The 71279-nt window shown below is 48.9% G+C and overlaps 1 protein-coding gene and 1 long non-coding RNA gene across 7 annotated transcripts; one reads left to right on the top strand and one right to left on the bottom strand.

The window, feature by feature from the left end:
* Positions 1 to 20752: 20752 nt before the first annotated feature.
* Positions 20753 to 60225, top strand: RAB9B (RAB9B, member RAS oncogene family). 6 transcript variants are annotated; one of them, XM_050963750.1, is made up of 3 exons: positions 20754 to 22523; positions 53679 to 53748; positions 57364 to 60225. In XM_050963750.1, the coding sequence occupies exon 3, from the start codon at positions 57400 to 57402 to the stop codon at positions 58003 to 58005; it is 606 nt and encodes a 201-aa protein (XP_050819707.1). In that variant the 5' UTR covers positions 20754 to 22523; positions 53679 to 53748; positions 57364 to 57399; the 3' UTR covers positions 58006 to 60225. The 6 variants fall into 6 exon arrangements, with proteins under 6 accessions (XP_050819711.1, XP_050819707.1, XP_050819706.1 ...); XM_050963749.1 differs by lacking the exon at positions 20754 to 22523 and adding an exon at positions 50110 to 50185; XM_050963748.1 differs by lacking the exon at positions 20754 to 22523 and adding an exon at positions 50140 to 50224.
* Positions 60226 to 61737: 1512 nt separating this feature from the next.
* LOC127056234 (uncharacterized) lies at positions 61738 to 66813 on the bottom strand. Its single transcript, XR_007775755.1, has 2 exons — positions 66701 to 66813; positions 61738 to 61970 (listed from the first exon to the last, which is right to left on the bottom strand). It is a non-coding gene; the product is annotated as an uncharacterized LOC127056234 (long non-coding RNA).
* Positions 66814 to 71279: the final 4466 nt, after the last annotated feature.

Raw genomic sequence — 71279 nt, 5'->3', positions numbered from 1 at the left:
CTTTGCTTTGTCTTTGGTCACCCCCCTTGCCTCATTATATCGAAGACACATTCAAGTAAGTGGAACCCTGTTCTTTGTCTGGGACTGCCGTGACCAAGGCACTGCTTGCCAAGTCACGTTCAGAAGATAATTCTAACTCACATTTATAACTCTTAGCACACACTCTGGATGCACACCACACACTGATTTGGGGAACCAACGTGTTACCAGTTTGTGTATGATACCTTACATGACACCTTTTAGATACTGATTATGCCAACAGTGTGGTTGGGTGTAGTAAGTGCATTAGGCCTGACAAGAGCTGCTGACACACAGGAGTGAGCCACCAATGGGCCTGCGTGGCATAGAAACACCCAGGGTTAGTGATAAACCCAACTGCTCCCCTCCTTCACCAGCCTGGACCTAACTGTTGATCCAACCCCTCTGGATGGGATTAGGCACTTTTGGGAGTACGGCCACATTGTCTTTGCGTCGCATCGCTGATTGTGAAGAGAAGTCTGCCCGAGAAGCTTATTAAGCTTGTTTAGGGAGCGAATGGCATTCCAATCCCTTCCTTGAGGCACTGGCTGTGACTTTTACTGAGCAGAGGGAGAGTGACTGCAAGCAGTAGGAAGGAGAAAAGCAGAGAAGGGAGTGTTGAAGAACCAGAGCAGAGGGAAAGAGCAATGTTGCAATGCAGCCCTTGAAATGTCCCTCACTCCGGAAGAGGTTTTATTGGCCAACTGGGGGAAAGTAATTACAAAAAAGCCGTTTGTTTCAAACGCATTCCCTCTGTCTTGGCCCTTCTTCCCCTTTTCACTCTGGCAGCCGAGGGTGAAGGCGGATGACTCTCCTGTGGTTGGGAGTGCAGAGAATGGCACCTGGGCCCCGTGGCGCAGGATGGAAAGGTGTGTTTGTGCTGTACAGTAGGCTGGAGACAGCCCAGACGCCTAGACCAGATGAAGGCTCTCCACTAGCATCCCCAGCCACTTGCAAGTTCTTGGACTGTAGTGAATGAAAGCCTGGGGAAGCACACGTGTTTCCAGACACCTGATTTTCACCCAGCACCACTTGCCTCACATTAACCCACCAGCCAGCTGCCTCCATTTTGGAGAAGCACCTGCCTTTCCCAAAGGAGGCTGCCTGCTTTGGGGGGGCTCAGCATGCTAACTGGGGGGCTCAGCCTAAGCCCATCCTGGGGTAATTACCCCAAGGTACATGTTCAGCCAGGATCATCAGTATTGCGGCAGGAAGTTTAGCTTCTTCCGTGCTTCTCAAGAGGGAGCGATGCCTGGCCCCAAAGGAAGGAGACACTGCCAGTAAAAACGGTCTCACTGGAAACTGCTTCAGGACCGTGTCCTGGCGAGGATGCTCATCTCCTGCAAACAGGGGAGCTGGGTTGAGCCAAAGAGGGGGGAAAGGATGAGAAGGGGGAGCCCACCTTAGCAGGGCTCCCCCTGCATCCTTCCTACTCTTTTTCTTTTACAATATTTTTGGAGTGAATACAGTGCTGCTGCCAGGTGTTGGATTGATAGCCCAGTGGAGACTGAGCTGTTCTGTCTGCCCTCAGAGCTCTCACTCCACCCTGTCGGTGTGCTTCACCCTGACCCATGGGGGGCCTCCTCTTGCCTGAGCGTGTGGTTCGGTTTTCAAGCTTTGGCTCCTCTGCTAAGAATGGCAGCACGGGGCACTGGAATGGGAGGTTTTTGGATGGTGACTCCTGACCAACAGAATTGGACCTAGCCCATGTCGCACAGGTAGCCGGGTATAGAGAGGATTTTTACATACTACACACTCGACTTGGAATGGTGGCTTGTTTATATTGCCCCCTTCTCCATGAGGCAGTGACTGATTGTAGAGGAGACCAAAGCCCCATGACATTGCCAGAGGCTACTTTCTGGCTGATTCATCCAGTGAAGCTCCAATGGGGGGAACTCTGGTGGGACTGTAAGGTGTCTGAAGGACAGAGGGAAGGAGGAGGCTGAGTCATCGGCAGAAAGAGGGCGCCGATATACATTCAAATATCAGGGGATCAACAACAATGGGGAAGGGAATTCAGCAAAGCCTTGCGGCTGTTCAAATGCATCTTGTCCCCCACAATGTAATGCCCTTGACTTCAGGGGAATCACACCGGCAGTGAACATTACTCACTATATTTCTGTATACAATGGAGGATAATAATAATCTTAATTAGCACCCTTCACTGTGGCTGTTTTAAGGAAACTCATTCCCCCCCACAGGAGTGAGTAGACCCATTTTACAAAGATGGGAAAACTGAGGCACACCATCTGGTGCCAGAAGAAGAACCAAGGAGGAGCCCTGACCTCCAGTCCTATGCTCCAACTAATACACGCACTTCTTCCTCTCAGGGCATGTTTTGAGGAAAGGAGATTTGGAAACATTCCAGAGCTGAATAAGGGAAGAAGACATGTATTTGTCTTGCATCGAGTGGGAGAGATGGAGGGATCAAGATAGAATAAAAACTGGAGGAAAGGAAGGGAAAGCAGGTTCAAGTATGACCATTCCATTGGCTGAAATCTTTGAGGCAGAGACAGGGTGGAAGCTGCCCATGGAAGGAACACAGCTATAGGTCAGACATGCTGGGAGCTGCCTCTGTGCACCCAGGTGGAAGCACAATCATCGCAAAGTCATGAGCCAAACTGAATGGAGAAGTGCAGTTTGAAAAACTGTCCTGTGTTTATGAGGAAACTGCTATCTGAGTCCAGATCCACTAATCACTGCAAAACTCCCCTGCAGTCACAGTGAAAGCAGCAAGCAGCAGACAGAGATGCTACTGGCTTTTGCTGGTGCAGACTCTAGGGGCAGGTTCCTACTGACAGTGGGACAGCTAGGGCAGAGGAGGTTGCAGCTGTTGAAAGCAGCTGCGTCTTTTACTCGAGGGGAGGGGGGGACACCTGCGACAATCATGGCAACCACAGGAGTGGGCAGTGGTGGCTGGGGACAGAGTATGGCTTGGCCAGCTGGGGGAGTTGCTGCTGATTCTTCTGTGCATCCCCAGAACAGCCTGTGTCAGTGGAGCTACCACGGAGCCCGTGGTGGAACAGAAAGCCACCAAAGGCAGGCAGTGGAATGAATCTTGGGTTGCCCAGTGGGAAAATGCCTCTCTCCCCATCAGTACAGTAGACCAGGGAGGTGCAATTTGTCATCAGGATTGAATCCTGCCCACTCTAGTTTAGGCACTGGGTCTGCATTCAAATAGCATCCTTAGGCCTGCTCAAAGCTAGAGCTGGTCGAGGTTTTCCATCTCGAAAGTCCCCCAAGGAAAAAGGCAGTTCCAGCTGAACCAACGTTTTAGGGCTGGAAAATGCCAGGTGTGACAAAAAACGTCGGTTTTCCAAGGGGACATTTTAAAGCGATGTCGAATGCCACAAAATGTTGTTAAGTCAAAATGTGGATTCAAAATGAAAATCCTCCTGAAGTGTCCCCGGGGAAACCAGCCTTTGCTGCTTCGAACAAAGACGCTTCATTCAGAGCTTCCAACCAGCTCTCATCTATCCTGCTCAGTGTGTCAACCCAGTCGTCTTGGGAACTGCCAGCCCTGACTTTGCTTTAGAAGGTGATTCCCCCAGCACAGGAGGGCAGGCCATTGGGAAAGGGAAGGATTCTCTTCTCCCAGCAGGACGGGAGATCTGCCTTGAACAGCCAGGAGCAGCATGTGGAGAATCCTGGCACTGACTGAACCCAGATTCGACTCTCTCCAGGCCAGGGTCTTTGCCTGTTGCTGTTCAGATGAAGAGCAGGTCCTTGGCTTCTTTTCCTTTGCTAAATAGGAACAGAGGCACAGATGGCTGGAAGGCCAAAGGGCAAGTGTAGGTGGAGTCTCAAGGCCTCTCCCAGCTTATTACAATGGAGGTGATTGTTCTTGGGGTACCCAGGGTTGAGTCTTCTTGTTACCTCCAGCAAGAGGAAATCTTGCCTGTGGTAACTGGGTGTCAGCTCCCCAACACCACCAGCCTGTCAGCCACCCTCCTCCAGGCTATGCCAGCCCCATCTTCCCTTGCAGGTTAACAACAGGTGCACCCTGGTCCTCCAGTCACTTTGAAGCATTTCCCCTGTGATATCCAGCCCCTGACACTGGCTACTCACAGAAATCCCAGCTCCTCTACCCCTAAGGGAGCAGTGTACCCCAGTTTACCAGTTTTGCCTTAAATCACCGCTCCTGTATAATGCACTGCATTGAGAAGCACTCATAATAAAGTTAAGGAAGGTTTATTGAAGAAGGAACAGAGGTTTCTCTAGAAATGAGAGAGAATAATGGAAACAAACAGGCACAATACAAAACAAAATCATAAAACGTGAACTAGGGCCCACACTATTAACAGTTCCCTTTCCTGGCTAATAAAGTAGGTTCCCCCTACCTGCCAGAGTTTAGTCTGTTGCAGAGCTGCTTGGCCTCCCAGGAGCAAGCATCCAAACTTTCATGGAACACCTCAGCCAGATGTCCCCTCAGTGAATGGATGGGAGTGGCCTTCTCCACCTGTGCTACACTGAATCAGTCTTTTGTCTTTATTCATAGACACAGGGCCGCCCAGAGGATTCAGGGGCCCCTTCCATAAAAAAAAGTTGCAATATTATAGAATACTATATTCTCCTGGGGGCCCCTGTGGGGCCCAAGTCAAATTGCCCCACTTCCCCCTCCCCCCCCCCCGGGCAACCTTGGGAAAAATAAACATTTAAAAACCTTCCACATCTCAGCACAAACCCAGTTCTGAGAAAACTTCTTTTCAAGTCACCTTTGCAAGGTATCACTGGTTCTCAGCATCAGCTAGTGCTAAAAGGCACTAAAGTTCATTAAAAGGGTTGGACAAATATTTTCCATCAAAACTTTTTTTGGATTGAAAACTAGGGGTTTTTAAAAAGCAGAAAAAAATCACAGACACCAACCACCACCCTGGGATCCCACCCCCCACCAACCTCCCCTGTTCCCTGACTGCCACAGCCCCTATCCACCCCCCTGCTGAGTCCTGATAGACCGCACAATCCAACCCCCCGTTCCCCATCCCCTGACTGCCCCCCCAGACCCTCTGCCCCCCCTGTCCCTGACTGTCCCCGGGACTCCCTACCCCTTATCCAACACCCTCCCCCAGCCCCAGCCCCCTGCCATGCTGCTTACCCCTGCCTCCCCCCTCTCCCAGTGCTTCAGTGCCGTGTCCAGGAGGCCCCAGACACCACTGCAGCGGCGTGGCTCCAGTGGAGCCTAAGTTCCTGCTGGTCGGCCTGGAGCCCCTCCCTCTTACCATGAGGCTCTGATCGGGGAGGCGCTCAGGTCCCGCCCCAGCCACACCACTTTAGCTCTATCCAGGGCCACTCCGGACGCGGCATGCTGAGGTGCCGGGGGAAGGAGGAGCCGGGGCCGGAGAATTCTCGTGGGGGCCCCTGCCGGGCCTGGGGCAAATGGTTCCACTTGCCCCCACCCTCTAGGTGGCCCTGCATAGACTGGGAGATCTGCTGGATTGCTCCTTTTTATGGCCAAGTGGCTTCACTTGTTTGCTGTTGTCTTTGATGGTTTCCATTGACTGTTCTGGGCTGGGGCAAGGCTCAACAATTGAACAAAATTGAAATTACATCACCGGCCAACCAGGAAGGGGTGACAACTCCTTCCCGTTTGAATGGGCAATCAATTCCCATACATACAATTCCCTGACATACAATTCCCTAGTGCAAGGGTAGGCAACGTATGGCACATGTGTGGAAGGTGGCACGCAAGCTGATTTTCAGTGGCACTCACACTGCCTGGGTCCTGGCCACCAGTCTGGGGGGCTCTGCATTTTAATTTAATTTTAAATGAACTTTCTTAAACATTTTAAAAACCTTATTTACTTTACATACAACAATTGTTTAGTTCAGTTTGTTGATCTGCCGCGTCCACAGGTTTGGCCGATCGCGGCTCCCAGTGGCCGCAGTTTGCCACTCAAGGCCAATGGGGGCTGCGGGAAGCAGTGCAGGCTGAAGGGTGTGCTGGCTGCAGCTTCCCGCAGCCCCCATTGGTCTGGAGCAGCAAACCACAGCCAGTGGGAGCTTCGATTGGCCGAACCTGCGGACGTGGCAGGTAAACAAACCGGCCCGGCCCACCAGGGTGCTTACCCTGGTGGGCCATGGGCCAAAGGTTGCCAATCCCTGGTTTAGTTATATATTATAGACTTATAGAAAGAAATCTTCTAAAAACATTAAAATGTATGACTGGCATGTGAAACCTTAAATTAGTGTGATTAAATGAAGACTCGGCACACCACTTCTGAAAGGTTGCTGACCTCTGCCCTCGTGTCTTACTTTAACTCCAAGCCCATATAGTTTTCCATATAGTTACATTATTCCTTAAATATCAGCTGGACACACATCTAGCAATGATTGAGTATTGATAAGTTACAAGCTTTCAGCACAACCTTTACATGCAACCCTTCAAGGCTAAATGCCATGAAAGTGGTGTGTTAGGTATAGTGAGTTTGCCAGGGCTGAGACGGGAGTTGCCTGTAAAGAACAGTGAACCCTTTGTCCATTGACACCAATGGGTCTCTGTGTCATAAGGCATTGTCAAGGGGACAAGCTCATGTCTATATTTCCCAGTGTTGTTCTCTAGCAGTGGGGGTATGATACAGCCTGCGGGGAGGCTCAAGGACTGTGGGGAAGGATAATGGGAGCTGCACGCCTGATTCTCTGTATGGCATAACTCTCCAGGGCACTCCCTTTGTCGGAGGACAGGCAAGGTACAGCCCGTGTGCAACAGGAGGGGTAGGAGGCTAATGGGTGGAAGCTGATACTGTCATCCTGGAGGGAGGAGCTGTTCATATCTACAAGTCCAGGCACTTTGGTAATTTATCCTCAGGGACTGAAGCTAAAGTCTACCCAGGCTGGGCACAGAACTTCAGTTCTGGGCTGCAGCCTCCCAAGGGCTGTATGTGTTGCAGGTGAGCAGCTGCATCCCCACCAGCCAACAGTCCTCAGCATCCTTCCCTAGGCTTCAACTCTCATCCTACAGCTTGACTGTGGACCCCAGCTTGACCTCACCCCTGATTCCTGGCAGGCCTCCTGGCCTCAGAGAGTGTCTGAGTGCTTGTGGAAAGAAGCAAAGAAAGGCTGTGTCCGAAAGCCCATGATGTATGGTGTGAAGGGCTTGTACTACCCCTTTAAGGGACAGTCTGCTGCTTACAGGCAAACCAGCCTGGGTGCTATCAAGGAATCCTGCCCCGCCCTGGGGCTGGGCTGTATAACTAGGAACAGGAAGCTCAGTGAGGCCCAGTCGTGTTGGCTGGGAGCTATGCTGGCTGATACATGGCCCAAGACACTAGCCTGATTTGGGCTTCAGAGCCTGCTTTTCTGACTGTAAGGTCAGGCTCAGGACCCTGGGGTAAGCCCCTTCTGAGCTGTGTTAAGTGGCTCCTTCCCTGACGTGATATTGGCCTGCCTCCCTTAGAGCAGTTAAGTGACCAAGGGGTTCTGCTGGGTGAGGCTGGCTTAGAGAGAGGCCCTTTGTAGAAGACATGTCTGTTAGCTTGGGACTGAGCTCCCCCTTCTTGGACCCTGTGCAGGTGGGTACAGAGATCAGATCATGGTCTTCTCCCTGGCACTGCTCGCCAAGCTGCTGAGGGAAGCCCTCCTCGTTATTCCAAGAGATCAAAAATGCCCTGTGAGTCCTCTTGCTGTCTGAGACTTGCAGACTTCCCCATCTGTGATTGTGGCAGGCACATCCAGCTCTGGCTCTCCCCTGTGCTGGGTAGGGATATTTAGAATACTGCCCCTCATTCTCCCCCTTGGGCAGGCTGAGCTGTGCTTCCACCCTCTCTGCCCACGGCCTTTGCACATGCCCCTAAGCGGCATGGATGCTGTCCACAACACAAATACCATTGTTTTTTAATGACCTGTTTGTGACACTGGTTATAAAAGGGGTGGTTCTCTTCCTCGCAGCTGTGGCTGAGTCATGCATGTGAACCTGCACCTACCATGCTGTCAGGACTGGCTCTAGGTTTTTTGCTGCCCCAAGCAAAAAAAATTTTGGCTGCCCCCCCCCCCGCCACCAGGCAAGAGCTCCCCCTCTTGCCCACCAGTGCCTCCCCACTCACACCCCCTGCTGCCCCAGCACTGGGCTCCCCCCCAAAAGTGGGATCTGCTACCAGCACACGGCAGCCGAGCCCTGGCCCAGCTGCGACTCTGTCCCCATGTGGGTGGAACTGCTGGGCGGCGTGGAGTGGGAGTACTTCCAGGTGGCGGTGCGGCTGTGGGGCGGTGCAGAGAACACAGCCCCCTCTCTGGGCTTCACGGCACTGCTAGTGGCCGAGGTGGATCAGTTCGTGCTCACCGCCCTCATCCCTGACATGCTGGTGGCTGATGACCTGGAGAGCCCCCCAGACCTGCTGCTCTTCAGCATCATGGTGCCCTGGCCCAGCCCCAGTGGGAGGGAAGGTGAGGATCTCCGGCTGCGGGGCTACCTGCTCAGCACCGACGAGCCCAGCCAGCGCTCACCTCCTCACACACTCCGGGAGCCCCTCTCACCGCCACCGCAGCCAGGGCTTGGCTCCAGGGGACCCCGTTTTCCTCCCTCCACGGCTCCTCACACACTCTGGGCAGGGCCGCCCAGAGGATGCAGGGGGCCTAGGGCAAAGCAATTTCGGGGGCCCCTTCCATAAAAAAAAGTTGCAATAGTATACTATAGTAACATGTATTTGGAAATGTAAAAAATAACTAGTGAAATACATCAAAAATTAATTTGTAATAATTTGAAAATACACCAAATACATTATTTAAAAACATTAAATGCTTTACTGGTATGTATACATTTGCAGTTACATAATGGGCTGTTACTGGGTGATGGTGATGGTTGGTGCCAATGGGCTGCCACTGCCTGGGGGCGGTGCTGCTGTTGCCCCGGGCTGGGTGGGGAGCTGGGCTCTGGGTTGGGGGGTGCCCGGCTCACAGGGGCTGGGCTCAGGACTGTGGGGAGATGGGGTCGGGGATTGTCCAGCTCAGAGGGGCTGGACTCGGAGCTGGGGGTCAGGGCTGTGGAGGATGGGGTCAGGGGTGCCCAGCTCAGAGGAACTGGGCTCGGAGCTGGGGGTCAGGGCTGTGGGGGATGGGGTTGGGGGTGCCCAGCTCAGAGGGGCTGGGCTCAGAGCTGGGGGTCAGGGCTGTGGGGGGAATGGGGTCGGGGGGTGTCCGGCTCAGAGGGGCTGGGCTTGGAGCTGGGGGTCAGGGCTGTGGGGGGGATGGGGCGGAGGATTGTGCCCAGCTCAGAGGGGCTGGGCTTGGAGCTGAGGGTCAGGGCTGGGTGGGGAGGATGGGTTTGGGGGGTGCCCAGCTCAGAAGGGCTGGGCTCGGAGCTGGGGGTCAAGACTAGGGGGGATGAGGTTGGGAGGTGCCCGGCTCCGGCACAGCCCTCTACCATGCCACTTACCCCCTCTCCCCGACAGTGCTGCAGCGGCGTGGTGTCTCCAGTTGGGCCTGAGTTCCCGCCGCTCAGCTGCAGCTCGCAGCTTTGCCCTCTTACCAGCTGAGACACCTGGGGATGGGGGAAGACGGAGGTGGGGGGAGCCTCCGACATACCCTGAGGGGCCCGGAGCCTGGGGAAAATTGCCTCACTTCCCCTCCCCTCCCCCCCCCCCCCGCCTGGGCAGCCCTGACTCTGGGAGCCCTTCTCACCACCACCGCAGCTCGGGCTCGGCTCCAGGGGACCCCGCCTCCCTCTCTCTCTCCCCGGCTCCTCACACACTCCGGGAGCCCCTCTCACTGCCGCCGCAGCCCGGGCTCGACTGTGTGAGGAGCCAGGGATGGAGGGTGAGCCAAGCCCAGGCTGCGGCGGCAGTGAGAGGGGCTCCTGGAATGTGTGAGGAGCCGGGGATGGAGGGAGGAGGGGTCCTGCTGCCGCCGCTGCTGCTGCTGCTGCCGCTGCTGCTGCCACTCCCGACGGCGCCACGTTTCCGAGTGGGCTGTGCAGGGCGCTGCCGGGCTGGGCAGCGGGCGTGGATCCTGGCTCGGGCGAGTGGCTGCGCCAGGGCCGGCTCCCGGCAATGAGGCCCCAAGCAAAAAAATAAAAATAAAAAAAAAAGGGGTGGGGGGGACGGAGTGCCGCCCCTTAGAAGGTGCCGCCCCCAGCACATGCTTGGAGGGCTGGTGCCTAGAGCCGGCCCTGCATGCTGTCTCTCAGTGCATGCTGGGAAAAGCTGGGTGGCTATCCCATAGTGAGAGATAAGATGTGTGTAGACAGAGGTGCCAGCAGAACGTGGTGTAGTGCACTCTGGGATGCTCTGCCACACTGAGAGCTGGTACTAGATGGATTGGCTCACCCAGTGATACAAGAAAAAAAAAAGTGTGCTGACTTGGCTGCATAATGCCAATCAAATGCCAGCGTAGGCGGAGAAAACTAACTGCTACAGCTGTTAACTCAACATTAGCCATGCTGTGTGTGGATGCCAACCATGCTACTAACTGGTTACCAGTTCTGGTGTACGCACTCCCACTCCTGCTAGTGGAAAGCGGGCACTTTGGAGTGGATTGAAAAGCAACATGACCAGAATAGCATTCCTTCAAATTCCTCAAGGCCTGTTGGAACTGGAGCTGCTGTGGTGAAACAAAAGGGTGAGCGGGAGGAGGAATGTGGTTCCCCAGGGATTGCGCTCACGGAGGTGGGGATTTGTAGGGTTTGAATAAATTGCAGATTGTAACTTCTCCTGCAGATATACCCCTGTGCACCTGATCTGTCCCTGAGGCCACAAAATCTGCACCACCTTCCTCCCTGGCCTGCACACGTTCTCTGCAGCCTGGCTGCTCTCAGCAAACCTAGGATCCTACTTTACCAGAGCTTTGTTGCCTTTCTCTCTCCTGCTATGCACATCCTTGGTGATGGCTGAAGCTGTTTCCCAGGACTTGTGCTGTGGGCTGTCTCTCACCAACTGGCTTTGCAACGGGTCTGATCCAGTTTTTAAGCTGTTCTCTGCCACCCTACTTGCTTGGCAGCCTTCTTGTGGCTCAGTTAGGTGGTATGGGAGTTTCACCTGTGAAATGGTAGTGGACATCTCACAGGAGGTGTTGTGAGAGCTCCTTAGTATGGTGTGTTGCATCTGGTTTTTCATATATGGTCTATGCAAACCAGAGAACCCATCCAGGCTCCCCACAGGGACTAGAAATCATACTATACCTCCCATATTCATGGCCCTGAGGAAGGTCAGCGACCACCAGTCTGCAGAAGCAGCCCATAAGCCCATCTTTGCCTGATCCACTCAACACACAGGGTTTGCAGAACTCACAGTTCCCCTTTCCTCACACCAGCCTGGGACACAACTAATTCCTCACAGCAGAGATAAAAGTGTTCATCTGCCTGGAGAATGTGTCTCCTTTTGGTTGCAGTCAGTGGTCTAAAATACATCTCAAGTTGTAACAGCTACGGTTGAGGAGTATTTCTAGGGAGGGGTTGGTCACAGAGGCTATGGGGCAGAGTTAAGGTCATTTGTAGAATTGTAACTAAAAATTCCTGCTGTCCAATTGTTTTACTCTAGCAAAGGAATAGAGCTGGTTTGAGTTAGTGGATATTTATTCTCAACCATCGCTCTAGCTGAACAAATATCTTTGTCTGGCAACTGAACAGCAGGCAGGAAATGGGGGAGAGGCTGGAAGCTGCGGATAACCTCAGTGCAAGGGACCATGAACTGATACTTCTCTCAGTTTTTAGAAAGCAGAAGGGGGGCAGTGGCAGAATGGGGGAGTCTGTAGAGCTTGATCCTGCAAGGTGCTGAGCAGTTGGTGCTGGTAGCTGCCCAGAAAGGCACAGGGCATTGAGATCAGTTAGCACCTTGCAGGAGATGCTCAGCACCTCACATGATTGGGCCGTAACAACTCTCCCAGGCTGCTGCTGTCCACCTTCTCCTTTCTAAAATCGGAGACCTCACTCCACCCATGCTCACTTGCTCTGAGGTTACCTTCTTTGCCCAGCTCAAAGAAAGGTCTCGCACTCATGGGCTGAGATGAAATAAGGGATTACAGGAGAGTGGGGAGTTTCTGGCAGAGCTGAGAACCAAGGTAGAGCCTAGACATCTCCACATCCTGGTCTGGGAAAAAAAAAGGCGAATAAAAGCCTGTGTGCAGGTGCCTTGCCAACCTGCTCTCCAAGCACAGTCCACACAGTATGTCACGTTCAAACATGCTTCTACAATTCCTTCCTCCGGATTGCTCAGCCTGCCCCCTAGATCCTCTGTCTCACCTGGCAGCCCCTCTGCCCTCCCTCATTTCCAGGTGAGGTAATGTGGCACTTGCTTCACTGAATCAGCAGACCCCTCTTATCTCTTTCCCAGCAGGATTCACCCCTGCTATCCGGGAGGGTTGTTTCAGACAAACAGTGCCAGTCTGTTTAAAAAGAACAGTCGGTGTTTGCGTGTGTGGGGTTTTTATTTTTTTTACAGCAGGTGCTTTAAGCGATCTGATAAGGACCAAAGGAAAAAATCACATGACACAAACATGAAGCCGCAGTGAGGTGAGGTCAAGAAAGCAAAACAAAGCGGAGTTAGCAAAAGCTGTAACTACAAAGAGAAAAGGTGTTGCAGCTGTGTTGAAAGAGGGACATGAGAACTTCTCAAGGAAATAACAGAGGGGAATGAAACAGGCGGAAATACCGACCACTACCCGCTCACCTTCCTTCAGTGTTCAGCCTAAAGGATGACAGAAGCAGGGCTGGGAAGCTGAGCGCAATGGATTTGACTGTGGCTCGGTCGATGTCAGCATGAGGGATAATCAATAAGGGGCTGGCGAGATTAAAAGAGGATTTAGATCAATTCAGACAGATTGGCCTGATGCAGTTCACGCTGCAGTTCTTAAGGAGCTGGCTGAGACAGTAGATTCCTGGGGAGTAAGCAAGGTTCTGGAGGAGGTGGGGGAATAATAAACTGAATATCAGGTAAAAGGTGATCATTGTCCAGGGCGGTTAGTTAATCACAAGGGAGCTGGTGACATCGCTGTCCATTAGAGGTGGTTAGGACTAATACAATAGGACTTATCCCATGGCATTGTTCCAATAGCTAGATCCCAAGTGCTTAAGGGAATCATACCAAGAGGGGCAGAGTGCTCTCAGGATATAAGCTTCCTGGTTGGGCAGGGAGGAAATGTTACAGTTCTTCAATCTAAGCAGGCACCTGGGTCCTGGGCCATGACTAGAAATTCTAGGACCTACAGGAATACTGCACCTACCAACAACAAACACATGTCATGACAGTGCGGTGTATGTCAGCGATGCTTGGAAAGAGTGGGGTCAAAGCATGAGAATGGGAGCAAAGCCCCTATGCGAAGAAGACCAGGGCTCAGCATCCAGCAGAGAGCTTAAGCATGTGCTCGAGTCAAGCACAGGAGTAATTACATTGACTTCAGTGGGACTAGGTGTGCTTAAAAGTGATCACCTGCATAAGTACTTTGCTGGACTGGGGCCTCAATGAAGAATTATTGGAGCTATTTTAGAAAGCTGCTCATAATGCCTTCCAATGATAGGGGTAGGAGCTGGATTTGAAAACCCAAGGGGGCCATCTTCTTGCACCTATTACATCATCTTTTCTATCAACATACAGACCAGGGGTTTTAGTCAGTTGTCAAGAGCTTAAAACCACGTAAGCGATTACTTGTAATGGAATCAAAATTAATCGCAGGAGTGTAAAAATTCATCTCTTCTCCCCCCATGCACTCTGAAAGACCCTTAGGATCTTTAAACAAGGAGGATCTTGGGATCTGAAGGATCTTTAAACAAAGCATGAATCATGCAGGAGAGTGGATGCTGCGGCTGCTGCTCCCATACCCAGGCTGGTATTGCCTCTGCAGAAAAATTGCCAAAATCTTCGGGGCTGTTGTTTTCTGTGACTTCTTTTAGTTTCCATTGTTCTTGTTTGGGTCTGTTCCCTAGCTCTTGGGAATGTGTCATGAAGAGCGGAGACAGCTGTGCATGCTTTGTCCCTTCCGGACCTCACCACTCCCATTCCTTTATGCTGGTACCGAACAGATCTCCCTGAGGAAGCCACACAAGATGGGGAGATTTATTTGATCCATTTAGAAAATGAAATCTCTTCCTTTCCTGAGCTCAAGCTGTGTATATGCTCCCAGAGAAGGAGGCTGTTCTAGGGAATATAGATTCTAACATGGAGCGGAGGCAGCAGCAGTGTTAAAGCAACCTCAGGGTATGAACCACACCAGGGAACATGAAGCCTCTGTCTTGGTTCTGTCTCTTTAAGGCTGATACAGGCAGTAATGGCTCTTGAATTTTCCCCTTTCTCCAGCTGGAGAAACTGCAGTGACAGCTCATCTCACAGTGAAGGGAATAGCAGAGATTGGAGGGGGAAGGGATCTCCTCCCAGAATCAGAGGGATGCCAGAATCTGGAGGAGAATCTCCATTCTTGGAAGCAGGAGGTTCCCCTGGATTGCGATGGGGTGCTGGTAGGGTGACCAGATAGCAAGTATGAAAAATCAGGACAGAGTGTGGGGGGTAATAGGTGTCTATATAAGAAAAAGCCCCAAATATTGGGACTGTCCCTATAAAATCGGGACATCTGATCACCCTAGGTGCTGGTCTTTATTTTCTACTCCTGAAATACAGAAGGCTCCCCTGGATTTCAGGTGTGGGCAGAGATTAAAAGGAATCCTGCCCTTTGTGTTTTACTGAATGTCCATGGATGAGTAAGAAGATCCTTAAAATGTTAATAGAAATTCTGGGCAAAATGCAGCCCAATAACACAGTAATGAGTGCAGTATAAAAGCCTAGATGGACAGATAGAGATGCACTAGGTACAATTCCAGTAACTTCAGAAGAGTTGCTTCCACATGTGCAAGGCTGAATTGGACCTTTAGGGGCCTTTTCCCCTTCAGCAGGGTAAATTCCTCTAACCGTGGGCCCTAAATGTCCTAGAAGGATCACTGTTTCTTGCAGTGAGAGGAGAATTCAACTTTCATGCTTATTTATGCCTGGGCTTCCTCCCCACTCCAGGCTGTTTCATACCCCGCCCAGAATGTCGGGGGCATGTCTGTTTCATTCCTCTGGGGAATGCTAGAATGTCTGCCATTCTGTGGTAGATACTGTGCTGATTCAGCAGCTGCTGGTGCATCTAAATTGAGTAATAATTGCTATTTTCTGCAATGGAGAGTTGCATTCTGAAAATTCCAGAGGGTGCGCTGAACAAATGTGAACTGCAATAAAATGCTGGAGCACATTCCTCATCCAGGGCTACTCAAGAGTGTTACCTCACCCCTACCTCCCCTTATTTCTCACATCCAGGAGCAGGGTGGAATTTGTGTTTGGAAAGGAGCAGCTGCTACACTTTGGAGCAAATTATTTTAAGAAGCAGCTGGCTTGTATGCAAGCATTGTTTATCATCTTTCTTTCCCTTTTTTATTACAAAAGAGTTTTGTATGAAAAGAGTTTTTGTTTCTTTGCTCCTGACCTGTAGCCCTGTGCCACTCCACAGCTACCAAGATTTGATAAAGGCAGGTGAGAGTTATAAGCAATAAGAGAGGCACCTTAAACTTGTGGAACTCAGCTCTGCAGGACACTATCAAGGCAAAGAGGTTAATAAGGCTTGTTAAAAGGGTTAGATGCTTATATTAAATAGGGACAACAATGGTATTTGTGCTGGCTGATGAAGAGTACAGGGGCTATTGACCATCCTATCACAGGGCATTAACTCATCACCAGCTGGGGTCAGGCAGGAAATCTCCCCAGGCTCTTATGCCTTCTTCTAAAGCATCTGGCATTGGTCATGGGTGGAGCAAGCTGGGCAGACTAAATGGATTGTTGGGGTGTCATAATGCTGTAGAACTTCCATGATCATCTAGGAATTCACAGTCATGCTATAATCACATAGAGTTCCATGACAGCAACAGGGGTAGAGCTCTGACAACACAGGCCCCTATCATGTGAGCTCCAGGAAAATCTCCTTTTACTGTAGAAGTATTAGAAGTATGATACATAGTAGAGCAATTCTGTTTCTATCCAAAGGTGAGCAGTGGTGACATACATGTACTAACTGGCACCAAACAATGCATCACTTCTAAAATGAGTCCTCGGGTATCACTGATTCTGAGAACTCGGAAGGGGAGTTATCATGACCCTCCCATCATAGGGGATGACCCCATAGCAGAGCTGGGTGAATTCTAAGAATGCAGACTGTTGCAAGAATAAAAATAAATTCTCAAGCAGAGAAATGCCAGGAGCCAGTTGTTGTAGCCCTTGGAGAAGGCAGGAGTTTGGTGCTCCATTCTCAGCAGGCCAGTAAAAAAAAAATATAGCAGTAATGCTGAGGAACACAGCACTGTTGATATCATCAGAATGCTGGTACAGCCAAGTATGCATCTGTCTGGCACCTAGAGCTCCTAATGTTCAATACAAAGTGCACTTCATGGAGCAGATTATTTGATGCAAAGGCATTAGCAAAGATACCGGTGAGCTCTATAGTTGTCAGGCCTGGGTGGGTTATAGGCAGACCCTGTCTGTGGGGAGCAAGGATGTAAAACTTACCAGACTGAAGTGTTTTACACACAGTGCAGTTATTGTAGTGGGGGAAACAACTTGTGTTTCCTGACAACTTCTAGGAATGAGGCTGAATCCAGACAGGCTCCATAATCAATATTAGGCAAAAGGGATTTGAGCTGTTTCACCATGATCTAGCACAGAGCAGGTGTAGTGGTGGCTTTTATGCCACCTCTTGCTTGGTTGTCAGTGCAGGGGCATGGCTGGGGTGCTTCTGCACTCTGGCTAGTCCCAGCTGCTAGAATGACCTGTTGGGGCCAGAGGCATAAATTAGCCAGCTGCAGATTTTACCAGGGACTAGACTGGTACCCCACCAGCCCCAAAATCCTGGGGCACAAAAGTGACATACTGCCCCGATCCTGAGCTGCACAGAATCTGCTCCTTTGTATCTGCTGTTTATTTCCTCTCTCTGGGTACAGCCTAGAACTTCACATTCATTAATACTGTTGTTGACCCTTTTTCTGAGCCCAGGGTCCTCATCTTGGCACCCTTGCTGACCCTCTGCCAAGTAGTAGCAGAATTCCTGGGCCTTGAAGGTCAGTTTCCCATGGAGGAAAAATCAGTGAGGTGGCATGTAGGTGTGTACTCAGTATAATTGCTTTATTTATACGCCATACACCAGTCCTGGAACTGACAGTCACTAACAGCATGCAGGCAAAGCCTTTCAGAAATCTCAGCCCATGCACCAATGCCTGGTTCCCAGGGAGCAGCCCTGCCCCAGGAATTACCTCCAACTATGGAGAACAAAGCAGCCAGTGAATTCTCTGCATCCTACCACAGCTTCTTGCCATGGATCGGTGCAGAACAAAACTGACAAAGAGCAGCATGTTGTAACTAGTGCAGCTGGAGCCATGTCTTCCAGAGACTGAACATTTGCTCACAAGCTAAGAAAAGACACTTTGAAGGCTATGTGTAACAGTGCCACCTGGTGACTTCCGTCATCACAATACTGAACCTCCCCTTACTGCCTGCAGTCACAGTCCTTCTCTAGGTCACTCTACACTTTGATTCTGTGTCCAGGTTTTGGCTACTACCCCTCCAGTTTCAGAGTCATTCACAAATTTGATCACAATTCAGTTTACACCAAGGGACCAATCTGATATAGAAAGACATGAAGTAGCCACATATGGTGCTGAGAGGGGCTTGCTGGACAAAAAAAAAAAAAAAATCCTCTGGAAACCAAAGAGGCCCAGACTGGCTACAACAGGTGTCCTTGGGGGACTGATAGATGCATGTAGGACAGACGCAGATCTGAGGACTGGGAATGGCTATGCTACTTCATACCAAAAGAAAATCCCTCCTTCAGAGTGGGGCGGGCACCCCCTGGAATCTACACTGCCCTCCACGTGCCCCATTTGTGGAGATACTCACCGCTCCTAGTTCATATCACAATAAAAAGCAGCAGCAGACACATAACCCCAAAACTGCTGCACATAACAGAGAATGCGGGAATGGCTCTGGGCATTGGCCAGGGAGTTCAGGGTGGCAGAGTGTGGAGTTGGGCCAAATCCTGCATTCAGCTACACCCTTGTAAATCTGGAGTAACTCCATGGCAGTGAATGGCTACAATCATGGGCAGCGTGTGAACACCCCCATGGGGAAGGCTAGCCTCCCGGCCCTGCTCCTTGGCTACCCTGCCCCTTCTACTCCCCTCACCCGCCAGAGCCCTAAGCCCCTACCCTGTCCACTGCAGACGGAGGAACCCTGGCCAAACCACTCTGACCCCCTGGCTGCCTTCTGGCCCCAAGCACTGGCCCACCAACCCTTGCCCCAGGGTCCCAGCCCCAGTTGAGCCCCTGGTGGCTTCGAAGGAGAGGGGGAGGGGGAGCTAGGGTGAGGCCACTGCCTGGGTTAAGAGAGGCTTAGCCTTCCCTAGCCTATGAGACCAGCCACCCATGGCTACTCTGAATTAGGGTCAGTGTTATTCAGATTAGGGTTAGGGTTGCTTAGGTTCCACATAGCTACAGACTTGTAAGTGAGAGTGTTTTGTAAAACAAATTCAGCAGCCCCCTGACCTAACCTTGCTTTGACAAGCTGATCAGTGGGGTTACACTGGAGTAAAACTGTTGTGAGGAGACTCAGGGCCCAGCTTTTATATTATTTTGAGCCTGTGACTGCCTCAACACATTGAAAATGCCTGATACAAATTATAGATTCCTGGGTGCAGAGCTGGCATATGCTGCGCCCTGCGGTCAGGAAGTGGTGGCCAGTCCCTCTCTAGGGCTGTGATCCCAGGGACATCAGGGGGCCTTAATGGGATCTCCCACACATCGCTTTGACAGTGCTCTAACTCCACGGACTCCAGCTAGACATGCTGGGCCTGTTTCTCAGTTACACACAGGCCCGTTTGCCCAGCTCTGCCAGCGTAAGGGATGGAAAGGTGGGTGTAGCTACAGCGGGGCTGCCTGGGAAAGAGAACCAGGCCCAGGGAATCGGTGAAGTCACTGAGAGTGGTGGGTGCTCAGCAGCACCACTGAGGATCAGGCCCTAGAAGAGTCCCAAAGAGAACAAGCTTGTTCCAGAAATGGGTGTGTGAAGGAGAGGAGAGGGAACAGCTGGCTGGTTGTTTGTACTATGTCTCTGAAACGCTGCTCTCTGGGTTCACTGTCACCAGTTCACTTATCTCCTCACTCTTCCTCTGCAGTAATGCGTTTCATGTGTCCTGCATAGATCTGCCGCTGATTCAGGTTTCAGAGAATCTGCTCAGACCTTCTCTCTGGGGGTAGGGAGGGAGAGGCTGCCATCTGCTGGATTCACTGTTCTTTCCCCACAGCCCCCCTTCCCCCCGCCTCTCCAGTACTCAGTGCTGAGCACTGAACAACACTCATGACATTTTAGAGCCATAGGATGGTGCCTAGCTGGTCATGTGTCATGCTAACAACAGTCCCTGCCTCTTGGCTCATTGTGCCTCCAACCACAAGACCCTTTGTGTGTGGTATGGAAGCGACAGGGAAAAGTGTTAGGATAAAGGGGAGGGGGTGGCCAGAGCCTTATCTGATCCCAGCATCCCCACTTAAGTGCGTGATTCTGCAGTCCTTTGTGCTTTAAATAAAGATGTGCTGAAGTATGAAACGGGAACTTGAATGCTGAGCCCAGCTCTAGGAGGATGTGGAGAAAAGACCATAAAGGAACTTTGGCAGCTAAGGGCAGCAGAGCAAGAAGCATTCAAAGAGCTGATTAGCTAGAACATCCTGTGCCTGTCTAGCCCCAGGCAGGACATAAACATAAGAGGCAAGGGAGTGGGGAGGAATGATAACGACAATCTGATCTCAGGCTTCAGGGCATGGGTAGCCTACAGGGGTCAGGAGGGAATTTTTAGCCCAGGTACAGCTGGGGGTGGGTAAAACCCTAAAGCATTTCCTATTAGCTGCTGAGGGGAGCAAGATACTGGACTAGATGGACCAGTGGTTGGATCCCATACAGTAATTCCTATTAGAGGCAGAGACTTTTGCACAAGAAAACTCGTGACTGCTCATGACTCGCCTGTCTCCAAGCCTTTATCTATGAATGCAGGGCTGAATTATGCTTCCTCACAGAAAGAGGCAACCAGGGGTGGGGGGAGGGATGGGTAGAGGGAGGGGAGAGGAGGTGTAGCGCCTGAGCAGAAAAGCCTAAAGACACGATGCCTGTGTAAGACACAAAGGGCTTGATTCCCAGTTACGTAGAGGCCCCCTTATGCAGCTCTGGGGCCACTGGAGGCAGAGCATAAGTTAGAGCTGCCCTGTGGCTGCTCTGATTTACACTGGGGCCCAGGCAAGCCACTGAACAGCCTCAGATTATGGGGAATGCACACATGTCTTAACATAGGATCAGAAGCCCATTGCTTCAGAGGTGCAGTGATGGCATGTGTGGAGGGGAAGTGTTGGAGTCACAGCCCCACAATCACCCTACCCAGAAACACCCTCTTTGAAGCTTCTCATGCTGCCAGGCATGCTAGCCAACTTCCCTCCCATGTGCTTCCCAGAGTCCTGCAGCCAGATGATGGCTGTCCCTCTTTGAGTCTAGAGCACCTGCAAAGCCACCTGTTATTTGCCAGGCCCAAGGGTCACAGATTTATGTCTGTCTCAAAGCTCCCTCCATGTTCAGTATTAGCATGTGACACATGCAAGCCAGGAGCACTGAAAACAGGTCTGTGGGTACAGCTGTGGCAGCTGATATATGCAAGGGCTCCCACCGTTGTTAGCATACAGAGCTGCAGCCGTAGGAGGAAATGCTTAGCATGCCGCTTCGCTCAGATCAAGCTGCCCCTGCTACTCCTGCTCATGCTGCATTGTTACTAGGCCAGTCTGGACAGCCAGTGTTTGTTTTAGAGCGGGGTGTGTTTCAAGCCATTTGCTGCAGTGTCGACTCACTGTCTACTTCCAGCAGGATCCGGAGTAACGCAGTCTCTGTGCCCTGAAGAGCTCACCAGGGAGGCCGTGGCTGGTCTTCTGCAGCTGATCGTTCGCCAGATTCCAGAGAAATGGCTCAGAGGCAGCTGGAAATCCCATAGCCTGCTCTGTAAGACACACAGGGATTGGATTAGAGCATCCTTGAACACAGCGAATCCCAGACAGCGGGAGCCCAGGCTAATCTTTGCTCTGAAAACCAGCCCTGTCTTTGTGTGTGAGCCCTGACTCCTGAGCTACACTTTCACTAGCAAGTGAATTGGCACGAGCTGGCTCAGGGGACTGGTGAGGAGATATTGATTGGTTCATCCCTAGGTCAGTGCTTCAAAGCAGCCTCTGGGCGATATCCAAGCAGAGATTTTTACATCAAACTCCCCTTGATTTCAATCGGCACTACCATGCAGGACAATGCTATGGCAATTCGCATCTGATGGCTGTTGGATGGCCTGTGTGAAATGAGTTTGGTGGGTCTCAGACTAGTTTCTGGCATCACAAATGGCATCTCCTCTCTTAGAGAGAGCAGGTGGGTGAGGTAATGTCTTTTATTGGACTAATTTCTGTTGGGAGAGAGGCAAGCTTTCGAGCTGCACCAAGCTCTTCTTCAGGTCTGGGAAAGGTACTCCGTGCCACAGCTAAATACAAGGTGGAACAGATAGTTTAGCGTAAGGAGTTAACACATATTTCAAGTGTCTGTTTGGTGTCTGCTTTCTCACCCTGCTGCCCAGAACAGGAAACAATCGAGGTCTTTGCATTGCTACTGGGTGTTGAAACCCCTCGGACAGGAGTCTCAGAGTTGCTGTAGTGTGCTCCACAGAGAGCGGCGTGTGTGTTTAGAGAAAGGGCAGCAGAGGAAGTGGGCTCATCCATATGCCCACAGGGGGTAAACAAACACATGGCTGAGGCACAAGACCCAGAGGCAAAGGTGGAATGAGTTCCTCAGGGCTCAGCCTGCCAGTGCTATGGGCAGCAATAGATTCCTGGCAATGGCAGAAAGGCTTTATCAGGGCTCTTTACCTTGGCACAGGCTCCCTGTGTTTACTGTAACACCCATAGCTGGGAGCGAGATTTGGACAACGGGAGTAAACATCCCAATCGCCTCAGTATCTGCCTCAGGAATCTGGAAAGCAGGAGCACAGCCTGGGCCGGAAAGAGCAAGCTCCCGCCCTCGCTCTGCACCGATTATGCCCAAGAAGGGCCCTACTCACTGTGCAGTTCCCTGAGTTCCCAGCCCCTTCTCCCCAGACCCCTGGTCAGTCTGAATAACCAACCCGGCACCTCCCCTTCCCCACAAATGCACATGCGATGTAGTTCCAAACTAGGCACAGGCAGAGAGCAGCCATGTCTGTTTTTCCCGGGGTCAGCTGCTAATTAAACAATCATTTCCTGCTATTGTCCTGCATTCTTATTCCCTTTCCTTCCATAAATCAAGCCCCTGCTGCAGGCTATTCCAGACTGGATCACAGAGCAAGGAATCAGGCCTGCCCAGATGGAAACACTACATGTTGCCCACATCTGAATTATGCCAAGGGTCACTTTCTGCTCTTTCCTGGGAGCTGGATCAGTCTAGCTGAGTGCACCCGCCAGCCCTAAGTGGGAGGAATGCTATGCACCCACATGATGCAGCTGTTGCAGAGCGATGCCTGGACCCTAGGAGTGGGTAGGTGCCTAGCATGCTTGTTATCTTGCTCCATGCTGCAGCGAATGCAGTTCAGTGTGTTAAGCAGTGGAGGGTAAGGTAGCATGGACATACTGAACTGCTTCTGCAAGCAAAGGATTTAGCTAACGCAGGCAGGGGAGAGGCTGGAGGGAAGGGCTTCTGTTCTGTTTGAAGGTGTGTTGGGCGAAGTAGCCTGTTAATTTCCTGTCATTTCTGCTTTGGGCACAGCAGGAAGAGACTGGCTGAGCAGCGAGGGACAGATTTCCAAGAGTGCACAGCACCCGGTCTGTGTCCAATGCAGGAATATTCAGTGCAGGCGCCTAGTGTTGTAAAGTCTTAGGCAAAACAAAGACAATTGTCTCTCTCCTTTTTCTCCAGGGCCCACATAGGCCTCCCTTTAGGACGTGACTGGAGCCTCTGCAGCGAAGCCAATTCTAAGCCTCTCACACTATAGGAGTGTTGTATAGAAAGCTCCAAAGGTGCTGCTACAGAAAGAAAGAAAGAAAGAAAGAAAGAACTGATATCATCCAAACCATGGCAGCTCCTCTCAGCAAATCCCAGCATGTTTATCTGAACATGAGCCCCAAGGCCTGCAGAGAATCTACTTGAAAAGAGGACAGGATTGGTAATTGGTTTATATAAACATTTCTGTAAAGAGGATTTTTATCCCACTGCATTTACACTGCAGAGCTCCAGGGCCAACACTTCTGTGCTGCACCTCCCTGAAATGCTCGTGGCTCTGTCTGGGCAGGGCGTGCACCCAGGGCTGCTCGGGGATGGTCTACTTAAGGGCCTGATCCAAAGCTCATTTATATCAATGGGAATCTTTCCTCTGACTTCCAAGACTGTTCATCAGGCTCTGTGTCCATCCCTGGGAAGCCGCTGATGCAGTTGAAAGCTGCCCTCCCTGGCAGAAACCCCAAAGAGGGCAGTGGTGTAAATGCATCCTTGCCCTTCATGGAGGTGAACCCCCTCAGGGCATGCACAGGGTCACAGCTCTCCAGTTCACACGTTTTCACATCTGTGCAACTCTGGCTGTGAATGGCCATGAGTGCCCAGGTCTCTGAATGTTACATAGTGCGTATCTAGGTGCTTGACTGTTGCATGGATACAGCTGCATGGATGTCCATGCCTGGCTGTCACAATGTCTGTGGTGCTGGATGTTATGCTACATGTTCATAGCTGTCTGTTTGAATGAATTCATGTCTGTCACATGTACACACGCTCCATATACTTAGCTCTGCCTCAGCTCGGAGCGAGGGACTAGCTGACCTCTTGATGTGCCTTCCAGCCCTAGGTTTCTCTGTTCCTATGAAATGTTGGCATGTGACTGCACACTGATCATGTGCGGGCTGCATGTAGTGTCTGTGCAGGTTCACATGCCTGCATCTGTAGCTAAGAACTGTCAGCACTTTGAGTTGGGCAGGAAAAGAGTGATAATCAGACATTGTGGGGGTGGCTCAGGGACCTGTTACAGGCTGGCTGAGATGAACTCCTGTGGGTTTTGGTCAGGGCTGAGCTGTTCCTATGAGGCAGGACAGGAGGCAGAATGATCTAAACTGCTCGGCGTCAGTTTACTGCACCTGTAGCAGCCACCGTTCTCTCCAGCACACCTTTGTTTTTGGCTATGTTCCTGGCTCTCTTACAGGAGTCCCGGATCAGAGCAGCTGCCAGTTCACCCCAGGGTTCTGATAAAGCTCCCCGCCCCAACAGAGCCCCAGATCTGGCCGTTCTCTGCCAGCTCACACCAGGCTGCCGATACAGCTGCCTTGCTCTAAAGCATCTCTGATAAGGGCGTTTTGCTGTTGTGTACAATAGCACACACATGGCACAATGCAAATAGTGCTGGCACTCTCTGTACCTGTGCATTAGGCCACATGCAGATAAGCTTGTTCTTCCTTCACTACTGAGCCCTTGACTGAATTTGCCCCTGGAGGCATTTTTCTCCAGGAACCCTGGGACTTTCCTCTGCCACCGCTGCTGGGGGCAGGCCACACAGCACTGCCCCAGCCAACCCTCCCCATGGCGGTTGGCTCTTCTGTCTCTGAGTCCCTGTCTGTTTCTCTCCCACTCTGTTCACTTGGGCTCCTCTCTATCGGGGGGTTCAGTTAAAGGACTTCCCAAGGACCCCAATTCAGCAAAAGCAAGTCAGCACGACACCCTCTACAAGTGTGCTAGAACTCCTGCTTTGTCCTGTGCTGTTACAGCCAGAATGCCTCCAGGGATCCCCCTGCTGTGCAGCCCTCCCCCTACAGTGACTTCAGAGCCCCTCTGTGTTACATCCGCCCCCCCAACCTCCTGCATAATTGCACAGCAGGGTAGTGGAGTCTGTGAGCATTGACTCCTCCACGATCCCAGGGCAGACAAGTGTGCCCTGGAAACATCCTCCCCTGCCTTTAAAAGGGCAAGGCAGAGAACAAAGGCCCCTCAGCTGCCACACTCATCACTCCCATGGTGTGGCTCACGCACCCCAGTGCAGAGAAGCAAGGCCCTGAATGGCTGCAAGGAATCATCCCCCATCGAATGACAGCAAAGGGCTTATTTCTCTGTCCCCCGCCCCACACTGGGGATGGCTGATAGCCTGCCAAGGGAGGGGTTGCTCAGCAGCTGTATACAGGAGCAGCGCCAGGGTTTTTGGTGCCCTAGGCGGGGGTCCTTTCACGCTCCCGGTCAGGGGCAATCCTGCGGCCGGGGGGTCCTTCTGCGCTCCCGGTCTTCGGGGCACTTCAGCGGCGGGTCCCGGAGCGAGTGAAGGACGCGCTGCAGAATTGCCACCGAAAACCCGGAGCATGGAAGGACCCTCCGTCGCCCAATTTCCGCCGAGGGTGGCAAAATGCCACCCCCCCCAAAATCCTGGTGCCCTAGGTGACCGCCTAGGTTGCCTAAATGGAAGTGCCGGCCCTGGCTGTATAGACATGCAGCCCTCTTGTAACACCGTTGCCTTCCATGGATTTGGGCCCCTTTGCACCAGGGCTGAGCTGGGCTTAGCTTGGCACAGCGGCCGTTCCTCCTGCAACCCCGGTGAAAATTGTGGTGGAAATATCTCTGTGTCTCCTTGTCTCCAGGACAGGCTGCTTCAAATCCCATCGTCACTGAGCAATCTGTGCATGCGGCTTATGACCAGTAATTATAGCAGTGCCCACCAGGGGTGGCACCCCCAGGGCCGGTGCAAGGATGTTTCGCACCCTAGGCGAAATTTCCACCTTGCTCTCTCCCCCCTCCGCGCCCCCACCCTGAGGCGCCCCCCCCCGCGGCAGTTCCCCCCTTCTGCCCTGAGGTGCCCCCCTTGCGGCAGCTCCCCACCCCCCACCCTGCACCCTGAGGCACTCCCCCCTGCCCCAGCTCACCCCTGCTCCGCACACGAGCACGAGCACGAGCATCCCAAGCACACCGTCACTGCTTCACTTCTCCCGCCTCCCAGGCTTGTGGTGCCAATCAGCTTAGGCGCCACAAGCCTGGGAGGTGGGAGAAGGGAAGCAGCCACAGTGTGCTTGGGGAGGAGGTGGGGCAGGGAGTTTCCCTGCATGCCGCCCCCACCTTACTTGCTGCAGGCGGCCCTCGCCGCACTCCCCTGCCCCAGCGCCCTCCACCTAAATGTCGGTGGCGACCAGGACAGCGGAAGATCCAGCTGCCGCGGTCGCTGCCAAAGAAAATGGCACCTCCCAAATGCCAGTGCCCTAGGCGACCGCCTGGGCCGCCTAAATGGTTGCACCGGCCCTGGGCACCCCACAGGCTGAGCCTGCCAATTCTACATCCCCGGCTGGGAAAGCAGCGAGGAGTAACTCTGGCACATTTCTGTTCCTCCCTGGAGCCAGGTGCATCCATGGTCAGGTCCTGCTGCCTCTCCTTTGCCACTGGGACACACAAAGGATCCTGCCCTACCCTTTCCATTGCCCTCATCTGCAGCACAGAAGTCACTGTCTGGCATCATCAGTGGGGCCAAACCGTGGTCCAGCCTTGGTCTGCCCAAAGCTGCGGCACTGTTTGGGGACTAAGGCCCTGATCCACAGCCTGCTAAAGCCAATGGGATACAGCATTGTCTCCAGTGACTTTTCAGAGCCACAGCTAGCACAGAGTTTGTTGGTGTGCTGTACACTGCAGGGCCAACCTGCCTGGGGTGAGCTATGCTGTATCCATGTCCCCCACAGGCCCGCCCGCAGCTGATCAGTGCTTGGGAAGGCTGAGCAGAGATTATGTTTTCTTCAGAATTACTCTTTCTTCTAAACCTCTGCCAATGTGTTGTAATCCAATTCCAGTAAACAAACAGCCAGAGCCCTCCACAGAGCCACCGGAGGAGCCTTGAGAGCAAACCTGCCCTGCCGGTTCTCTGCTCAAACTTGTGACTCATGTTTAACACAGTCACAGTGCCGCTCTTCCCAGCCAGGAGCGGGCTCTACCCCTCTCAGGAGATTGCTTTCCTTTCCTCCCACATGGCCTTGTCTGTTTCACAATTCCTGTTACCAGCCCCTCTGCCCCAGCACTTGATTCCTCCAGATCCAGGTTGATTCAAACACCCCTGTCCCCGGCTGAGCCAGGGAGGCGCAAGTCCCAGTCCATTGCAGCCAGAAGACACCCCAGCCAGTTATCCTGCTACCAAAGGTGGCATTTTCAGGCAGCCAGAGTGCACTGTAGCAGGCCGGGGACTCGGGGAGCTACCCAACCAGACAATGGAGCAGGAAGACAAAGGCTTTTTGGCTATGCCTATGCTCGCCTTCTTCCCACTGCTTCATTTGTAATGAAAGAAGTGCTGGGGCTCAAGCAATATTTTTACATCTATAACTGATGCAGCAAGCCCAGAGGTGCCGGGGCTACGAGCTGCCAAATCTAGAGGTGCTGGGCTCAGCCCTGGCACAAATTAAGCTCTGCTTGTTTTGCACAGGAAGGGGCCTTGCTGTTGTCCAAGTCGTTCACAGCCATATAGGGGGGCTCTGGTGCAGTCTCATCACAGCAAGTCTCTGAAAACTGTGAGGCTGAGCAGCTATGTTGTTCTACTCTGCTCCTCATCCCGCCCTCGGGAGGAGGAGGCAATTCTCTCCTCTGCGTGGTGGTGAGAGACTGAGATCCCTGCTAGCATAGTCCAGTTACATACAACCCCCTCCCCCGCTCCCCTGTCCCTGGAGTGTGAAATCCCAGGGGCAGGGAACCTTTGTCTGGCTGACGAGTCTGAAACCCAGATGACTCACCAAGGGTGCATGTGCTACCTCTGCCTTCCCCATCCCCCAGGCTGAACCTTTTCTAATAAATCAAGATTTTTAAAAAAAGCTCAATTATGTCCTAAGGCTGAGTTTCTAAGTGGATGACTCTGATCTGCCCGATGGCTTCTCCCCTCTCCCCTGGGTGCTGCAGGACCACCCTGGCTGGGCGCTGTCTGCATGCTGTACAATACATCTTTAGAGAGGGAGGCCCTGAGAGAGCATGTGTTCTCCTCCTAGCCGCCCACTCCTCGGCGACTGGCCCCACCTCGCAGACATCATCTTCAGCGCATTGCTGCCATCTGCTGATCCAGGGGTTCAACGAAGCCAAACAACGGAGGGAGCAGGAAGACAAAGGGTTTTTTGCTACGCCTATGCTGCTCGCCTTCTCCCCACCCACTGCTTAATTTGTAATGGAAGAGGTGCCTAGGCTCAAGCAATTTTTTTACATTCATAACTGACGCAGCAAGCCCAGAGGTGCCGGGGCTACGAACTGCAATTAAACATTGCTTCTTCCCCTAAAATGTCCCCCTGTTGCTACCCTCGGGGCAGCTCCGCACCTTCGTAGGTCAGCTGCCAGTGTTTTAGCCACAGTGCCATCAAATTCTGCTCAGAACAGGTCTAGACAATGGCGAAAAAGCCAGCAGCCTCCAACACCTTGTCGCCACGCTACCCCGACCCCGGGGGCTTCACCAGTGGGAGCAACAAGGAGAAACTGTAGAGAGAAAAGGCTACTGCAGAGAAAGCATGAGAGAGAGCTGACTTTGGTTCTGAACGGCTCGCTGTCAGAAAGGCTCGAGCCCTGTCTACATCAGGAATTAGCACCACTTCAACTACCACCTTAGCCAAAACTATTTCCCAGGGTAAGTCAAGGCCAAAGCAACGGAAGGGCTCTAGCATTAGTGGTTTCAGCATGAAAGGAAAGGAGTTGGCTCAGAAGGGGTAAAAGAAGGGAAATGAGGATAAACATCAAGGAAGCACTGGCCAAAAACCCAAACAAAGCAAGGAGAAAAGGCAAGGAAATGAGGGAAAGGGAAAATACAAGAAACAAGAGTTAAAAGAGCCCCTGCTGCTCCCACTGGTCTTAATGGAGGTAGTGGGTGCTCAGCACCTTGGAAATCAAGTCCCTTTATGTAGGTGCCTTATATAGGGTCAGGAGGGTCACTTTTAGTGCCCACATTTGAAAATCTTGACCTTGTCGGTATATTCCTGTTCAGGGCCCAGGCCCGCAGATACTCATTACTGAGTGCATCGCTCACAAGTGGGAGGGTTCCCTCTGAGCACAGGATTATTCATGCTCGTGAGCTCTGTGCTCCGCAGTCAGTGTCTGCATGCTTTGGCCCTTAGGGTGGAAATCTTTCAGGACCAGGACCCTTGCCTGTACTTGTCTGTGTAGTGCTCAGCACCCTGTTGACGCACACAAAATTAGATCAATAATAAATAAGTATTAGTGAGTAATGTGAATCAATTAATCAAAGGCAAATATAGGCAAAATACCAGGGGGAAATGTGCTAATGGTAAGCTCTGTCTGACTGTGGAATAAGCCCCCTCAGGAGGTACTGGGAGCCCTATTAAATCAAGACTGAACAAGGCACCGGAGAACACAGTGACGTAGTTACATAGCTGTGAAGCACTGTGTCTGGAACTGTCTGATGACAACTTGCCATCTCAGTCGTAGACATTTGAAAACCCCATAGTCACTGTGGGAGAATATCCCCTCCTGATCTCTGGAAAGTATGATTAGTTATTTCTGGGCACAAAACTGACTAGCACCCCTTTAACTTTCCATCCACTGCTGCTTAAGTGCTCCCCAACATCACTTCCATTCACTCCCCCTGTAACAAACACCTCCTGACCTTCCTTGTATTCCCACTACCTCCAATCCATGCGCCCTAGTTCTGTTCCATCCAGCAGCCTCAAATAGATCATCCAGCCTAATGTTATAGTAATCCTTAGCTCAGCTTAAATCTTTCTATTACCTCATGTTTTCAGGAGGAGGAGGGGAATTCAGTGGCTCACCACCCCATGCTCAATATTGCCAAGGGCCGTGCCGGTGGCATGCCCAGGATGGGCTGGCTCAGGGGCCCATATGCCTCATGGAGAGTAAAAAACTTCCCAGCCAGTTTAGGGCCTTCCCACTGATTGATCACCAACTGTTGTTCCCTGTGCATCTAAAGGCCTATCCTGCCCCCATTGAAATCAACAGGCAATGTCACGGGGAGCAGGGCTGGGCCCTATAGTTTTGTTTTGACCAACAGAAGTTTCCAGCTCTTGTGTTTGTTGGTGTGTCTAATGCCTGATTTGTGATTGGTTTGGATGCTAGTCCAGCCATGGATTCATACACCCGATTCCACCACTCAGCACTGAGAACAGATGCATAACATGGCTCATGCCCAGCTGTGGACATTTTGAAGATAGCCCTTAGTACTCTAGCATGTCCGACTCTGTGTCAAGTCCCACACATACTCCCTCCTGACCATCTCAGCCTCCAAACCCTTCCCCTTTTGCCTTCCTTCCTCCAATCTGTTCCAGGATCCAGAGACTAGTCATTACCCATCTTCCTCCTCTACCCATCTCCAGTTCCCAAATCACCCCTTAGCGTGTCCTCATCAACTTTTCAGGCAGAAAAGGAAGGGAAGGGATTTCTAGCAGGCAGAGAAGGGCAATGTGGGGGAGGGCTCCGCCTCTCCCCACCCAAAGCCTGGAGCATGGTCAGATTGCCTGACTTGCCAAGCCTCCGTTAGATCATATCCACCACATATCAGATCATGCATGAGCCAAGACACTGTTAATTAGATCACAGAGCCACAATGTTGCGTCAGGCAAACTTTCTCTAGAATAGTCATGTAAAAATGGGCCATATGCATACCTGGGAGGAGGTGTTTGCCTTCCTTCTGTTTTCTCTTCCCCCTTTTTCTTCCCTCTACAACCACACTGATGGGTACAATGTAAGAACCTACTGTAGGCAGAGCAGTGTCTGCCACACCTGGCTGCTCTCCGACAGGGTGTTGTGTCCTGCTTGCTCTGACAAATGGGACCAATGAGTGAATGGGTAACAGTAACTGGAGGGCCTCCAAATGTGAGTGAACTGACATCATCATCATCATGTTCCTATTACGCTCTGGCGTTTAGGGCAGTGACAAAAGTCCTTCACTCCACTCTGTTTCTGGCAAGTCTTTCAGTGGTCCCCCAGCTGTGCCCCAGGTTTTTCAGCTGAACTGACAGCTCTGTCCTAATTCCTTCTGCCACCCTTTCCCTAGCTCCAGCTGCCCCTACCCCACCCACGTCCTCTCACTGACTTGGCCCCCTCCTTCCACTCTCTCCTAGGCTCTGGAAACACCCACTTATTCTGGGCATTGTCGCAGTCCTAAGCCTATGCTCAAACATGGCTTCTGTATGGCCAATTGTTGGTCAAAAGGTCACATTGGTACCGTGTGCAACACTGTAGTGTGGTGTGCTACATTATAGTGCTGTGTGCATTTTCCTGCTCTTTTTCCCTGGTCACCTGAGAGTCAGGCTAGTGCGGTGTGCAACATTATAGTGCCGTGTGCATTCTCCTGCTCTTTTTGCCTGGTCACCTAGGGGTCAGGCTAGTGCCTTGTGCAAAAATACCAGCGTGCTGTGTGCATAAGGACAGTGTGCCGTGTGCAGATCCTGTTTACGTGGAGGACTCCAGCTCAGAACCTGGAAGGCGAAGGAGCTAGGGACCAATCAGATGCTGACACGAGTAAGAGAGCTTTCAAATAAAACCATGTCTCATGCCAGGATCCGCAGGAGTATCCATGTTAGCTGGAAGGCCTGATCACCCTTTCAGCCAGAAGGGTCTCCTGTGTACCTTGCTGGCTCATGTTGTGTTCCGCCAATTCGTCATGCCCTTGGTGTCTGTACTGCTGGTCAGCTGCACCTGGAGTTTGGTATTTGTATTCTAATTTCTGTGAATATTTTGTTTGCTTAGCCTCTTCTCTTTCTCCCTCCCTTATTTGGCACAGAACTATATATATAGTTGTTATTTGGTACCAAGTTATGTATATAGTATATGAAAGTTAAATTGTTGTATTGATTGCTATTGTGGTTAATTGTTGTACTTTACAATATTTGGTTAATGTATATAGTTTACTCAGTTTGGTGTATCTGCTCTAATTTCTGGTGAGCAGTTAATCACAGATCATTTAGTTTCCTGTTGCTGGTTGTAAATAGATCATTTTAAGTTGTGTAAATATTCTCGTTCTAATAGTATTATTAGTTAGTAAAAGCGCTCCTCCCCAGCCCAAGTTGCAACTCCTTCCCCATCAATAAACGGCCACGTGGTTTTGAACTTTCAATCTGTAACGTTTTGATTTTCCTCACTCGATCAAAAACTTACTCGAACCTGTATTGGTCTCGGACAGGCATGACTACACTTGCAGATGTAGAGCACTGGGAGTTAAACCAGCCCTTGGAGACCGCAGCAGGGAAAACGCTGTCGTGTGTTCACATTGTCAGCTGCAGTCACAGTGGCGTGGCCACATCTGTGGTGTTTGCAGCAGCATTGGGAGTGATGCATTATGGGCAGCTATCTAGAGTGACCAGATGCGAGACGTGAAGTATCGGGATGTGTGTGTGTGGGTGGGGGATGGTGCCAGCGGAGCAACAAAAAAACCCAAAAAACCCAAGAGCAGCGGTGGAGGAAAAAACAAAACAAACAAAAAACCCAAGAGCCGCCAGAGCATAGGAAAAATTGGTGGGGGCTGAGCACCCACCCGCAGCTCCATGCCCGCCCCCCCAGCACCAGCTCGCCTTTGCTCTGCCTCCACCTCCCCTAAGCTGGCTGCCGCATCCTGCTTCTGCCCCCTCCCTCCAATGCTTGCACCGCAATACAGCTGATTAGCACAAGCCTGGGAGTGAAGGGGGAGGAGGAGGAATGCCGCGTGCTTGGGGACGAGACGGGGCCAGGATGGGGATTTGGGGAGGGATCCAATAGGGCAATGAGGGGGCTGGGCTGGGGACAGGGCCAGGGCAGGGATTTTGGGAGGGATCCAATGTGGGAGGGAGGGGCAGAGTAGGGTCAGGGCCAGGGTGGAGTTGGGGTGGAGGAGCACGAGCCCCCGCTAACTATGCGCCGGAGGGCAAAATATCAGGACAATTCGCATCCCGATAAAATTGGGATGTCTGGTCACCCTACAGCTATCCCACAGAGCACCTCTTCCCATTCTGGCACTGTGGTTTCGGGAAGGGGGAGGGAACATTTGGTGCATCCTGGGTCCTGTCCCAATGTCCTGTGATGCATCGTTTCGCATCCCAGCAATCCCTCTGCTTCCATCCACATTTGGCGCCATCTTTCAACATTTTTTTGTACTGAGCACTCTGTCTTCCCTTTCGGGCTGCTGGAATGGATCCTGAACTTGTGAGGAATATGCTGATGGGTCTTGCCAACATGTCACAAATTGCAGTCGAGCTACTCTTTAAGCTACAAAGTGACAGTGAGGAGTCTGACAATGATGTCGACTTGCATAACACATACGACACAAGATTGCTTGTGGCATTCATGGACATGCTCACCACAGTGGAACACAGCTTTTGGGCTTGGGAAACAAGCACTGAGTGATTGGATCACATCGTCATGCAAGTGTGGGATGATGAGCAGTGGCTGCAGAACTTTCGGATGAGGAAAGCCACTTTCATGAGACTGTTCTGAGCTCGCCCCCACCCTGCAGCGCAGGGACACGAGATTGAGAGCTGCCCTGCTGGTGGAGAAGTGCGTGCCTATTGCAATCTGGAAGCTGGCAACTCCCGACAGCTACCAATTGGTCACTAACCAGTTTGGAGTGAGAAAGTCAACCATTGGAATTGTGTTGATGCAAGTTTGCAGGGCCATTAATCGCATCCTGCTCAGAAGAACCGTGTCTCTGGGCAACATGTGTGACATTGTGGCTGGCTTTGCACAAATGGGAGGGGCGATAGATGGCACGCATATTGCAATTCTGGCCCCAGACCACCTAGCCTCCAAGTACGTAAATCGGAAGGGGTATTTCTCGATGGTTCTCCAGGTGCTTGTGGATCACTGTGGGAGTTTCATGGACATTAACGCAGGCTGGTCTGGAAAGGTGCATGACGCATGCATCTTTTGGAACAGGGGCCTGTTCAGGAAGCTGCAAGCTGGGACTTACTTCCAGACCCAGAAGATCACCGTAGGGTAAGTCGAAATGCCAATTGTGATCCTTGGAGACCCCACTTACCCTTTAATGCCATGGCTCATGAAACCCTACACAGGGGACCTTAACAGTAGCAAGGAGCTGTTCAACACCAGGCTGAGTAGGTGCAGAGTGCCTGTTGAGTGTGCTTTTGGCCATTTAAAGGGCCACTGGCGCTGTCTGTATGGGATGCTAGACCTGGCCGATGACAACATCCAGACGGTTATAGCCACGTGCTATACCCTCCATAACATTTGTGATGGGAAGGGTGAAAACTTCACTTAGGGATGGACCATGGAGGTTCCACACCTGAAGGCTGAATTTGAACAGCCAGAAAGCAGGGCTATTAGAGGGGCCCAGTGCAGGGCTATAAGGATTAAGGATGCCTTGAGGGAGCAATTCGATGCTGAAAGCCACCAGTAATGTTTGGTGCCCTGCACAGGAGTGAAGTGCAGTGTTTCCAATGCTAGTAGGTGTTAGACCCCCAAGTTGGGCCCTAGGGCCAGACAGCAGGTGCTCCGGCCTCCACCCCCCAACGGAATTTTCCCCCAGCCCCCAGAACTGCCACTGATCACATAGCTGCTCAGAAAGCAGAACTTGTAACAGGAAACAGCACCTTGCGGTCGGCCGACCTGAGGAGGGGAAGTTTCCCCCAGACGGTTGCTTCCTGGGTAGAGATGCTGGGGGCCGATTGCCTCCCTTGTATGGGCATGAGCCACTCGCGACCCTGCAATTGGCTTATTATAAATTATGACGAAAAATTCGTTATATATTGTTGGCCCCCCCCGGGGACGGGCAGAGAGAAATCGAATTCCCGTCGAACCGTATCCAGGCTTGATCACCCTGCAGTCTCTCTCCGGGCTCACGCGTTCCCTGAAGCCTGACAGCTTGCCGGCCGTAATGAAACTTTTGTGGTTTGTATGTGTAAGTAAGATTAGCTGTTAAGGATATCTGTATATCTGTACTGCTAGATAAGAGGCAGAGACTGGTTCCAGCCGCCCCAAGGCTCCTGCTAGGGGAAACCCGTTGACCAGGAAACCTTGAACGCAAGGGGGACCAATTGAGCCTCGCAATTTGTGTTTAATAAGATTAGTTGCTGCATTTATGATTACTAATAGCACCAATATCACTTTTACTAACCCCTGGGACGACCTGAATAATTACTGGGACTTAGAAAAATACCAGGGCCAGCTTCTATTTGTAATTGTAGTGTTTGTCTTATTTGTTCTAGTATTATATTGTAAGCCCAAGCTGTAACTAATTGTGTTATCCCTTATCCTTATCTGTGACTCATTTAATAAATCCTTAATCTTTAACACTACGACTGATTGCTTGCGTTATCCCCGTCACTACCCTTGGGCACTTGTCACCCCCCCCAGGGCATCCAGTGATCGAACCTCCGCCCTATTCCAACGCTCATTACCCGGTAGATAACGGGCACCTGGTGGCCATATCGGTGGAGCAAGGGGCGAGAGCAATCTGTAATCAACAGTAGGCATCTGTGTTTGCTGCGTATGATGCAATGACTTACAGTGCCTGTTGCTTTCCTGGGCTACTTTATCTTTTACTTAATGCAATAAAGAATGTTTTCAAAGCCAAAAAGTTCATTTACTGAAAAGAAACACAACTGCTGGGGAAACAGAAAAGGCATGACACATCTGTACTGTGTGGGAGGAGGGAAGGGGGCGGGTTGGGGAACAGGACAATTACAGATTTGTGTATGTTGTTATCCTACTCAGCCTTCTTTTCTGGAGTGCCGTGCAATGAGTGCTGTACTTCAGACTGGCTAAAATGCAGGGTGATGGGGGTTGAGTGCAGTGTGTAAGCGTCGTAGTTTGCAGGGCTGGGTGGTAAAGCTACAGGTGTTGGAGGCAGCTGGTGGAGATAAGAAACTGGATGTTGGGGGAAGTGGGTTGGCGGTGACATGGAGGCACAAGGGAAAGAGTTTTGGGATAAGGGCTGCAGGGGCGGGTGCGTGGGTGCGGATCTGCTCCTTCTGCAGTGCTATGAGCACCTGCATTGAGTCCTCTTGGCGCTCCATAATGCTTAGGAGCCGCTCCATGCTTTGGTGCCAGCAATCCGCATTCTGCTGGCGGAGCCTCCTTTCGGTCTCCTGCCACTCCGATACTTTTTGATTTTTCAGTAAAGGACTGCTGCATGACTTCATGCAGAGGGTCCTCCTTGGTTATTCATCGATGCTTCCTGATTCTTTGCAGCCTTTCAGCCATTGATAGCAAGGACGGCTGGGATCTCAAGGTTGCATCTGTAAAGCCAAAATGCAACACTTAACAGAGGCAGTATTGTTCACACCAGACAGGGTAATGATTTGGCTGAACTTAAAGACAAGTATAGTGTACACAATTGCAGAAAGTGCCCGTCCTAAAGCGAGCACACATAACCCACAGGAGCCCCGAAATGGTGAGTAAGCACAGGGACAAGGGGGACTGATTGTTTCAGGGCCATACTGGCCTCTGGGGTCCTGTGCATTGGGGAGAGCCAACAGCTTCAAGGGGCCCCTATACTGAACACTGTCCCCACATTTTTCCACAGTTCGTCCTGGAAGATATCTCGTTGCTGAGGGTGACCTGGGAACAAGGGAGGGTCTTCTACTACGATGTGGCTTCCGCCCTCGCCCTTATGCCACTTGCCTGTGTTCAGCAATGGTCCTCCCCCCCTCACGGCACAATGGCATTGACATGTTGGCCTTACTGGAACAAGGAGCACAGTAACCTGCTCTGCAAAGCAACCTGCGCAAGCGGATTGCCCAGCTGCTGCATGAGACTGTTGCCGGCTCAAAGTGCCTGAGGCCAAGCAACAGCGGGGAGGCTCCGTCGCCCGGTGTGCCGCGCCAATAAACACACCAGGGTGGAGAAGCAAACTAAGTTTATTTGAGATCTCAAAGCGGTGCAGGGAGACTGACACCTCAAATCAAGCACACCTAAAACAAGTGGCTTTTCTCTTTTATACCCGAGTTGTTTACTGCAAAACCTGCTAACTAGCTAATCCCCCGTTTCTCCCTCCCTCTTCTGTCCAGCTGTAGACATATACATTTTATCTAAAAGCGGCCTTGAGTTCATTTCAGCCTAACTCCAGTCTGTTACAACAAATCACTGGCTGCTGACACTACACTTTTGCAGCTGTTAACACATTAGGTTACACTAGGTTACACAAAGTGTTTAACATGGAGGAACATTGGTTCATTGAGACCTGAGCAGGAGGGCTTCATCGGCACTCGTGATCTTCCACCCTCCCGAGTTACCTAGGGTTATGCCTAGTGACACCAACAGCTCCCTCCTTTGAGAATGCTCAACAAACTTTTGGCTGAGTTTTCTCATACTCAGGACAAAAAGCGATTAAGCTCTAGGGAGCTGGAGTGCTTTACAGCAAGCAAGCAAGAGGAGAGTAATGATACACAACACCACACCAGTGAGCAGGAGAGGAACAATGCCTCCTCCTGGTCCCCCCATGTTGAGTAACCAGCCCCAGAGGGAATCAGAAATAGTGGGTTCCCTTTCCTGGGCTTTCCACTGTTCAAAAGCCTGTTCGGCTGACAGGATGTACTTGTTAATATCCTATGCGTTTTTTGGGACATAAGTACAGCATTTATCCCCTATAAGGGCGCACACCCCACCCTGTGAAGCCACACTTCCACCCAGAAAGTGTCCAAGTATGTCTTCATGATCACAGATCAGAAAGGTATTCCTGATGCGTCTGTAAGGGCAGTGGGCCAAGTCTGGTACTCAAGATCACTCCGAATGGCCATCAGCTGGTCATTCAGGAAATCCCGAATTCCTAAACATACAAGATCCCACTGCAATGCCTTCCCAGCCTCAGTTATATTCAATACCATCTTTTCTTGGTGTAGTACTATATTACATCTGTTATTTAACTATTCTTAGGTACTTTCAAAAGGCATTAACATTAAGAGCATAGGAGGGGGTTACATTATCAGTCACTCTTCAGGACACAGGGCGCAGCCTGTAGAATAAACCCCAAACTCCAATCAATACCACATTCCCAGGCATGGATCCCACAAATGTCCTCCTGCCAGTGTATAATTTTTTGTTTCTTCACCAGGGTCAGTTCTTAATGTCCTTTCTAGTCAGGAATCCCTGGACTTTGGCAATTTTAGTGGAGTGAGTGTTCCTTTCTCTTTCCCAAAACAGTCGTGGTTCAGCATCCTACAGGGGAGAGGTTACTAGCCCATCACCCTGTAATGGTTTTGATTCTTCTAGAAAAATTCAAAGGCATAGTAGATCTGTCAGTGGACAAGGGAGAGGTTACTAGCACTTCACCTTGTACTTTTCCTCTGCTGTCCAGAAGGCACAGTGGAGCTAGAAGGAGAAATAGGCTAATCATCCGTAAGAGAATTCTCCCGATGTGGAGGGGTCTTTTTGCAGTGAGAATCATGGGTACAGGCAGTCAGTCTTCGGCACTTCACAGTGGTGTTGGTAGTCAGCAGGACTTAATAAGGGCCTTTCCAGCGTGGAGCCAGAGCAGTCTTTCGTTGGTGGACCTTTACATTGATCCCGTCTCCTGGTTCCAAGGAGTGGCAAGGCTGCTAGGGTCTTTGGGTAGTACTTCTTTATGTGTGAGAAAAGAAACCATTAGTGCCTGGCAGTGTTTTGCAAATCTCATAGCTGTGTGGGCAAAGTCAAGCCCTTCTTTTCCTAGTTGTTAGCCAAGTCTTAACTGTGAGCAATGTCCTTGAATGGAGTCAGTGTCTTATCTATAGCCTGAGCTTGCTAGCTAATTATGTTTTTTTTCCAGTTAACTCATTCTGTTCTTTGTCCTTTTTCCCTTCTTGGCTTCTTTTAACCTGCAAAGGAAACTTCCACTTTTCACTTATACACCTTTTTCCCAACAACGAACACATAAACATTGCAATTATACAGTACATTAGTCTTATTATTCAATGTATGCCACATATACCCTTTCACTAAAATAACTTTATTACAGAACTTTGGCGCAACAAGCTAAAACAAGCATACCCACTTTGATAGGTTTATTCAATTCAACCTCTAGTCCAATAGCTTCCCACCATCCCCAGCCCTCTGGCTAGAAATCTGAAGTAGCCAGAAAGATCCCATGTACAATATGGGGAGTGGGTCAACTTTTCATGTCTTTGCTTCCAAAAACTGTTGGTATACAAATTTTAATAACAATTTTCAATTAAAAGATTTGGCCAATGAAGATTCTTTTTCTTACTTAAGGAAATGCATTAGACTTTGGTATATCACATTCTCCTGATTTATCCAAACACTTTGTATTCCAAGTTGAACAAAACAAGTATCTGCATTCCAATCTAACCCTTCCGCCTGATTCCAAACCAGACCATTCCATGAAAACACTAAACACATCAATTCTGGCCGCAAGACAAACACCACAAGACAGAACATAGAACACAAAACATAATTTCTATTGTGCCAGTAAATGCATGGTACGTTGAATGCTGTTCAGCTGGCATTAGTTTTCTCTGATTATCTGAAAGACAAAAAAAAACAGAGGTCTACCCCTTCTGGGCAGTCAATCATCACTTAAAATATACAAATACCCTTGTTGACTTCAGGCAAAACAGAGGAATTACCCCATATTTTCTTGTATTTGTTTCATAGGCAGCCCAGGTTTTCAATTACATAACACTGTATACATTCTTCAGCTAATTCAACTAAATTGTTCACAGCCAAATCAAATGATTGCAATCCAATAATTTCTTTGCCTGAATTTATTTACAAACATTTCACAGACACCAAGAACTTTCTTCTTTAGCATTTTTACAAAGTTCAACTGCTGTTCCCTCCAGCAACTACAGAGTTACAATCCAAACCCCTTTAGAGGGGTTACCCAGAGACCCATCCATCTGTCTGCTGACACTTAAACAGAAAAGAGAGTTACACAGAGAGCAGAGGGAATTACAGTCTAAGCCAGGCTTTCTCACCTCTATACACTGACCGCTACAGGGGATGGGACAGAAGGATCTCAATTCGACCTCAGAGCTTCCTTGCACGCATGGCTTCCACTCCGAGGAATTACGAACGAGAGGTTCAGTTCCGCCCACACTCCTAATGAACAGAGCAGAAAAACACCAGTAACCAGTTAAACAGAACAGAACCAGAACCAAATAACATTTCCTTATCCTATTAGGGTTCACTTTTACTCATGCAGTTTTCAACATATAACACCAACAGTACCAAGCAAAGCAAACATAAAATAACAAGGGTAAAACAAATAGATGGTGTAAATTCTGCAGAGCTCCCCCCTTCTTAATTGCTCACCAAACTGTGACAAATTTCTGTTACCAATCTATCCCTCGTGTCAGGTGATCAGGCTGACACTACAGGATTGTTGGGGGAAGATAAAGAAAACACACCATATAACTGAATTTTTAAACTCCATTAATAAAATAATAAAACAACAATGGAGAGTGTTGGGAACGCTCCCACATCAATCAGGAAAAGATTAATGCCCCAAGCCCTAGCCCCTTTCATACTCACACATGTACGTCCAGACTGGCCACTTCTGTGTATAATGTTCAGAGATGGGGGAGAGGTGGACGGGAGATTATTCTGTATACAGCTTGTCCAGAATTTCCAACATGCTTCTGCTCTTGGGAGGGCTGTTCTTTTACACCCTGGAATCTCCTGCGGCGTCTCTTTCAGAGATTCCAGTCCAGGTCAGCTGCCTGTGGCTTCTTCGGTGTCACCAAGCCACACCGGCTCCAGGGTCACAAAGGCACACTGTTGGATCTTACTGGACAGTTAAGCTTTGCAAATGTAGTCTCAGTTCTGTAACTTGTATTGGCTCTGGTTCACCTCTGTCAATTTTCCTTTTTCCACAGCCAGCTGGGGTCGAAAGCAGTTTTTCTTTGTACTTAGCATAGTCTGCATTGATTCTTGACCTTGAACGCAGAGCAACTTTCTTTTTATCCCTGGGCCAAGCTGAATTTCAAATTAACCCCTTCCTTTCCTCAATAGACAAATTTGCTCATGCTGTGTCAGGCTTTTTGGTGCTTAAACGCTCCTCTTAGATATATGATCTTATCTAGATTGAAGTACCTTCTAGTGGGCATTGTTTAGAAGGATTTTCACACATGTAAATATTCCAATTCTCTAAATACCTGCAAGTTGTTGAACCATAATGTATGTACATGTAATATGCTGGGGTATCCTTAGGGGGTGAGGCTGAATGTTTAGACTGTCCCCCATTTTCCACTTACACACACAGGGAGGGTGCCCTGTCCGCGCTAGTGGCTCATAAACTAAGGATTTTTCCCTACAGGGTACTCACACAGGAGAGGCTAACGAGGATGGCCACGACCCTCCTACACCTCCCTTCAGCAAAGAGCATTGGCTAGTCTCTGGGAGACGGCGCCGCTTACTCTGATTGCATCCAGTGAGATGACCAGACTGTCAGTAGCCCACACGGAAAGGAAAGGGGGAGGGAAGATGGGTACACACACTCCTAGACCCAGGTAGCTTCCTCACTGGACGATGCCAGGCTGAGTCAGCCCACCATGGGTTGGACCTCCTAAAGATCCACTAGTTACCGGGCTTGCGTTAGAGTAGTCCTGGTCACGAGCTTTTGCTTCACAGGGTACTCTGGGCGTCTTCCGGTAACAGTCATTCACGCTGGCCCCCAGTACCATTCTGCATTTGATCTTGCTTTTTAGCTACAACAGAGAGAGAGTGCACTAGGACATAGGGTCTCCCCTTTCTAGACAGGTCCCTCCTTTGTCCCTGCGCTATCCCTAACCTGCTTTTGAATCCTTGCACTCTGCCAGACAGGGGAAGAACAGGAGCTACGGTGGGGGATTTTTTTTTACAAGAGCTCTCCATACAAACAGCTTCAGAAGCTACCCGTTCACTGACAAAACAGGAGTAATTGGAGGATCGTGTTTTAATTAAGTGATCCTTCCGGTGGCCACCTTTTCTGGTCCTCTAGTTGATATTGAGGCCAGTCTACTGTACAGAACTTTTTCAGTTTATTCTTAGTCATCGGATCCGAGCCAAACACCTTCTAATTCACTAGAATGCATTCTAAGGGTGTACACCGTACCTGGTGCCCCATACCATGCCCTTGACCCATTATATGACGCTCTATCGTCTAATGGGAATTACAACGACTGGGCGTCCCCAGCCTTGAATTACAACGACTGGCGTCCCCAGCCTCGGGCAAAAGTCCACACTACTGGACTGTTCCTACCTTATCCAAGGGACCGGTTCCTCACTGTCGCCCTCAACTGCTTCTCCACTACTCGAGCGCGTTGCACCGTTGTGCCCTCCAAGGTCGGTCGAACTGCGTATCTGCTGAGGCCCCCGGTGAAGTTACCGGTGTGCACTGGGCATCGGTCATCGCCACGATCAGTGGACCACCAGGAGGGATCCGGGCAAGGCTAATTTTAGCCTCGAGCCCACCGTTGGGTACCAAGAACTGTTGCCGGCCCAAAGTGCCTGAGGCAAAGCAACAGTGGGGAGGGTCCGTCACCCAGTGTACCGCGCCAATAAACATACCAGGGTGGAGAAGCAAACTAAGTTTATTTGAGATCTCAAAGCGGTGCAGGGAGACTGACACCTCAAATCAAGCACACCTAAAACAAGTGGCTTTTCGCTTTTATACCCGAGTTGTTTACTGCAAAACCTGCTAACTAGCTCATCCCCCGTTTCCTCTCCCTCTTCTGTCCAGCTGTAGACATATACATTTTATCTAAAAGAGGCCTTGAGTTCATTTCAGCCTAACTCCAGTCTGTTACAACAAATCACTGGCTGCTGACACTACACTTTTGCAGCTGTTAACACATTAGGTTACACTAGGTTACACAAAGTGTTTAACATGTAGGAACATTGGTTCATTGAGGCCTGAGCAGGAGGGCTCCATCGGCACTCGTGATCTTCCACCCTCCCGAGTTACCTAGGGTTATGCCTAGTGACACCAACAAGACCTTCAATGAGATCACTGAGGCTGATTATTGCGAGGTGAGAGAGCACATCACCACCCTATTCCGCATCTAGGCATGCACACAGCCCTAACCCTTCTTTCTGCAACCCTCTTTGCCCCAAGAGTCTGCACCGAACAACTACCTTCCCAAAATAAAAGCCACTTACTGGGCACCATCTCTGCTGTTTGTTCTTCCCCCAGCACCATCCGCTGCAACTGGCTACCTTCCTCCTGGCTTGAAAACTGCTCTTGGCTGCATGCATTAAGGAATGCTGGACTGTCCTCTGGCTCTGGGTCCCCCTCCTCCTCAGCACTCTCCCTCCCGCTTTCCTCCTCCTGCCTTGTTGAACTTTGGGCTGTTACGGTCTCTGAAGTATCCATGATGCTCTTTGGAGTGGAAGTGGGGTCGCCCCCAAGTATCACGTCCAGCTCTTTGTAGAAACGGCAGGTTGTGGGTGCAGCACCGGAGTGGCTGTTTGCCTCCCACATTTTGTGGTAGGCATTCCGCAGCTCCTTCACTTTAACCCTGCAGTGCACTATGTCCTGGTCATGGCCCCTTTCTGTCATGGTCCTTGATATCTGCCCATAGGTATTGTAATTCCTATAGCTGGAGCACAGCTGGGACTGGACAACTTCCTCCCACCAAACACTGATGAGGTCCAGCACCTCGCCATTGCTCCATACTGGGGATCGCTGGCACATGAAGGCCTGGTCACCTGGAAAGATGCGCTGAGACCACTCCACGCCTTCCTGAGCAAACAGGAAGGGGGTTCCCAGAGAATTTAAAGGGTGAGTATGATGAGTGGTCACCTGAGGACATGGCAGTAGAGTTCAAAGTGATGACCAGAGTGGCTACAACAGGCATTGTGGGACATTTCTGGACAGGTCTGGCTCTAGGCACCAGCATTCCAAGCAGGTGCTTGGGGCGGCAATCTGCAAGGGGCGGCAGTCTGTGTGTTTTTGTGGCCCCAAGCAGGGCTGGTGCAACCCATTAGGCGACCTAGGCGGTCACCTAGGGCGCTATCATTTGGGGGGGCGGCATTTTGGGTCCTTCAGCAGCGATCGTGGCAGCCGGATCTTCAGCCACCCTGGTCATCGCTGGCGTTTAGGGGGAGGGACCTGGTGCAGGGGGGTGCGGGGAGGGCCGCCTGCAGCAAGTAAGGGGGGTGCGGCACGCAGGAGTACCATTCCCCGTCCCAGCTCACCTCTGCTCCACCTCCTCCCCAGAGCACACTGCCCCACTCTGCTTCCATCCCTTCTAGGCCTGTGGCACCACACAGCTGTTTGGTGCCACAAGCCTGAGAGGCAGGAGAAGTGCAGCGGTGATGGTGTGCTCAGGGAGGAGGCGGAGCAGAGGTGAGTTGGGGCAGGGAGCTGCCGCACAGCTCCCCGGGCTTGGGGGAGCTGCCGCAGAGGGGATGCGCCTCAGGGTGGAGGGGGGGAGTTGCTGCCGGGGGGGCCACCTCAGGGCAAAGCGAGTGGGGGAGAGCTGCCACAGGGCTCAGGGAGGGGGAGGGCGCAAGGTGGAACTTTTGCCTAGGGCGCGAAACATCCTTGCACCTGCCCTGGCCCCAAGCAGCGTACCGAATTGCCACTGCAGATGGCGAGGGCAGTCCATGTGCTGCTAGGGCGGCACATGCATTTCCGCAGCGGCAGCAATTCGGCGGCAGCTTCTGTCTTCAGCTGCCCGTGGCAGCAATTTGGCGCGCTGCTTGAGGCGGCAAAAACAGTAGAGCCAACCCTGCTTCTGGAGGCCGATCAGAGTGTATATAGACCAGGGTATCCACACCAGCACCACAGTGCTCCAGCCAGGGCGCAGCAAGCTTTATGCTTCTCGTGGAGTCTGGAAGCTCTCGATGCCTTGCCAGTGTGGACACCTCAGGAGTTAGGGTGCCCGAGGCTAATTTAATGCGCTCTAACTTGCAAGTGTAGCCGAGGACTCTCTTTGGCCATAGCAGCAGTTGGTATCTGGATCTGGAGTCAGTATCATCTGGATCCTACCAGCTGCTATTTACCCAGTGGCTCCAAAACAAGTGGATTAGTCACATCCACCTTTGAGATACAGTATTGTTCTTCACTGGTGGAAAACAATAGCACTCAGGGAAGTGTGAACTTCATTGAGCTGTAAGGTGTTACCATCACTGAAATGCTAATGTTGCCCCTTGCTTGAGGAGGCAAAACAGCCACATGATCTTTTCCTTGTTCACATTATTAGGATTTGCTCTGGACGTCTAAAAAATAGGGTGAAATCTGGGGCCATATCCTTAGCTGGTGTAAATCAGTGTCACTCCACTGCTGTCCACAGAGCTATGACAATTGACCACAGCTGAGGCTCAGCTCTTTGATGTTTCCAGTGCTGTCAGCTAAACGTCTTGGACTCCCTTGATTTAGCTTTGGGATATTCTGAGCTTTATCACAGTCCAGTTCCAACCACCTTGCTGAAGCATAGGAAGCGCTTTTTGAACCTTATTTTATTATTTGTATTACAGTATCACCTAGAGTTGCCACCTGAGGCCAGGGCCACATCGTGCTGGGCCCTGTGCACAAAGTACAATAAGAGAGAGCTCCTGTCTCGAAGTGCTTACAAGTGAAAGAGACAAGACAGACAAAGGGAGCATAAAGTTTCCCATTTTACAGCTGGGAACTGAGGCACAGAGAGATCAGGTGACATGCCCAAGGATCCCATAGGAAGTCTGTGGCAGAACCAGGAATCAAATCTAGATCTCCTGAGTCCAGTGCCCTAACCCAGCTTTAGATGAGACTTTCCTGCATTTAAAATAATAAGAAAAATTATTCTTTGTATTTGTACCCCTCCTTCCAGCTGAGGAGATCAAAGCATCGTACAGGGGCCAGATCCAGCACCTTTTGGAGTTAGTGAAAAGACATTCATTGACAGCAATGGGCTTTGGATTGAGCCATGAATCTCACGAAATTTATGAGATGCAAATAGGCATGATTATCCCCATTTTACAGACGGGAAACTGAGACACAGAGAGGTGAATGCACCTGAAGTTCCCACCGACCGCTCGAATTTTGCCCTGAACATAGTTCAGTACAAATCAGGACCTCAAGTGAGTTGCTTAGGATCACACAGTGAATCTCTGGCTAACTGGGCATGAAGTCAGATTTCCTGGCTCCCAATCTTGGGCCTCATGTCACAAAACTATCGATTCAACCCCTAGTCTGTTACTCTTTTAAATATGGAGAGTGAAACCTCTTGTTTCTTATCATGCTATTTGCTATGAAGATAAAATGGAAGGAAAGGTCAAGCAGCAGATCAACCAAAGCCCTTCAAAACCTCCAGTTTTGAGGCAATAATCCCTGCTAGTTTTGCCAAAGTGTCTCCATGATTTCTACTGTATCTGCCCAGACTGTGAAAGTGGGCTGTGAAGCAGCTAGTACATATTGCTGTCCTTTGGGTCGGCATCCAGATGGGGGATGGCAGTTTCCCTCCTCCCTGGGAATTAAGAGAGGAGGTCCTTCAGCACAATCAGAGATCATGGCAAATTACAGACAAGCTGGTCTGATCACAGCTGGCAGCCAATACCAGAGAAAACAACCTCCCTTCTGCCCGTAAAGATGATTCTCTCACAAACCAGAACAATAAGGCCCTGCACACTCTACAACAATGTAACAGTGTTATAGAAAGTTATGCATTTTAACAGTGGCTAATGTGATTTGCATCAGCACTACCGTTCTGGGTCCATTAACCCCAGCTGAGCCAGAGGACTGTTACAATGGTACCCCTGAACAACCTATTGTAACAGGCCCGTGTGGATGCGACCAAACTGTGTTATGACTATGTCACCCAATTCAGTCACAGCTCTTATCAGATCTACACATCTTTTTTAGTTCCTGGAGGAGTAGCATGAGTATTCTAATATGGTTGTGAAGAAAGGCTAGTTTAACACAATGATGAGTCTTCCTTCACGTTAGGCTAAATTGCATTCTTTAACAATTGTCAAGGGAATTTAGTGCTGCTGAAATATGCCAGATTGACCAGGAGACGTGAATCCCTGTTGAGCCTCAGAATCTGAGGCTGATAATGCAGGCTTTTTTCATATGAACCCTCTGCTGCTAGAGGGGAAGTTCAATTTCTGTTCTCCTTGGTCCCTGTGTTGAGGTTACTCACAAAGGTGCCAAAATGCTAATTAGCGTCAAGCGTGGTGCCCGGTGGACCCCATGCACAGAGCCCAGCCTGGCTGACTTACTAGGAACATAAAGCTGTGTCATGCAGTTACTGTTCTTTGGGGGAGTTCATTCAATTAAACCAATCTTTATTAGCAGCATGATATGATCTGTGAGCATTACCAAAGGGCTAAAGCTTCATCCAAAGCTGCCTGAAGTCCATGGGAGCCCTTTCCATTGACTCCAAGGGGAGGAAGCTTGGAATCAGGGGCTAAAAGAGAGAACACTGTCAGCAGCTGATCTCACAGATCAGGCAGCATAGGTTAGGGCTTCATGGTAGTGAATGGGCTTTCATCCCCTGAGTCTGTTTCCTGTCTGAGTCTATTTTTGATTTGATAGCAGGTTGCTGCACGTCTCCATGCTGTTTTCTGCCTTCACTTTCCTTCCCCCTTTGTCTCTTGCTATTTCTGATCATTTGATGAAGAGTCTTTCTCATGTTCCTTTTTGCTTAGCATGTAGCAAACATCTCTCGGTTTGCTTGGCTGCACAACGTTCCTCCCTGGGTTGCTGCTGCACTTTGTCTTCTCTGTTACTATTTCCATTTTGTGGTCACTGAGTTTATATTTGGCAGGACTCTGCTTTTATTTTGCATATTTGTACTGGCGGTGGGGCAGTCTGCTAGTACAAAGGGTCATGTGTAGGGTACTGACCTGCTCTACCTAGTGAATAGTACAGTATATATTGTTTTGATGGGGTTTGACTCAGTATCTTGTTTATTACTATTATTTTGTATTATTTATATTGTTGTAGCACCTCCAAGCCCATCATGGATCAGGATGCTATTGTGCTGTGTGCTGTACAAACACAGAGTATGTTAGTGTATGAATGTGGTTCTTTCCTCCTTTGGTCCAGAAGTTAGTATAGTGTAAGCCTGGAAGGGGTACTAGGTAGGAATGGAGTATATTTTGATCAGGTTACTGGTTGGCTTCCTGAAAGCTGAGTGCCCATAGCTCCCATAGACTGCAACAAGTTGTGGGTGCTCAGCACCTCTGAAAATCATGTTAGCAGTGGAGGTAGTATATGCTGCTGTGGTGGCACCAGAAGATGAGTGCTCTTCCAGGCATTTTGATTAGCCAGGGGAATCTGCAGCTAATACTGAAGTTCAGAACTGTAAGTGGATGGGTTTAGTGGGTCTGCGCACTATTAGAACATAAGAACAGCCATACTGGATCAGACCAATGGTCCATCTAGCCCAGTATCCTGTTTTCTGACAGTGGCCAGTGCCAGATGCTTCAGAGGGAATGAACAGAACAATTTATCAAGCGAGCCATTCTCTGTCATCCAGTCTCATCTTCTGGCAGTCAGAGGTTTAGGGACACCCAGAGCATGGGGTTACATCCCTGATCATCTTGAGTAATAGCCACTGATGTACTTATCCTCAATGAACTTTATCTATTTTTTTTTAAATCCAGGTATAGTTTTGGCCTTCACAACATCCACTGGCAATGAGTTCCACAGGCTGACTGTGCGTTGTGTGAAGAAGTACATCCTTTTGTTTGTTTTAATCAGATTGCCCTTTAATTTCATTGTGTGACTGCTGGTTCTTGAGCTATGTGAACGAGTAAACAACACTTCCTTATTCACTTTCTCCACAGCAGTCATGATTTTATAGACCTCCATCATATTCTGTGCCCCCCCCCCCTTAGTCACTTCTCTTCTAAGATGAACAGTCCCAGTCTTTTTTTAATCTCTCCTCATATGGAAGCCATTCCATCCCTCTAATGATTTTTGTTGCTTTTTTTTAAAAAGGCTCCAGAGGTGATGCTGGCAATTACAGGCTGGTTAGCTTGAGTACTTTTTCCAATTCTAATATATCTTTTAAGATGAGGTGGCCAGAACTGGATGCAGTATTCAATGTGTGGGCATGCCATGGATTTCTATAGTGGCATTATGATATTTACTGTCTTACTATCTATCCCTGGCCTCGTGGTTCCTACCATTCTGTTTGCTTTTTTGACTGCTGCTGCACATTGAGCAGATAGTTTCAGAGAACTATCCATGAGGACTCCAAGATCTCGTTCTTAAGTGGTAACAGCTAATTTAGACCCCATCATTTTGTATGTATAGTTGGGATTACGTTTTCCAATGTGCTTTATTTTGCATTTATCAACATTGAATTTAATCTGCCATTTTGTTGCCCAGTCACCCAGTTTTGTGAGATCCCTTTGTAGCTCTTTAGTCAGCTTTAGACATAACTATGTTGAGCAATTTTGCAACATCTGCAAACTTTGCCACCTCACTGTTTATCCCTTTTTCCAGGTCATTTATGAATATGTTGAACCTCATTGGTCCCAATACCGATCCTTGCGGAACCCTGCTATTTACCTCTTTATGTTGTGAAAACAGACCATTTTTTCCTACCCTTTTTTCCCTGTCTTTTAACCAGTTACTGTTCCATGAGGGGGCCTTCTCTCTTATCCCATTACAGCTTACTTTGCTTAAGTGCCTCTGCTGAGGGACCTTGCCAAAAGCTTTCTGAAAGTCCAAGTACACTATTTCCACTGGATCCCCTTGGCCACATGGTTGTTGACCCCCCCTCAAAGAATTCTGCTAGATTGGTGAGGTGTGATTTCTCTCTTCCCCAACATACCGTGTTCACCTGTGTGTCTGACAATTCTGTTACTATAGTTTCAACCAGTTTGCCTGGTACTCAAACTTACCAGCCTGTAATTGCCAGCATCACCTCTGGAGCCTTTTTAAAAAATCCACCATCCTGATTTTTCGGCAAAGTGGGCATTTGGGACAAAAGCTTACTTTTGCCAAAAAACTGGGGTGCAGAGGAGTGTGTGATGGGATGATGCCAGCCCCGTGGGGCGGGGGGGGGAAGCAGGGCTCAAGCGAGCAGCGACCCCAACCCCAGCCTCTCGAAGGAGGCGGGCAGTCTTGGGCACAGCGGTGCGGGGGGCTCACGCAAGCCCCACGCGGTGCCCCGTTTCCCTTTGGACGAGGGGGAAGGAGAGGGAGGGAAAAGCAGAGCGTGGCAGGGAGGGGCGGGGCCAAAGGAGACAGGTAGCTCCTAACCCCGCCCCCCAGCCCCCACGGGTGGTGGTGCGCGCGGCGCGTGCCCGAGAGGGGGCAAACCCGCCTGTAGCCGGCCGGCGGGCGCATGCGCGGTGGCGGGCAGGGCGGGGAACACACCGGGCTGGCCGGCGCCTGCCCTTGCCCTTCCCCGGCTCAGGTAGGAGGCGGCGGGGACGGGCGCGGCGGAGGCTCTGCGGTAAGGGGCGTGCGGGCCGGACCGGTGCTGCTGCTGCCGCCTCCGCGCGGCCCGGGGATGGGTGCCGGGGGCACCGCCCGCCCTCAACAACCGCCCGCCCTTCCCCCGGAGCTCCCGCTGATCCCCCGCCCAGCGCCCGGCTCTGCCCCCCGGGGTCCCCAGCGCCCCCACCGCCCGCCCCCACGTCCTTTCCCCAAAGCTCCCGCTGATCCCCCGCCCAGCGCCCGGCTCTGCCCCCCCGGGGTCCCCAGCGCCCCTCACTGCTCCCCGTCCTTTCCCCAAAGCTCCCGCTGATCCCCCGCCCAGTGCCCGGCTCTGCCCCCCGGGGTCCCCAGCGCCCCTCACTGCTCCCCGCCCTTCCCCCGGAGCTCCCGCTGATCCCCCGCCCAGCGCCCGGCTCTGCCCCCCCGGGGTCCCCAGCGCCCCTTACTGCTCCCCGTCCTTTCCCCAAAGCTCCCGCTGATCCCCCGCCCCGCGCCCGGCTCTTCCCCCGGGGTCCCCAGCGCCCCCCCCGCCCATCCCCCCGTCCTTTCCCCCAAGCTCCCGCTGATCCCCCGCCCAGCACCTGGCTCTGCCCCCCGGGGTCCCCAGTGCCCCTCACAACCTCCCCGCCCTGCCTCTCAGCCTTCCACCCCCTCCTGGTGTGCCCCTCGCTGACCCACCTTGCTGGGGCCCCCACCACCTATCCCCAGCCCCCCACCAACCCACCTCCCAAGTGCCCCCCTTCACCCGGCACATGCCCCAGGCCCTCTGTCAGTGCCTCTCGGACCCCTGCCATGGCCCTCCCACCCAGCCCAGCAACCCTGTGGGCCCTACAAACCCAGCCCCCTTCCCCTTCATGGGCCCAGTACCCACCTGGCCCAGCAGCCTGGGGGCCCCCTACTGACCTACTTCCCCAGCCTCCTACGGCCAAACACTCCCCAGGCCCCTTGCCCTGCTTCCCACCATCCCTGCACCTCTGGGGCACCCACCAAGCCACCTCCTCAGAACCTTCTCTCCCCAGCCCAGCACCCTTGGGGGCCCCCCACCTTCCCCAGCAAGGCCCAACTGATCTAGCACCTCTGCCCCTCCCCTAGTGGCCCAATCTCACCTGGCCCAGTACCCCTTGCACCTACTGCCCTCCTGAGGCCTTCCCTCTCTGGTCCAAACCCTGCCTCCCATGACTCAGCTTCCCAGCACCATTGGGTTTCCTACCTGGTATAGCATCCCCCAGCCTTTCTGCCCCCTTCCCCCCCTCCCTGGGTCTCAGCACCCTCTCCTCCACCCCATATAGCATCTGCGGGACTGCTCATAGTACCCCTGGGTGTCCCTCACCTTGCCCCCTTGCTGCCCTACACCTGGGGCTCATTACCCTGGGCATCTTCCACCCTGTCCTTAGGCATCTCCCCACACTTCCCCCACCCCTGGAGCTCATTACCTTCTGGGCACCCCCCTCACTGCCCTGCCGGGCACCCCCTGAGGATCCCTGTGCTTTACCTCCTCACCGCCCCCCCTTAGTCCTGGGACCTGTGGACATCAATTCCCCTGTCCCCAGGCAGGTCCTGGCACTGTCTTGTTACCTGGGCAGGCATAGAATGTTCCCCATCTATAGGCCCATGAGGCTCAGCACTGCTGCAGTGCTATTGCCCTGTGTGTTGAGGCGGTCATGGTGATGTTACAGGGAGAGGGAGAGAATTGAGTCTCCCATGTTGGAGCATAACCTAGGTGCTTACAGTGAGGGATGCTGGGGTCTGAGCATTAATTCCCATCTCCCTCTTACAGTGATAGAAAGCTGGACACATTCATTACAAAGCCTTTTTTGCTTTCTTCTGAAGCTGCTAATAGATCTAGGGAGAGACTTACTAAATTAAATGTAGCCTAAACACAGACCTTCTGCTGTACCATATCTATGCCTTAGTTATAGACAGGTGCTAGTGACCTGCATTAAGGAAACTTACTCTTTTCTTTAGAGCATCATCCATTGCACATTCAGTCATGTATGATATTAAGAGTCCACTGATATTTATAAAGGGTTAAATTATTAATATTAGTTACAAGCATGAGTGGTATGTGTTATAGATGGTTATAAGCATATCAGTAGGTGTCATAGCTGTAAGTCATGTTTATAAGCAACCTGTTTACCTGTTGGACTCTATAGCGATCTATACCAGTTGATCAACTATTTGTTAAAACACTGACCCATCAGTCACTAGTTAATCCTCTGTAAGTCATTTATAGATAGGATATTAATATAATGTCTGACTGCTCGTTCCACCAGAGGGGTTTGCAGCAACATGTGCAGAACTGTGTAAAGTGCTCTTGAAGTCAAGCTGCTTTTGACAAGGGATTTAGAGAGGAGGATCAGAGGATTTCAGCTGTCAGTGGTGAGTGGGAAGCTTTCCTTGGTCATCTGGCACAGGGGAGATGTGCTGTATTTTTGGGGTTGGGGGGCGGGTTTGTTCAGAATTTAAGCTTTCATTAAAAAAAATCTGGGCTCTTTGGAGATACTTCTGGAAGGTTACCTTTGCAACTGATGTAACCCATGCAGCGCTGTTGTCCTGACTAGGCGGACAGGTTGCTCAGTACTCTTACTTAGGTCTTTGCTGAGTAGCAGTGAAGCAAAATGAACAAGACATTGGTCAGTTTCACTTTGCCTGCAGCAGAGAAACAGGGGTAAATCTGTTTCATTCAGTTGTTATGTAGAAGAGCTCTGTACAGCAGAGTAACTTCTCTTGGGGCAGAAAGTCAAAACCAACCAAATAAACGAAAAACAATGTAAAACAGAGGCTGCTAGAGTGCAGAGTGAAGTGGAGGTCTTCCCCTTCCTAAATGATAAGTCAGGAGCTTCTGGGATTGGGAGCGAACAAGCTTTTTCTCCCTCTAAGTACCCAGAAGGGGGTGGGAGTGCTGGTTTTAAATTAATCTGCCATTTACTTGCCAGAGGCTGATATGAGCAATGAGATCCCCAAACAGAGTCCAGGGACTCTTGGTATGAATTCCAGGAGCTGAGGTTGGCAGGGAGCTCAACTTTTCGCAGAGCATTCCCCTGGTCCTCATAGTGAAGGGCCCTTAGTTTTCATATCTTCCTCATGCTAACAGACTTAGTCCTTTGGCTGGTAGGTTTTGGGTACATTTTCAAGCCCTTCATCATGTTTTGGAGTGTGTGGATTGGTTTTCCAGCCAAATCCTTATTTATTGACTTCCCAGAGCGTCAACTCTATCTGTCCTGAGGGAAGTGTCTTTGGAACAGGGTTACAAACGCTGCAGAACTTGTTGCTCATTTGCCTTTGCTCTTCTGCCAGCTCTCCTTAGCTATACCCTTTTCTAGTATGATGGTGAAGAAACTAGTGTCCAGGTCAGAAATGAAGAAAATTCTGTTATTGTCCTTTGCTCCGCATCAGAATTACAAATGAATGGAGATGCAGCAGACTAAGCGTAGCTGTGGATAACTCATTAACTGTTCTTTGTTTTTTAGTGAATGTAACAATCGCGAAAGGTGACAGCTTGACAATCCTGGAGACTGAAGTGATTTATCGCTAGAACAGGTACATGAGACAGCAGCAGTATAGACCTCCCTCACTCCTCTGTGTCTCAACATCAATTTGTAGAACGTCTCTAGGGGAGAGAGGGCAGTTTAGTCCTTGGCCTTTCTGCAGAAGATGCAAACGTGAACCTGTTGTGCTGGTAGTTCTTGCACGTGGACACGTATTCATTAGGAAGTAGGCTGAGCCTCACAAGGTCACTTTTCACAAGGCCACAGCATATCATATTGATGTGGAACTCTTATAGGCAGATTATCATGTGATTCGAATAGAATTGTTTCAGTGTATTAGGTGTTGCAAAAGCATAAAGAAAGTCCCTTCTCTGAAGAGCCTACTCTAAATTGATCACTTTTTTATGCTATATCAAGAGTTCTGTATAACTGCTTTAAAAACAGCCTTAAAAAGAGGAAGTACAGTAAAAACACTACTCACGCTCAGTTGGAGAAGTACCAAGCTCCGCACGCGAGTCTCCTTAGCAGAAAAAAAGCATTGCAAGCAGAAAACAGCACAAAAACAGGGGCTCCATGATTGAGAGAGCCTTCAGAGCTGTATAGGGAACTCCCCAGAAAGAGAAAACACAATCTTACAGCTTAACATGGGTCAATTAGTTTCCCTGGAGTGCTTTAGATAAGCTAACAAACCACTCCTCTTATACTAACATCAGCTCTTTTTGACCTTAACCACCAATCAGTTTAGCGAGTCAGAGACATGAAATCCAGCCTGCCTGAAACTGCTGAACTAAAGGTTGAATCATGGAAATAGAGTACTTCATGACAAAGAGGAGGAGGTGACAGAGGCTTACTTCAGGTTTTTTCCTGCCAAACCCTAAAAGTTGGAGTATCCCAATTCATAGACTTTAAGGTCAAAAGGGACCATTATGATCATTTAGTCTGACCTCCTGCACAATGCAGGCCACAGAATCTCACCCACCTACTCCTGTAACAAACCCCTAACCTATGTCTGAGTTATTGAAGTCCTCAAATTGTGGTTTGAAGACCTCAAGGTGCAGAGAATCCTCCAGCAAGTGACCCATGCCCCATGCTGCAGAGGAAGGTGAAAAACCTCCAGGGCTCTGCCAATCTGCCCCGGAGGAAAATTCCTTCCCAACCCCAAATATGGCAATCAGCTAAACCCTGAGCATGTGGGCAAGACTCACCAGCCAGCACCCAGGGAAGAATTCTCTGTAGTAACTCAGATCCCACCTCATCTAACATCCCATCACAGACCACTGGGCATACTTAGCTGCTGATAATCAAAGATCAGTTGCCAAAATTAGGCTATCCCATCATACCATCCCCTCCATAAACTAATCAAGCTTAGTCTTAAAGCCAGATATGTCTTTTGCCCCCCTACTCCCCTTGGAAGGCTGTTCCAGAATTTCAGTCCTCTAATGGTTAGAAACCTTTGTCTAATTTCAAGTCTAAACTTCCTAGTGTTCAGTTTATATCCATTTGTTCTTGTGTCCACATCGGTACCAAGCTTAAATAATTTCTCTCCCTCCCTGATATTTATCCCTCTGATATATTTATAAAGAGCAATCATATCCCCCCTCAACCTTCTTTTGGTTAAGCTAAACAAGTCAAGCTCTTTGAGTCTCCTTTCATAAGACAAGTTTTCCATTCCTTGGATCATCTTCATAGCCCCTCTCTGTACCTGTTCCAGTTTGAATTCATCCTTCTTAAACATGGGAGACCAGAACTGCACACAGTATTCCAGATGAGGTCTCACCAGTGCCTTGTATAATGATACTAACACCTCCTTATCTTTGCTGGAAATACTTTGCCTGATGCATCCTAAAACCGCATTTGCTTTTTTAACGGCCATATCACATTGGTGGCTCATAGTCATCCTGTGATCAACCAATACTCCGAGGTCCTCCTCCTCCTCTGTTACTTCCAACTGATGTATCCTCAATTTATAACTAAAATTCTTGTTATTACTCCCTAAATGCATGGCCTTGCACTTTTCACTATTAAATTTCATCCTATTACTATTATTCCAGTTTACAAGGTCATCCAGATCTTCCTGTATGATATCCCAGTCCTTCTCTGTGTTAGCAATACCTCCCAGCTTTGTGTCATCCGCAAACTTTATTAGCACATTCCCACTTTTTGTGCCAAGATCAGTAATAAAAAGATTGGTCCCAAAACCGATCCCTGAGGAACTCCACTAGTAACCTCTTTCCAGCCTGACAATTCACCTTTCAGTACGACACATTGTAGTCTCTCCTTTAACCAATTCCTTATCTTCCTTTCAATTTTCATATTGATCCCCATCCTTTCCAGTTTAACTAATAATTCCCCATGTGGAACCGTATCAAATGCCTTACTAAAATCGAGGTAAATTAGATCCACTGCATTTCCTTTGTCTAAAAAATCTATTGCCTTCTCAAAGAAGGAGATCAGGTTGGTTTGGCACGATCTACCTTTTGTAAAACCATGTTGTATTTTGTCCCAATTACCATTGACCTCAATGTCCTTAACTACTTTCTCCTTCAAATTTTTTTCTAAGACCTTACATACTACAGATGTCAAACTAACAGGCCTATAGTTACTCGGATCACTTCTTTTCCCTTTCTTAAAAATAGAAACTATATTAGCAATTCTCCAGTCGTACGGTACAACCCCTTCAATTTTTCTGAAATTCCCTAAATTAAGAGGACTCAGAACAATGTCACAATACATTGTGAAATCTTATAAAAATGCCAAGTATCTCCCAAAATTTTTGAGGAAACTGTCTGAATCGCAGTTCCATAGTGTCAGGGAGAAAGGTAAATTAAAAATTTTCATCTATTTGTGGTGTGGGCACTGTGTGAATCAACCTGTGAGTAAATCCCCTTTACCACTTTCTCCCCGTTCCACTTGCCTTTGATTTTGACATACCTTAGCTCCATTGACTGCCAAGGTTGGAGGTGGTTGGATCTTCTTCATGGTGCTGTGCTGCACTCCTATAAAATCAGTAGTCTGTCCTTTCTTCTTGGGGTGTATTTCTCAAACTACCCAAATGCAAGGCAAAATGTGTGACAAAGACCTACAGTGAGGGCACAGAACTTAAAATGCTGTGTGATTCCTTTTTTTAGTGTAAATAACTTTCTGTACCCTCCATTGCATGGTTCTTTTTCTGAAATGAAATGGGACCATTCCTCAGAATGGGACAGTTGAGGTGTGTCTTAGGGCTTGTCTACACTTTGAAGTGCCTCAGGGATACAGCTGCATGGCTATAGTGCTTCAGTGTAGATACTAACTACATTAACCGGAGGGGTTCTCCCACTGATGTAGGTAATCCACCTCCCTGAGAGGTGGTAGCTAGGTCGATGGAAGAATGTTTATTTACACTTGGGATTAAGTTGGCTTAACCACTCAGGATTTTTCACACCCCTGAGCGATGCAGCTAAGCTGACTTAAATTTCTAGTGTAGATCAGGCCTTAGGGACAGAAATTATTTTCTTCTTCTGCTCCAGTGATTCTGGTTATAGGGACAAGTAGCTGTTCAATCAATCATACACTTCTGTAACTCAGCTTATTACCTGAAATTTTTGTTCCTGTGCAGAGAAATTAATTGGTGGATCAACTAGAATTTATTCAAGGAGCTGTTTGTTCTGTTTTTTTAAATCTGTAGGTTGTCTTACTCCTGCACCCCTCCTGTGTTGCTGCAATGACTGGAAAGTCCCTGCTCTTAAAAGTCATTCTCCTGGGGGACGGTGGAGTTGGGAAAAGTTCCCTCATGAACCGTTACGTCACCAACAAGTTTGACTCGCAGGCTTTCCACACCATAGGGGTAGAGTTCTTAAACCGCGATTTGGAAGTGGATGGACGTTTTGTGACCCTCCAGATTTGGGACACAGCAGGGCAGGAGCGTTTCAAGAGCCTGCGAACCCCCTTTTACAGAGGAGCAGACTGTTGCCTGCTGACCTTTAGTGTAGATGACCGCCAGAGCTTCGAGAACTTGGGCAACTGGCAGAAGGAGTTTGTCTATTATGCAGATGTGAAGGACCCTGGCCACTTCCCATTTGTGGTCCTGGGCAACAAGATAGACAAACTTGAGAGGCAGGTGACCACAGAAGAGGCCCAAGCATGGTGTTTAGAAAATGGGAATTACCCTTACCTGGAAACCAGTGCCAAGGATGACACCAATGTGGCAGTGGCCTTTGAGGAAGCTGTGCGGCAGGTGCTGGCTGTGGAGGAGCAGCTGGAGCATTGCATGTTGGGGAACACTATTGACCTGCACAGCAGTTCCAAATCAGGATCTTCATGTTGTTAGGAGTCACCTGGGGATTGTACCCAGGACTGATTGTTTAAACAGAACACATGCAAATGGCTCTTGGGCATGCTGAGGTATGCAGACAGAAAGGACAATGGGTGAGGTCACTGGCTGTAGGAGTCGCAGCCTTTCTGGCTGAATTACAGTTGGAGTCTGGGTGTGAAGAAAAGGATTTAGGGGAGAGATCTAGTTAGGTGCATTTGGAAGTCATTCTCCCCCCTCCCTTCCTTCTTGCTAACAGATCTAAGGATAGGGTTAATCTGAGAGGGTTGCAAATTATGGTCTGTGCCAAGATTTAGCCACAAAATGAGACTTGCAGAGTGCTAGACATTCCCCACATTATTTTATTAATGAACTGAAAAGTACTAAACCCATTAACCTCTACTGCACCTCAGGACTGTACATTGCCAAAGTAAGATTTGATCAGTTTGCTGCAAATAATAAAACCAAATGGGAAGATTTCAACCTTTAATTGGCATGAGGGTGCCAAGTACAGAAATGACTGACATAGTTCTGTTGCTTAGGTTAATCCCCTGGCATCCTGCCCTGCCCTAGTCTGTCTGACCCTCTCAAAAGAAACTTGCTGTGTGGTAGAATGATGCTATGAGTGCATCACACTGGAAAGTAACAATATTCCAATAATTTGAAGAACAGGGTATGAGGGAGTGGAGTATGTTTGAATGTTGCAGCCTTAATTCTAGACAGCTGCCTGCCATGGTCAGTTTTCTTCCCATATGTAACTTTGCTCCATATGGATGTTACTTTCCTAGTGTGACTAGCCTCCTCCTAGTTTGTGTGTGCCCTTGTTTTTTTCCTGAGGCTCAACACTAGATGGAGTTCCTCACCTTTTGGGTGACACTGGGCAAATCCTACCTCACTCATAGTCTCAATGTCTTACCTGTGAGGAAGGCTTTAGAATGAATGTGGAGGACAGTAGACTCTGTGTGAATCTTTCGTGGGTCTCTGTGCCATGTAATTACCAACAGATCATGGCCCCAGCCACAGGCTCCTACACTGTCGATGGACTGAGTGACAACTCCTAGAAGTGCAGATGACTGGGCCTGTAAAACCACCCTTTCGTAGGTGCGCTAGTGTAGCGGCCCTGGTTCTGGCTGTGCTTTGTTAGCCCAAGGGTCACTGTCTTAAGCCACTTCAACTCATCTCCTTTAATCTGGATGCTGCAGCTCTGAATCAATTAAATCTGCTCTCTGCAGGATCTAAGAGCAGCCAGGATACTGGGAGTTAATTGCTGGTGAGGAGTACAGACCTAACAGGTGTCTCATTGCACTGTCCTGTTTTCTCCAAAAGGGTGAGGAGTTCAGTGAATTCTGCATTTACTGCAGTCTTAGTGATCTGGTTGATAGATTTGAGTGGTAGGGAAGCCATTTCAGCTAATTGAATCTTCCTTACCCGGATGACTGGCTCCAATCAGTGGGGAGGAGCTCTGGGCAGCCTCAAAATGGCTGAAAATCAAAATTTTGCAGAGAAAACATATTACAAATAAACCCCGGGGCTTTGCTAACCCAGGGCCTGTATGTGGCTACCAGTCTCAAGCTATCCATCTGTAGCATTGGGATCAGTGCTTGCTTGCTACTATGTATTCTGCAGATTTATTCTCTGTTTATTCAAGATTCTGTTCTGATGACTCTTGTCTGTAACTGTAGAGAGACCTGTGTCGGAGAGAGCTCCCCTGTAGTCATCTCAATGGTGAGGAGCGCAGCCATCATAGGCGCAGCTGATCCCAGGTTCCCCTGTGTGAGCCTTGATGGTAAGTCTCACAGCTCAAATACAGCAGCTTTGTTAACTTTGTCTGCTGGACAATGGAAGTTAGTCTCAGTTGCTTCTAGGCTCCTGCTCTGCAGGGGGAGTGTGTACTTTGCATTAACACAAGATAAGTCCCCTCTCTTTGCAGGGCAATAATGTGGAAGTGATGATAGCTGCAAAGGTACTATAAGGGTGGGGCCTAATTTTAGTGATGTTGGGCACCTGCAACTTCCATCAACCTAAATGGGGCAGTGCTTGATCCTTTTGGAAAATCAGACCCATGGTGTTGACCAGGGTGCCCTGCATCTCCCTAGTTACACTTTGCTTATACTATTTTTATTTAGCAATCTTGGATTTCCACAGGCGCCCCCAGAGGTACTAAGGGCCTTGCCTTCATTGTAATGGTACTGGATAATTGCAGTGGAAATTCTATGAGCCAAACTCTGTCTCCTACAGTCCTGGTTAAAAGATTTAGTGTAGACAAATTTGGGACCCATGTTTAAAAGTTATTCCAGTTGAGCCAGTTTCTAAGATGATCCAGTGTGGATGGGCTAAAAGGTGTTAGAATGTTTATAAATCATAGTGATGGAGCCTAAATGTATTTAGTCCAGTTAGGCCAGATGTTAAGTGAAGCCCCTTTCTTTTTGACCGTGCTACTTTTCCAGCCTGGTTATTGCATGATCTGTCTGAGCATCAACCCTTTCTACAAAAGAGTACAATTAATGTGAACAAGCTGTGATGTGTGAGGGAGAATGCACAGCAGTGTATCTTCCTGTGCTTTGGGTGCTTGTTGACGCTTATGGCTGAAGCTGGAAAACCTTCACCATATGTGAACTGTGCATATGGATTTACTAGCTGTCTGTATAATCCTGTAGTGTGTTAGTGTCTTTCGTTTATTTTTAACAAACTATATGGTTAATTTTTTAAAAAGCTGTATGTGTGTATGTAAACTCCATTTTTAAAAACAAGTACAGTATTTTCTGTGTATTCATTTAATTTATTTTCAACCAATGCGCACATACTTCCTGGGAGAGCCAGGATCGTGAATTCTTAATTAAAGGTCGATTGCCAACTGCTTGTCTTGGCTGGCCCCTCCTTGACACTCTCTGCTGCGATTGCTGCTGCTAAGAAACTGGGGTTGTAAAACTGATAGTTTACCTTCATTTTAACCAATAAAACATGGATATATAAAGTGAATTCAGAGCACAGCTGTTTTTTGGTCACTAGGCCACTATCCTCAGTTGGTGTAAATCTCGAAGTCAGTGGAGCTACTAATTGACATCACCTGAAAGTCTGGTCTAAGATGTGGCAGGGAAATGTAACCAAGGCATCCAAGTGCCATGTGTGCAATGGGGTTGGTTATTTCTGAGTATTTATAATAAGAATCATCGTGTAAGAAAAGCAGCTAGGGGAAGTGCAGGGACTCTGATTATGCCCTGCAAACTTGGTGGGATCAAGGCTTGATTGGACATCTTGCACCATCCTCTTGTGTACCTATATAGCACCCGGGCACAATCTGACCCTAACATGATCAATGAGCATTGACACTACCAGTGTGTTTAAAACATTCATCACTTGGCAGTTTCAAGCACCAGGGATTTAGCCACAAAGCCAGAAGTCTTGTAAAGCCAGACCACAGTTTGGTAGATTGAGTAAATAAACACTTTAATGGCTGAGAGATCCCTGAAACTCTGCCAGGCTTTCTAGTTGACCAAGTTTGCCTACACATGTATTTTCCTGTTGGTTTCTTCTTGTATCCTGTTACAGAGTCTGATTGCTTATCACCTTGCAAACGTTTTCAGTGGAAATGATGCTGATGCCACAGCCAGAAGAATGGGACTTCATTTTAGGGGCAGACGAAGTGTTAAAAGTATCTGTTGGGATTTGGTGGTTCCCAGCGAGTCTGATGCTGGGTAGAATCAAGGGACTTCGATTCGATGCAGTGCGATTCAATGCAATTCGATTCAGTTCAATTCAACAAGGCTTTATTCAATATGTGCACAAGGAGAGCCCCTGGTACAAAGAATCAGGCAGAGTCCCCTCCAACAAGGACCCTTCCCCTTGCTATTTTATAGCACATGGCACTTACATAACAAGTTAAGTTACCTAATATAAACCTCTAACCAATCAGATTTAACCTTTCCATATATGGGTTTATTTATCACATGCTCATAGTTCTCCATTCCACAGGTTGAGATCCCCTTTCCCCCTGGCCTTCTCTAGAATGTTCCTAGGCTGGTAAGCCACAGCGTGCTTCCCTATGCATAAGCACCCTGCAAACCACATTTTATCCAAAATGAATGCAAGCATACCTTCAGCTCCCCCATTTGGTTTTGGGGCTAAGAACAATTCTTAGATCCCACTAACACCACTTCCTTGTATTTATTAGGAGCAATAATTAACTTTATCAACAATTAACTATGATTTTGAGAACAGAATGAAATAATACATAATATTTACAATAAAAATAATAATGTCCCAATACCATTGCGAGAACACAACTGAAATCTATCCCCATGGAATCTTTTTGGTTTCCACAATAGCAAACCCTTTTATTCACTGAATTACTGTAATTGCCTTACCACTTTTCATAATATTTCTTCTAAAAGGCTTAACACAATAGGAAGAATGAGATGTTTAAGCAAGGCTTACCTGCCAAAGTTAACCACCCAAATCCACACCAGATAGTGGAGTCCTTCCTCACTGCTATATCACCCATTAAATCAAACATTACATGCACCATTAAGTCAGGTCTCAACATTTGAGATAAGGCTTGTCCTGACTTTAGGTTTCCCATACACAAAACCCATCCTCCAGGATGGAACATTGGTCCCATGGGAAAGCCATATAGTTATCTCCGGCCCTTATTTTACACAGGTGTCTGTGACATGAGAATGGGAGTGGGTGCACTGACTGAGTCTCCCGTTGAGGAATTAACACCCCTCCAAGGACGCAATGACCATCTCAACATACCCCTATTATCGATAGGGACCACTCCCCTTCCACCATCCAAGGTGAAGACATTCTGTCTTTGAGAACTGCAGCTCTCACCCAACATGGCACCTGTGGCATGAGTGAGTCTCCTATCAGGGCTGCAACTTTCATGTTGAACACCAGGATAATACTATGCCAGGAAGATAACACAATTTTTCCACACGCCTAGACCAATGCTTGCCTATACATTTTAGTAGTTTTTAATAGATGGCTGAGTACAACAGTGAGGACCTGACCAACTGTGTTGCAGAGTTAAGGTGATATCTAACTTGATTAGACATGAGCCCCACTCTCACCACAATAAACGGTCATTCCTGCTACTAACAAATTTTCAACCCAGGCCCCATTGTTAGATTTGAGTAATGGCATTTACAACTGATCCAGTGGCTCCTCCCCAAGTGATTACATCAATAAAACACTGAAAGCCACTGCAGCATTATTAAGATGACACCTCTAAAATTTTTTTCAAGTTTCAGAAACCACTCAAAACCATTAGTGGACCACAAAAATTTCTACATCAGTTTTAAACTATGAATATCAAAGGCATCAATAGTTTAACTACATCAGACACAATGGCCTTAGCCACTGGGAAAGCTTCTAGCCACTTAGTAAAGTGATCCATGATTACCAAAACATATTCTTTTCCTCTGCCCAATGGCAGGGGTCCAATGAAATCTATTTGTAACTGCATGAAGGGCTGTGTTGGTCTTGGCTGATGTTGCATTTTCATGTTACACATCTCACATAATTATGCATATTTGCATTAAGCTTAGGATGCTACCAGGTGTCCAACATCTGGTGGATAACCCATCATGCTCCATCATGTTTCAACATGTGATACACTTGTATCATAGTTCCCATTAGCACATTTGGTAACGCTAATGTGTTCCCTGGACCTCTCCAGGTGTTATCATCACACAGTTTGCCCCTATTGTCCATCCATAACCACTTCTCTGCCCTTGGTGCAGCGTGTTGAATGTCCTGTATTTTAAAAAAGTTTGGGGTTTTTATGAGAGGCTGTGTTGCAGCAATCAATTGGGTCTCTTTATCTTGCACTGCTGCTTGTTTAGCTAGTTCATCTGCCCTTCAGTTCCCCTTGCTGTCCCTTTTGTATGGGCCTTCACTTTTATCACTGCTACTTTGGTAGGTTTCTGCATGGCTGCATGAAGTTTCTCCACTGTTGGGGATCCTGTACTTGTCAGGAATCCCCGATTTACCCACAGGTTAATGTAATCATGTACAACCCCAAACGCATATCTAGAATCAGTATATATGTTTATAGCATGACCTTCCGCAGCTTCACATGCTGCAACTAATGCCTGTAGTTCTGCTACTTGGGCTGATGCTCCAGGTAAACTGCCATGCACCACCAGTTGCCCATCTTGAGTACAAACGGCCCCATCCTGTGTATCGCTTGCTGTCCACATAGAAGGAAGAACCATCCACGTATAGGCAAGGGGCATCAGGTATTTTAGTTTCTTTTACCAATGGAAGGTTCATGGGCTCTTCCTTAAGGCAACAATGATGCGGGTGTCCCTCACTTGTGGTAGGTATGAGGGTGGCAGGGTTTAGCAACAACGCTTGTTGCAGATATACCGAAGGCATTAGCAAGCTCGTTTCCCATCGAGTCCATCTTGCCACATGGACTGCTGAAGATTTCTTTCCTGATAAAATAGCAAGGACAGCGTGAGGCATGACAATATTTACATCTTGCACACCAATAAGTGGTAAGGCCTGACTTAGGGCCACAGAAGCTCCTTCCACCACCTGGAGGCATGGTGGCATTGCTTGAGTGACAGCATCTAGTTTAGAAGAGTAGTATGCTACTGGGCGCTGTTTGTCCCCATGTTTTTGCATTAACACTGCTGTCACGTGTCTTTCTCTGACATGCGTGTACAATGTAAAAGGAATTAATGGGTTAGGAAGTCCCAACCCTGGGACAGTACTTAGCCTCTGTTTCAATGTGGTAAATGCCTGTTCACATTCAAGTGTCCATTCAATTGCATCATGTGGTCCAGCAGCACCCTTCAGGAGATTATTAAGGGGCTGGACAGTCCTTGAATAATTTGGGATTTGAGTTTGGCAGAAATTAAATAGCCCCAACTCTTTCCTAACTCCCCTGACCTTAATCGGTCATGGGCATGCATTAATAGCCTCAATGCGGTCAACAGTTAAACATTTGTACCCCTTGGATATTAGATACCCCAGATAGGATACTTCCTCCTTTGCAATCTGAGCTTTTCTAGCATTACATTTTACCCCACTGTCTGCCAAGTGTTGCAGGATCACTTCTAAGTCTTTCATGTGTATTTGCAATCTGGTGAGGAGACAAGAAGATCATCAACATACTGTACAACACACGAAATCATGTCTGGCAGCTTTGCCAGCACATCAGCTAACTTTCTATGAAACAAATTAGGTGAGTTATGAAAACCCTGGCTTAGGCGAGTAAAGGTATATTGCTTCCCTTTAACAGTGAATGCAAACCAAAATTGACTGTCAGGGTGCACAGGAACAGACCAAAAGCCATTGCTAATGTCCAAGGTTGAAAACACTATGTGATCATCAAAAGCATATAAGCCTCCCTCTATCATCCACTCTTGTACATTTCCCCGGAAGGGCGGGTTTAAGCTGCAAAGATGGCAATTTTTTTAACACGCTCAGCAAGTCAGAAGGGCTCATAGGAGTGTGCTATAGGAGTGTGCTAACAGTAGCAGGGTCCCCTTCCCCTGGATTAGGATTAGGGACAATGTGCACTCTCACTGGAGCCATGAAACTAGACTGATATCCCCATGTTACACATGTAAGGTCCAAAGGTGCTGAGGGACAAGATCTCTTTCCCTGCAAGTCTGCTTCTTTATACGTTTTTGCTTCTGCTTGCAGTTTTTCTACCTCTGCTTCTGACTCTCCCACCCTTCCTTTTAGCATATCACACTTTCTAACCAGCTGTTCATAATCAACAATTAAACACATACCAGCCATTTTGTCTTTCTTTATTTCAATCATATAGCCAAAATATCTCCACAAGAAAACTAATAAATGTACTGCTACAAATAGTTATAAAAGCACTAGCCATATATTCTTCATATTGTGGATCATTATATCCCTTCATCTTTCCTTTTTTTTTTTAACCTAAATATCCTCCAATCTCCAAATTTTTAAACACAATCCTGTTTACAGACTAATAACAATGTATTCAAATCAAACACCCCAGACTAAAATGACCAATCAGCAGATTAATCCTTTTTCCAATTTATTTGATCTGCACAATTACAATGTCCAATTAGGAGATCTGGGCCAGCCAACACATTAGCTAGAGGTACTGATGGATATATCTGCCCCTACACTAACTGTTGGTCCTTACAGCCTCTTTGATTTCCCACTTCAACAGCACTTAGTCTGAGGAACTTACAGCTTAGCCAGGTACAATGTCTTAAGACTGAAACAAACCCCTTGAATTCCCTGGCACCTAGACTTGCTTACTACAAAAGGTATGAGAGTCACCAGTCAGGTCAGAGAGACACAACTAAATAAAAAATGAACAATCTCACCCTCTAATTTTATTGTAGGTCATGATCCTGAAAGATATTTCTCACCCTGCTTGCTGCGCCAGGAAACTGTTGGGATTTGGTGGTTCCCAGTGAGTCTGATGCTGGGTAGAATCAAGGGACTTTGATTTGATGCTATGTGATTCAATGCAATTCGATTCAGTTCAATTCAACAAGGCTTTATTCAATATGTGCACAAGGCAAGCGCCTGGTACAAAGAATCAGGCAGAGTCCCCTCCAGCAAGGACCCTTCCCCTTGCTATTTTATAGCACATGGCACTTACATAACAAGTTACATAACATGAACCTCTAACCAATCAGTTAACCTTTCCATATATGGGTTTATTTATCACATGCTCATAGTTCTCCATTTCACATGCTGAGCTCACCCCTTTCCCCCTGGCCTTCTCTAGAATGTTCCTAGGCTGGTGAGGCACAGTGTGCTTCCCTATGCATAAGCACCCTGCAAAGCACATTTTATCCCAAATGAACACAAGCATACCCTTCATATCAAAGAGCCTGTTTTCATGCGGGCGTCAGAGGATGTGGTAAGAGAAATTCCCAGTAATTGTCAAACTGGAGCAGTGCTGTTTCTAAGAAGGCTTTACTATCAATGTCCAACATTTGCCTGAAATAGCCACTCTAACTGCATGAATCCAGCATTATCTCACTTTGACTTTTATTTTAGCTCCCACTGCAACTGTAAGGGCCAACATTATTTATGTATTCTCCTCTAGGCGCACAGTTATAGCTAGCTCACTGCTGCCCTGTGCTGAGTAGGATTCAGCAATGGCATGGGTTAGCGGTTGGAGGAGGGGCTGCTTCCAGCACTAGTGATGGCCTTTGTGGCCTCAGGTAAGTTGCTTGGTCTTCCTGTGCCTATGTTCCCCGAGCTGTAAAATTAGGGAAATGATACTTCAGCCATCTTTGGAAATGGCTGTGAAGTTCTTTGGCTGAAGGCTGTGTGTATACAGCATTAGTCTCTGTCAAGGTTCATACAGAGGGAGGGTGGACAGCAACTGGATGTGAGCTAATCAGCTCCATCTGATGGGAGCATTCCCTGTATGACCCCTTGTCTGAAAACAAGGAAAGCATGAGCTTCTGGTAAACATTTGGGTTTCTTCAGCACTGGCCATTGAACTGTGTTCTAATTAAGTTGCAGCTAAACTCATTTCAGGCATGGTTTGGCTGGTCCGGAACTTGGTTAAATAAACTTTAAAGAAGGATTAAAGCCAATGTTCCCTCTAATTTTTTTCCATCCATGTGCAGAATAAATTTTATTGTGTGCACTGAGGTGTGTGCAGATGTGCGCCACCAGTAGAAACACAAAACCTAGATATTATACATATTTTCTAAAAAGTTACCATAGGGATAGTTACTCCAGCCAGAGAAGTTAGGGTTTTAGAACTCACTACTCAAAGAACTAAATTTAAGTATAAGAGAAATAAAAATTATGAAAGATGTAGACCAGTAAAATAACACACTTTGAAAGAATAAAATTAGAGAATATATGTGCATTGCAGGAAATACCCAGAAGTGACAACCGCAATAATGAGTGTGCATGTGTGAGTGAGAGAGAAAGAAATGGGGACAGTGTGGTGTGTGTGTGAGAGTGAGCAGGACAGTGTGTGTGCTGGCTGCTGGGGAAGTTCCTAAGAGACGCCATGTGCTGTGTGTGCGGAAAGCTTTCCTGCTCTGTCCTGAGCCCTGTCTCACCCTGCCCTACTCTGTGGAGATGGGGTACATGAGCAAGGGAAAACGGGGGGTGGGAGAAAGTGACTGTGTGAGAGAGAGTGAGACACAGATTGTGTGAGCTGGCTGCTGGGGAAGTCGTCGAGGCTGTGCGCTGTCTCTTTAAAGCACTCACTCACTCAGAAGGCTCTCCTGCTCTGTGTCCTGAATCCTGCTGCCCCTCTCCCCTTCTCTGTGGAGATGGGGTACAGGGGTGGGGGAAGGGGAAAACCCCGACATCAACACACACACACCCTGCCAGGGGCGGCTCTAGGTATTTTGCCGCCCCAAGCATGGCAGGCAGGCTGCCTTCAGCGGCTTGCCTGCGGGAGGTCCCCGGTCCCGCAGATTCGGTGGCACACCTGCGGGAGGTCCACCGAAGCCGCAGGACCAGCGGACCCTCTGCAGGCACAGCAGAGTGCCCCCCGTGGCTTGCTGCCCCAGGCACGCACTTGGCGTGCTGGTGCCTGGAGCCGCCCCTGCCCCCTGCACAGCTGGCAGGAGCAATGTGGCTACAAAGCAGGGGGAGGGGCACATGAGCACATGCTGCTGGATGTGTGGTGGCTCTGCTAATCAAGTGGGTGTCATCTGAGGGGAAATCTGGACATTTGTAGCAGGGACAGATGAGGGACTATAGAGGGGAAATCTAATGACCATCTTAGGTGGCTGTATACTAATGCAAGAAGTATGGGGAATAAACAGGAAGAACTAGAAATTCTAGTGAATAATCACAACTGCAACATAATGAGTATAGTGGTATAGGAAAGACACAGAGAAAAAAAGGAAGATGATGCCTTGTATATCAAAAATGTCTATGCTTGCACTGAGATTGAGATAGAAGTGGGAGGCAGATCTGTTGAAAGGCTCTGGGTGAGGATAAAGGGGGTAAAATACAAGGGGGATGTCATAGTAGGGGTCTACTACAGACCACCAAACCAGGAAGAAGAGGTGGATGAGGCTTTTTTTTAAACAACTAAAAATCATACAAAACACAGGACTTGGTAGTGATGTGGATCTTCAACTACCCAGGCATCTGTTGGTGGGGGGGCTGGAAATACAGCAGGGCACAGATTATCCAACAAGATCTTGGAATGCATTGGAGTTGGAGACAACTTTTTATTACAAAAGACGGAGAAAGCAACAAAGGGTGAGGCTATTCTGGATTTGATTCTGATTAATAGGGACTAGTTGAGAATTTGAAGGTGGAAGGCATCTTGGATGAAAGTGATTGCAAAATGGTTGAGTTCATGATTCTAAGGAATGGTAGGAGAGAAAACATCAGAATAAAGACAATGGACTTCAAGAAGGGAGATTTTTGCAAACTCAGAATTGGTAGGTAAGATCCCGTGGGAAGCAAATCTAAGAGAAAAAAGAGTTAAGAACAGCTGGCAGTTTTAAAAAAGAAACTTTATTAAGGGCACAAGAGCAAATGGTCCCAATGAGTAGGAAAGATAGGAAGTATGGTAAGAGACCACCCTGGCTTAACCAGGCATGTAGGAAAAAAATTAGAAAGGTCAATGGACAAAATGAGATTGAATTAGCTTGGGACATAAAGGAAAAAAGAAAAAAGAAAACATTTTACAAATAAATGAGAAGCAAGAAGAAAACCAAGGACAGGGGAGGCCCATTACCCAGAGAGGAGTGAAAGACAATGACAGAAAATGCAGCAATGTCTGAATGTTAAATGCTTTTTTTTTGTTTCAATTTTCAACAGAAAAGTTAGCTGTGATTGGATAACTAATATAGTTTACATCCATTTAAATGGGGGTAGGATCTGAGGCTAAACTAGAAAAAGAACAAGTTAGGAATTGTGTAGACAAGTTAGATGTCTTCAAGTCAGCAGGCCTAATGAAATCGGCTTAAATTGCAGCAAGGGAGATTTAGGTTAGATATTACGAAACACTTCCCAACTGTAAGGATAGTTAAGCGCTGGAACAAATTATCTAAGGAGGTTGTGGAATACCCATCTGTCATAAACAGATAGCTAAGGGTTAATGTCTCTTTCACCTGGAAAGAAGTAACCTGAAACACCTGACCAGAGGACCAATCAGGAAACAAGACTTTTTCAAATTTGGGTGGAGGGAAGTTTGTGTGTGAGTCCTTTTTTCTTGGTCTTGTGCCTATCTCTCTCTCGGCTATGAGAGGATCTCTGTTTCCTACCTTTCTAATCTTCTGTTTCCCAGTTGTAAGTACAAAAGATCAGATAGTGATTTATGTTTTTTTTTTGTATTTACATGTGTGTAGTTGCTGGAGTGCTTTGAATTGTATTCTTTTTGAATAAGGCTGTTTATTCATATTTCTTTTAAGCAATTGACCTGTATTTGTCACCTTAATACAGAGAGACCATTTTTATGTATTTTTCTTTCTTTTTACATAAAGCTTTCTTTTATGACCTGTTGGAGTTTTTCTTTAGTGGGGAACTCCAGGGAATTGAGTTTGTGCTCACCAGGGAATTGGTGGGAGGAAGAAGTCAGGGGGAAATCTGTGTGTGTTAGATTTACTAGCCTGACTTTGCATTCCCTCTGGGTGAAGAGGGGAGTACTTCTGTTTCCAGGACTGGAAATAGAGAGGGTGGAATCCCTCTGTTTAGATTCACGGAGCTTGCTTCTGTGTATCTCTCCAGGAACACCTGGAGGGGGGAAGGGAAAAGGTTTATTTCCCTTTGTTGTGAGACTCAAGGGATTTGGGTCTTGGGGTCCCCAGGGAGGGTTTTTGGGGGGACCAGAGTGCCCCAAAACACTCTAATTTTTTGGGTGGTGGCAGCTTTACCAGGTCCAAGCTGGTAACTAAACTTGGAGGTTTTCATGCTAACCCCCATATTTTGGACGCTAAGGTCCAAATCTGGGAATAGATTATGACACCATCACTGGAGATATTTAAGAACAGGTTAGACAAATAGCTGTCAGGAATGGTCTAGTTATTACTTAATCCTGCCATGAGTGCAGAGGACTGGACTAGATGACCTATTGAGGTCCCTTCCAGTCCAATATTTCTAGGATTCAGTGATTCAGTGATTTCAGTGGCAGTTAGATACCTAAAGACCTTTGAAGATCTGGGCCACAATCCGTATCTCTAATTGTCTGTAAAGCACCATGCACACATTGCTGTAGAAATATTTGATTTAGCTTTATTGAATCCTTTCTACAAGGACTTCAAATTCCTTGTCCCTCCCAGTCATTGAGCATTTTGATAATCGGATCTTAGTTAAGGGTTAACTTCTACCCTTGGATACATCAG

Source organism: Gopherus flavomarginatus, chromosome 8 (genome assembly GCF_025201925.1).
Source record: "Gopherus flavomarginatus isolate rGopFla2 chromosome 8, rGopFla2.mat.asm, whole genome shotgun sequence".
NCBI lineage: Eukaryota > Metazoa > Chordata > Testudines > Testudinidae > Gopherus > Gopherus flavomarginatus.
The sequence above is the reverse complement of the archived record's forward strand: the minus strand, read 5'-3'. Positions and strand labels throughout refer to the sequence as shown.

What these genes read in the sequence shown, in the direction of transcription:
- RAB9B (XM_050963754.1), top strand. Translation starts at nt 57,400, where the DNA reads ATGACTGGAAAGTCCCTGCTCTTAAAAGTCATTCTCCTGGGGGACGGT.